Below are 72089 nucleotides of genomic sequence, written 5' to 3'. Positions count from 1 at the left end.
ATCTCCTAAAACTATGTGTAAGTCACCATTTCGATCATACGGTTAAGGGGTTATGGGCAGATTGCACTTCAATTTCATTAACTTCGAAAGGGAAGGAAGAGTCAAGAGTTCTAAAATATTTTAAAAGTTTGGAATGTTAGCGACATAAGGCCGCGGAAAGAAAAGAAGAGGGACATCCCCTCGACGCGATGTGAATCTTAAGTTCTCAAGGGAATAAGAAACTTATAATATTCCTAGTATGATTACAAATAATTTCTAGTATGAATACAAATAATTCCTTAATAGACACCAAATACTAAACTTTAATATGAAAAGATATGACCAGTCTATTGGTAACTCGAAGTTGTAGAAATTTTTCGTTTCAACCCTTCTATTATTTATAACATATTTATCACCTCTAGTTACCATATTATTTTTATAATGTGTATAGTACTCCATTGTTAGGCCTATTCTTTCATATGACTTGGTTTAATAAACCCAGTGTCTACCAATAGGAATACAGGTGTACCTTGAATGTGGGCAATGACTTCAAAGGCCAAAGGCGTTGTAGTTGCTGACTCAGGTGTTTCAGCTGCAAGTGCATGCACAGGGGCTTGTTGAGGATGATTTGGTTGCACTCCATAGGTCGTTGAGGTGGCCTATTCTGAGGTACAGGCAATCGGTAATAGGGTTGCATTAGTGGTGCAGATCGTAGGGATGGAGTCGTTATACCACGTGATGGCTAATGGTCGATCTTTTGAGGTGGCGTGACATTGTTATCTTTCATCTTGGTGAAACAGAAGGGGTCAGTGTGTCCGCCTTTGCCGCAATATGAACACCAACGTTTTGCTCGCCTTTGCTGGGTCTGTGAAGCCACGAGCTTGGGAGGTAAGTCTACATGTGGCCTCTTACCTAAGACTGGCCGGTGTTGTGATTCGAGCTGAGGCCTCGGGCCCATTGGTATACATGTCTGAGAAACTCTGTCTCCATCTTGTTCGGCTCGTAGAGACACGTTGACTAGCTCGGCGTAATTGGGAATGCTAGCGCAGCACGTCTTAGTGAGGATATCGGGCCGCAACCCATCTGAAAAATGCCACATTTTCATCAGTTCATCTACTAGTATCAAAGGAGCATATCTGGCTAACTTCGTGAATTTGTTCTCATATTTTGAGACGGTCATCCTTCCCTGTTGGAGGCGAAGGAACTCACCCTCCTTTTCATCACGGTAAGTGAGGGGGAAGTACTTCCCATGGAAGCGTATCTCAAATGCATCCCAGGTCCACATGTGTCCTGTGGGAGCTGTTCGTAGGATGTTGTTCCACCATAACCTAGCCTCCTTCTTGAACATATAGGTGGCTAGTTCAACTTATTCTACCTCAGTGCAGTGTAGCAGCTTCAGCATCTTAAAGATGTGATCTAGCAAGCAATCAGCCTCCTCGGGTCTATGAGTACCCGAAAAAGTGGGAGGACGAAAACGCTGAAAATGCTGAAAAAGTCCTCTGGTATTCATGTTCTAGCAGGGTGCATAGGTGGTGCAGGCGTAACCACACTCACATTCTGGGCAAGGGCCCCTGCTATGGCGACCAAAAACTGTTGTTGCTATTGTTGCTACTGTTGTTATTGTTGCTGCATCAAGAGCATCATCTGCTCCAACCTATCAGTAGGAGGAGCCGACTGAGGCATGTGTGGCGTTGAAGTAGACGCACGGTTCTGCTCAGGAACCGTTGGTGCAGCAGGTGTCGGCCCATTAGTGGGGCCAGTGGCCGGTTGTGAATCCGGCATCATCTCAAAGTCCGGGACCAAGCTAGGGTCTTTATGGCTATTGCTCAGGGAAGGAACCCCGTCAGAAGATCCGCCAAGTGCGAAACGTGTCATATTTCGTGTGGTTGAGGCGACATCCCCTATATACAACATAGGGTGCAACACGCGTAAGATTAAGATAATATGAACCACATTTCCAGACATACACATCCCACGCCAAAAGGAACGACATGCATTTCATTTGATCAACATTGTCATAATACATGAGATTGAATCTTCGATGGATCATGATAGAAGATGCATGTGAGCTAAACAAGTACAAGTTGCACACTAACTACTCCAACATAAGACTAAGCCTATCAAGGCCTTTATGTAGAACACCAACTACTCCAACATAACAGCGCGTGCGGGCTGTACTATTTGTAGCAGGACGACTGTAGGCAGGCATAGCTTGTCTTCATGCTCCGCACTGTATAGGAAGTTGTAACGCCCAGGGAATGTGGAAAGGGGAAAGATAGCAGTCACCAGCTCGAAAGAGCCATGAAAGCCAGAAAAGTTTGGAAATAGGGAATATGGGGAGTTGTAGGTGGGTTTTTGAGAAAGATGGTGGAGATGGATATGTAGTGAAGAAGAAGAAGATGATATGAGAATGGAGGGGGAAATTTGAGAGAGAAAAAATGAGACTTTTAGGGGTTTAGAGAGCTTGGAGGGGTGTGTTGATTTGACCCAATGTTCAATCCGATGAGTTGTTCTTGGAGTGTGACTAGTTTCGAATCAAAGTAAGCTTCCTAAGAGTTACTAAAGGAGCCTATAAGTATTAAGGGGATTCAACGAAAGAATGAGATCTCACTCCAACCTAATCAAGCCGACTAACTAAGTCTATTATTCAATTATCTTAGCATAATCAGTCTTTTACATTCCTTAGTATAACCAATAACCTAGTCTTAATTTAGGAGTAGCATTAATCCAATAGTTGTAATCCAACGTCTACACTCATACACTAGTTGATTTCGTACCATTTCTAATACAGGAAATTATTTTATTGCTCAGGGTCAAAAGTTGTCTGATTGAAATTGAGTTGTCCGAACTTGAATTTAACTATACTCGAGTACTTCACATATGCCCATCCCAGCTAGAGAGGTCCTAGGATTCACGTTATTAATTTATTAGGTTTCTTAACTGTCAGATTTTATATAATTCTCATTCCCAAGGTCCTAGGGTAGTTCTATACCCTTTTCTGCCACTTTTAGTTAGTATATTATTTTAATCATTTTTTTAATAATTCATCATCAAGTCTAATTCATCTCCATCAAATTTCATTTGATTTCGTGTTGTAGAAAAATTTTAAAAATTTTAGAAGCAGCAGCTATCCAAACTAATGATTTTCGTATAGTTGTCACAACGACCTATTTTTAACTATATTAAAATTTTTAATATATTTTTCAATTATTTTTATATGATATTATACTTATAGAGCTTTAATTTGACTTTTGAATCACCTAAATCAAAGTTACAACGAAGAAGATATGATTTTCCGAAGTCGGATAAACAGTGCAGAAAACGGGCCGCCCGGCCTGCTGGACGGCAAGGCCTCGCTGATCCGGCGAGGCCCACGCTGGTCCCTGGACCCCAGGGCAATGGCATCCCTCCCCTAGGGTGCCAAAAATGTATGGGACCCACCTCGGGTCCCCCCAATTTGTATCGTTTGGCCCCCCGAGTCCGTTTGATGTATTTTCGGGTCCCCTTTGCAAACTGGAATGAGTTGTTTGATATACAATATATGATTTTGGGGTAGGAGAAGCTAATCTATCCAAATAACCTATGAATTTTGTGATATTACAAAATTTTATGGGTCACCACCCTAATTTATTTATTTCTTTACTATTTATAGTAAATTTTTGTTTAAGCATTGTTCTTCATCACTTAAACTTTAGGATTCATATCTAATATGTGGACTTAGAAAATTTTGAAGAATAAGGCGGTGAAAGGTGAGATTTTGAAAGGAAATGGGTTAAAAGGGGATTTTGGACTTTAGGATTGAGTTTTAAAAAGTCAGTAAGTTGTTATGGTCGACCCATTGCCTAAAGACATCTATTTCCAAGTTTGGAAGTCATCAATTAACGACTCAAACTCATCGACTAACGGCCTAGAGGTGACTTAGGTTGATTGATGTGATCGAAGATACGTCCTAGACTAAATGATAGTATTCAATCTCTCCTGTCGGCGAAACTTAAGATTCTAATGTGGTTTCTAAATTTCATCGCCCCCTTCCTAAATCAAAGTGCATCGTGTTACCATAACTTAGGTCTAGTTTAATCCAAATCATGCTCTAATACCATCTTATAACACCCTAAAAATCAAGGGTCGAGCAGAAGCTCAGCTCCTGAGTTCCAACGCATCACCTATGTAACATAGATAATGATGATTGAATGTTGTTCATATTAGTGCATTAAACATGAGTGGGATTATACCAAAACAGCATATCATACTCTAGATACAGTTAACTTTCGCAAGCGGAAGATTGTGATAAATATATAAAATATATAAACCGTTGTAAGTCTCCAGAGTGTGAACATGATTTCAGGTTAAATATATACATGTATACTCAAAAATGAATAAAATGAAGATACATGGGTATTCCAAAGGTGCAAAATAACAAGTATAATGGCATCTAATCAGCATCCCTGTAACCCCGTCGATCAGAACATGGTCTACATAGATCTGCCTGATAGCTGCATATAGGAGAAACCCTCCTCATCATCATAAAAGTCCGGCTCCGCCTCATACGCAGCGCTATCATCTGAAACTAAAACAGGGTCTGGTAGGTGTTTAAAACACCGTCCCGTAACGTGGGAGTGAGTGATCAACTCAGTCGAACAATAAAGCAAAGGTTAACATGTGTTATCAATTCAGTCAAGCAGTAATGATAACGCAATACAACAATCAGGTCCTAAATACTCTTATTAATGTAAGAATAATATGAAATAATGATGCATGCCCTTGCCTGCGCTCCCTCTGCAACTTCATCTCACCATCGCGGCATGCAACCCTTCCTCAGTGCTTGAGCTACTACGCCAAACGCACACGTAATGCGGTGTATGCACGTGATTAGCCAGGTTCTTACTTAGGTTTATTCATACAGCAGGATTGGGAAGCTAAGGTACCTCCCTTATATCAATTCCCAAACAATGATCCATTCTAGGGTCGTCAGTCCTAACAAATCTCATACGATGTTGCAGTTCTAAGTCATTACAAAAGGCTTGTCACCTGATCAGTGTAGGCCTAGTTTGTACTCTGGTTATTACGAAAAGACTCGTCGCCTCAACACAGTCTCAGAGTACAATCGAGGTCACTACCACCCACACCCTACCAACTGATAGTCTATTTACGAAGGCTTGTTACCAACCCGACTGGGGACCATAGCCAAGCTGTGCAAGGGTAGGCCAACAACTCGAATACAGTGTCCCATACCACTGTATTCGGCTCGCGAGTTTGGGTTGCTTACTGGTCACTACGGGGAGGCTCGTCACCCCAGCGTAGGCCGACAGATCGACCACGGTGTCTCATACCACCATGTCTGGCTCATGAGTCTTAGCGGATCGAGGTACCATGGTTAAAGGGGTTTTCATTGGTGAGTTTGGTACCTTAAATTCAAGCAGTAGCGTCCATACATGGTGAACATGCATTAGGCAAATCGGGTTACTTGGCAAGTTCGATTAGTACAAGCGTACGCTGAATTAATCAACATGGAGCACTAACCACTGTTGACAATCATCGTACGACTCGGATTCACCGAACGTATCACTTGTAGTGAGACTAGCTCAGCTACTCCAACAGGAATTATTACCGATTGCCTGGACTACGTCGTCGTCCCGCTCACGTTCCAAACAATAACATTCACATATAGTAAGCCAAAACAACATGTGGCAACTGAAATCAAATACAAATCTCATATAAGCATTTCAACAAACACATAGGGTACATGTTAGCATACATAGGCATTTCAACCATGCAGCACATTGCAGCGATATAGGTTACATAAAGGAAACTATAGCCATAGTTAAAGGAATTGAGAATCGTATCTTAACAACCTCATTACATGCATTTTAACAAGTAATTCCTCATTGAGGCATTTTATCAAACACTTAGACTACACATATTACATACAGGTAATAACTTAGTTAAAACATATATTATATAGCAAATCCTTTCATAAAGAAGATGCCACGTATATAACAATCATGTATTTGAAATCAATAGTCATGGCATACACAAATCATAATTCCACATTCATTCAAACATTTCAACAAACACTTGGAATGCATTGAAAACAACATAGTTTTACATATATATGTAATATATGGAAGACATCGTATCTAAGCAATCAATTCAGTCATAAATCATTAACTGACATTGAAAGCCTTGCAAACCATAACCTAAACATTTATAGTCCGCGCCTTTCACCGGTAGACTCGTAACGAGCTCAGTTTGAACACGATGTCTTTGTTTACGGCAAAAGGACAACCTACAGCACGAAATAGGTTAGCTATTTCATCCTTTACTCTACTCAAATCCTTAAAACCAATTAGGTTAGGATTTCTTACCCAAGTATGGAACTGGAATCGCTGGTATAGCGATACAAACGTGGTGGTTAAGCATGTGGAGCGGCAGGGATCGAATCCCAGGAGTAACTCTAACTCTCTCTCACACACTTTCTCTCTTTCCTTCTCTTTCTTCTCTTTCCTCTCTTTAGGGTTTAGGAATTCGTATGGCAAGGGAGAGAGAGGGTTTAAGGCCCTTATATAAGCCCAGAACTGATGGGAATGGCCCCAGGGCTAAGGTATACTTAGGTTACAGCCAAATAATGTCTGTTCCGATCCAACGGAGCACTTCCAAAGGCCCCTTTACTGAATGCGGTCTGACTTAAGCTCCCTGACTATGGATCTAGGCCAGGCTAAGTTTTCGGTCTGATCGGATTTACAGATCGACCGTGACGGACTAGTTTCAGTTCAACAGTCACCAGTACTCGATCAGGGCCATAAGTACACTGACATGTGTTAGAAATTTTTTCTGATCCGAGGGTGTAATTGGGTCAGATTCTGACAGTTTGAATCCTTAGATTTATCTTGCAAGTGAACCGACTCAATTCACTTAAGTTTCAGTTCATTTTCTAAAGATATTCGCGTTTCTCACACACTTCACTCCAGGCTCAGTTGTGCATTTCTGGATACAATTAGGACTTGATTTCCAAGGTGGTTGTCAAGTCCAGTAAGGCAGTCATAAGCGTATGGTTTCACGTTAATCGAACTTTCGACGTGTGGTCCAGGTCCGATACGGAGTTTCGACGTGCTCCCGAGAGCAACCGAATTTAGAGATTGATCCTAGGTTTTAGTGTAACGTAGCATCAGTGATCCTACTAATTTTGGGTCTTGCAGTTCGTATTGAAAGTTCTCCAAACTAATTCGACAGGTGACTTAGTTAAGCACTTAATTAATCTTCATCTAAGTTATAAATGATTTGGTCCTTAGTGATTTCTGCCTGAGGTGGTACTCGGGTCATTGTACGGATTTTTCTGGGACGTTACAAGGACGAGAAACAATGTATGATGTAGCAACATAGCTTAAGACAATCCCTGCACAATATCTATATGGGAACTACTATGCACATCATAGATGCACTAGGAGTTGTTTTCCAAAACATTGAGTGATGCTCATATCACCTCGGACACTCCGCTAGAGATGATTACACTGATGATTGGGCAACTCTTTGCACCCAAAGCCATCACTTTCACAAACAATGACCTTTCTTCCAATGGATGAAATCATGAAAGGTCTCTCAATATCGCCCTGCAATACGAGACCTATGAGTTCCGTTAGTTCACATTGACAACGGCTCAAGCCTAAATGTATGCTCACTCAAGACGGCAATCCACCTTGGAATCGAACTGTCGTCCTTCCAGCCAAGTGACATGAGTGTTAGAGTCGTCGACAACTCTCATCGAATAGTGGAAGGAGAAATAGACATCAAGGTACAGATCGACCCATATATCTTAGTTATCACTTTCCAAGTCTTGGATATATCTGCATCCTTCAATATGCTACTAGAAAGGCCATGGCTTCACAAAGTCGAAGTTGTCCCTTCCATCCTACATCAACGAGTAAAATATATCCTCGACAACAAGGTAATTTCTGTGCTAGCTGAATTTTAATTGATCATTCCAAGCGACTATGGTACATAAGAACCAAATGTCCGGATCATCGACATCCAGCATTTAGAGGAAGACATTCCTTACTACAATTTCAAGATTGAGATTGTGAATACAATTGTCAATCCATCATTGATGAGCATTGAGTATATCTTCTCACTAGCATAATGATAAAGCCTCACGTATCATGCTAAGAATCACTTCAAAATAAGGGCGGTAAAGACAACCTACAACAAGAGGAAGTGAGGCATGGGATATAAGCTTGCTCCCAAAGAGAAATAGAGGAAAAGGGAGTTTCAATGCAAACCAATCAACTTCATCAAACATGGAGCTTCTTTTAAGGAGGAATTATCATAAGGATTAGCCACACCACATGAAGGTCTCCCTTTATGCCTGAATGAGGCTCTATGGCCTCATTTCAGGTGGGAAACAATCCTAAGGCCATGTAATGTCCTAGATTTCCGCTATTTTGGATTTTTAAAAAGCCTTAAAAAAAATTATAATTAGTTTATGTTGTCACTTACTGACCCTTAATGCTCGAGGTAAGCCTATACGCAGGTGGTACCATTAAACAACCACACGGATCTAATTAATCAACCATAGGCTACTAACAAATTCACCCGATCACTTAAACCTCGAGTCTAGCTTCGTGATTTGTTCATCTAGGACCCAAATCTATCCGACCTATCACTGACTAATCAAGACAATTGCAACTAAATAAAGACATACCAAAAGCTAAGACAACTAGGGGTCAAATCAAACTAAACTGACCTAGTTACTCCTTTAGACTAAGAACCAACTGTTTAGGGTGATTAGGATAGGATTGCCAGTTTTGCTAGTTGCAAATAGGCCACACTATGAGCCTAGCTAATCCAAACTCTAATCATCATGCATAAGAAATCTCGCTACCCAATTCATTCTAGACATGCCCTAGTTATTTGAATTAGCTTTAAAACACTTGTTAGTGGGCCACTAAATCGGAGACTGTAGAAAGATGTTCAACTTGGCGGGCTTGATGTCCATCGTGGGACTCGAGACAAGATCGCATCTCGAATTGCTCAACTTGGACTCGCAAGGCTAGTGCATGAGATGTGTAAATATTTTCAGAATTAATGAAGAACTTAAGTTAGTTGTGTGTATCCGATCCTTACCAAAGTTGTAGCTTTCCAACCATTAGATCATGATTAAATTTAGGGCACCAACCTAAATTAGTACCCTACTTATATCCGTATAACCGAGGCCCTGTTTGACCATCAGTGGTCGTCGAACTGACTTCTAATCATACCGGTCGATTGGTGCATCCAAATGGAGAGCCAATCATATTCATACGATATCATCACTAGAGACTGAAAAGGCTAAGATATGTCTTAGAGGGGGGGTGAATAGAACTATGGCAAATTAAATCTTTAACAGCGGAATTTAAATGAATAAAGGAAAGATAGCACTTTAAACAAATCACAGTATGGAAATGTAAAGCAACCTTAAAATTCAAGTCTTAAGAGGTTGTTACAAATGTTATTCTAAGAACAACTTTGCACCATAAAAACCAAGGGTTTATGGCAGGACAACGTTACTAGAATGGTTTAAGTATCAATATCTCAAACTGAAGAGGAATAAAAAGTAAATAGCAAGAATGGAAGTCTAAACTATTACAACATTCCCCACAATGCTTAAAATGAAAGAGTACAACATTCACATCCACACAAATATCTCACAAACTTTGAATGATAAAAGATATAGCAAATAAATAAACATTCAAATCACAAGACACAAAGAATTATAGTGATTCGCCTCTATGGTCACCAACTGTTAAACAACAGCCACACATCTTGTTACTCCACTCCTAATATCCTTACACAAGGGATATTAGCATTCACTATGAAAATAGGTTTTTCTCAAGTTCACCTAAAACCCTGACAATTATGTCTTTCTAATGGGCTTACACAATTCAAAAAACCCTACACTCTGAGTTTTCTGGCTCTCCTCAGATAACTGACACTTAGAGATTTTTCTGGCTTAATCTCAAAGAAACCAAAAACATAGAAGATTTACACAAATGTAAAATACCTGGATTTCTCCTTTTGTAGCAGCCTGGAAGAACCAAATCAAAGTAGAAGTTCGAATAGAGAAGTTCAATGTCCAATACTCACTTTAAAATGGTTCGAAGTTCTAATTGATTTTAAATTAAATCAAGTTGGGCTAGCTATATTTGATTTTGATTCCAAGAAGTGGAATATCACAATTCCTCTTTCAAATCAGATTGGAATGCAGAAACAAAATCAAATATAAAAAGCTAACAAAAGAGTGTTAAATATTCACAATGTAACTTAAAAAGAACACAAACTTATCTCTCAGAGTGATGCCTTGATTTTACTTTAATTAGATATAAAACTCTAAAATTCGTGCTCTATTTATAGTTGCAGAAATCGCATCTTCGACTAGTCCTGTGGACACTACGACTAGTCGTAGTACCAACAACATTTTGAAATTCTGAGCACAATCGGATAATACTTTTATTTGATCATGCTTAGCCTTTTATCAAATGCATATTTATCTTGTCCTTAGTCTCCGCACATTCTTCAGTAATGAGGTAGCCATCACATGAACTGCACTGTTCACACGCCCTTTCAAGAATTTGTTCATCAATCAATTGTCCTTCATATATTCAGTAAATGCTGGTCTTGGAATTTCTTGGACTAGTCGAGCCAGTTCTAGGACTAGTCGAACCGAGTGTAGAACTAGTCTAAGAATAGACCAAAACACATAAAATAAGCAATTGACTTATGTATCCGAAATGACCTACCTTAAGGTCAATCTAAGGTCATTCATACCTAAGATATGAAGTATGAACATTGAATATTCTTTTCTTCAGATGATGAATGATCTTTGAAGATCATGAAGCTTTAGATCTCGATGCTTGATGAAGCTTGAAAGCTTAAACTTCGAGTTATACTTTAGAGATCTTTGGAAGCTTGAACTTGTAATTCTTGAAGTAGATCATTGTACTTGACTTGAAGCATTGTCCTTGAGCATGAGATGCATTGCCTTGAACATATATAACAACATGCTACACAAGACACAGATTGAAGTTTTGGCACTACAAAATTTGACAATCAAAGGAGCATGAAACCATAGCACTTATAGGGACAACTATCAAATGGTGAATATCGATCCCCACACCCTATAGTGGGCCCCAAAGATTAGAAACACCCTCCTATAGAGCTAGTATAATAAAAACCTAGCCTTTAAGGTCATTTGCACCACTTCTGGCACTATTAAGGCCCTCATTTGGGCACGCCCTCTTCCCATACGAATTTGTGTCCTAAGATTGGGAAAGAAAGAAAGAGATAAAGAGAAGAGGAAGAAGAGAGAAAGATAATGTATGTGAGGGTTGTGCACCCTTTGCCCTTTTCCCCTTCAACCAAAGCCCCGACACTCTTGGATTCTTCGTCGAATTCCTTACATTGGCAATCGGAGGTAAGATTTAGATCTCACTTTACAATCTAGATCTTCCTACATTCCATTTCATGAATCTCATAATAACCTTAATATTTCTATAGGAATCGATGATTTTCCCTAAAACCCTAACCCTAGTGCATTTAAATCGCATAATCCTCTCTTAAGGTACGAACCTTTCTTATGAGTTTCATTTTATCAACTCTTAATAGTGATCGATAATAAATTTGGTTGTTTATAATATCCATATGCTAATTATGCTTGAATTGCTTTATTGTTGTAACTCTAATGTTACGTATTGTTGGTTGTTAACATGTTCAATGAAATGCCTGAGCAATATGAAATTTTTATTGTTAGGACTTTTTATGTTATCTAATAAGTGTTATATCGTGTTATTGATATATGTAGTTTTGTGTCGATATTCATTCATTGGTGCCGATTCACACATTTGTTTAATTGATACACCACATTATAGTATTAAGTGGTTGCGCAATTTGTTTATGTATTTGATAATATGATTTGTAGTTGTGTGGATCGAGTTATGCAAAAGGTTAAGTGGATGACCCACTTTTGGTAGGCTATCCTAGACTTTTATTGTCGATCAAGGTTGAAAACGAATAATTTGAGCTACACGAGATGCTTCACACCTAATGTTGGTTTTACCCAGGGTCTCCCATTGTCGATTGCATTAGTCTAATGTAGGTATTAATCATTCTTGTGCTTAGTGATTGTATAACATTTGATAGAATCTAGGATACCATTATTATCGTCTGCTCATAACTATTAGTGTGTTATGATCCCACAAAGACTTGTGAGTCGGGCATGGTAGTATGGGACATCGTGTCCGAGCAATCGGCCTACACTAGAGTGATGTGCCTGCCACATACGCAAAACATTGGGTGACAAGCCCACCATGTTGGTAAAACGTTGAGTGACAAGCCTCCGGTAGTAACCACCGAGCATCGATAAATGGCACGATCCTACCATATTGTTAATGGTTTGGATGGTGTGCCTTCTCTATAATTGGGGTTTGGGTGACGACCTTTACCCTAGTTGTGATTGTCCTTGGGCAATAAGCCATAATATTAACCGCATTGAGTTGTATAGACTATTGGGTGATGAACTAAATTTGGATTAAGGGACACTACTGAGGGGCCACTACGTGCTGCCACAAGTTATGTAAATTCGTTTAGCGACAATTGATAAAATGGAGGTATCCTAGCTTTGCTAACCTACTATTTGAATAGAAAATAATAACTACTTAGCTAATCATGCATATCATTACATTATTGGGTTGTGTTGTGGGCCCACCATTGCACATATGTTCATGTCCTCACTAGCAATAATGTTTATGTGGTTCTATATTAGTATCATTGATCCTAGGCATGCATCATGTTAAGCATTGTTGGGTTATGTTGTGAGCTAACCATTGCACATATCATCATGTCATCCATGCATTTAAATAATTAACTTAGCAATTGTTTGTTTTGTAATGCTATCATTTCCAATGCTTAATTATGTTGATAACATGTGTAACTTAGAAAATGGAACCACTGAGTTAGCAACTCACTCCCACCTAGGATGATATTTTAAAACATTAACCAAACAATATTATTGATGCAGGTACCACTAAGACCAATACATTAGATGAGACATAGTAGACCCCGTTGATGACGCCCCATACTTTCAGTTGACGAATGAGCAGGCTTGGGTGGAGTGCCTTGTCTTTCTTCTTTCTACATTTTGAGGATTTGTATATTTGAAGCCCCCAGCTAGATGGACTCCATTACTTGTCTTGTAGAATACTTATTATGGCTTGTATAGTCCCCATTTGGACAAACACCACTATTGAGATGGTACTTTACGGTTAGTCATATATTTATGGATTCTTATTATCTTTACCTCACTTTGGTCCACTAAGTTGAATTGTGTTACTTTGATTATTCGCGTGTGGAATGAATGTGCATCTAAACGAGGTCAGACATATGTTTCCTTTAGTTCACACTCGGGAACTTGAGACCAGGGTCTTTGTACTTGGGTGTCGATTTTCGGGGCATGACAAGCCAGTAGGAGGGGACCATCTGCACCAGAAGAAAAAGCATTAGACCAAAAGCAAGACCAAGACCAACATCTCGAGGGATATCAGGATGCCTTAATACCTGTCACAATAGTTGATTCAGCAATCAAGTAGGGGCACACCCTGCCAACTTCGTTAACCAACTAAAGGCACACCCTGCCTGTCTTAACAGCAATCAACCAGGGGCACACCCCTGCCTATCTTAGTTTTAATCAACCAAGGGCACACCATTCCTATCTTAACAACAATCAACCAGGGGCACACCCTGCCTATCTCAGTTTCAATCAACCAGGGGCACATCCTGCCTATCTCAACTCCAACCAACCAGGGGCACACCCTGCTTGTGTCAACTTCAACCAACTAGAGGCACACCCTGCCTGTCTCAATAGGAATCAGCCAGGGGCATACCCTGCCAGCTTCGTTAATCAACCACGGGCACACCCTGACTATCTCAGCTTCAACCAACCAGGGGCATACCCTACCTATCTCAACAACAATCAACCAGGGGCACACCCTGCTAGCTTCTTCAATCAACCAAGGGCACACCCTGCCAGCTTCTTCAATCAACCATAGGCACACCTTACCTATCTCAGCAATCAACCAGGGGCGCACCTTGCCTGTCTCTGCTTCAACCAACTAAGGGCACACCCTGCTTGTCTTAGCTTCAATCAACCATAGGCACACCATATGTCACGCCCCAAATTCAGAAATCGGATTCATAGAAATCCTGATCACCGAATCCGGTGCCGACAGCCTCTGGCTCCCAGCGCACATATGCCAGATTCCGGTCTTGGGATCCTACAAGGAGGATTTTTTTTATTTTTTTAACGTACATTTATCTCGTAAGAAGCATAACCACAAGTTTACCCAAATCACAAAGGCAACATCATCATCACATATCCACTAATATAAACATTTGAATACAATGCTAAAAGGAAAATACATATGTCAAAATCAAAGCTCCAGAAGTTAGCTACATGCTCCAAGCTCCACGCTGCTACAACCTAACATCACCTGCACGCATCTATCGTGCATAAGCTTACAGAAAGCTTAGAGGGTGGTGTAAGTGTGTGCACAAGGTAAGTGTCAAGTATTCAATATAATGCCATAATCATACAATATCGAAAATACTAGTAAGATCATGAATCATATGATATCAGAATACGTAATACAGATCAACTATGCAAATGAGGAGTCATAAAGAGCCAAATATCAGATGTCGATGATGCAATGCAGTATACAATTCCTGATGAGTTCGCGAATACCGTCAGCCGTATCTAGACCATATAAATACAGAAACACAGTAACCTAAAATGCCATATGACGCGGATGTAATGCAATATGCGATGCGAATGGAATGACCAAGCTGGAGTGTGAAGTCGGGATGATAGTACGTAGTATCGCAGACTATGGGGTCCATCACAAGGGACTTCTATCCAAACAAGTCATATACCTAAGTTTGGATAGTCAGACTCACTGTGGTAAACTCCTGATCTCAGGCTAGTCGCGCGCTCCAACCGAAATCCTGGCCATTGCAAAGGCACACGTAACAAATAGTTGTGTTCCACCAACCCGAGTGGATAGTGAATAAATGAATGAATGAGTATGCAACTCTTGCTCAATAAGTCCATATATCAGTACGGTTCCTTTCTGGGATCATCACCGGGGTCTATTACACTCTACACCAGATTGCCGCCCCTATCCGAGCGCACAACTGGGTAAGTGGAAGAGACTTCACTATCCGCCTGCCAATATCGGGCCCAGCTCGTCGATAGCGGACCATTCCTCAAGATGGTCAAATTCAACCTAGATAATGCCCCCTCACTCAGGCGAGTAAGGTCACACCCCCTCCCAACCGACCACGACACAGTGGGAGATGCAGCCTACTGGTATACGGCCCTTTATGCGCTCATATATATCCACTCGATCTCGACGTTGAGGCGTCTCCTGGCCACGGAGGTTTAGGAATTTTCACCTAGGGACATCTATGATACCTATATGCTAGAACCAAACATTTTCGATGTCCCATTTGGCCATCCACAATATGCCTGTGGAGGCCACGACCTTGATGTTGTTAGGGCGTACAATACTCACAACATGCAATGCAAGATGCTTGAGTCATACAATTCAATCATGCATCCATCCTACATATACCATGCGCTTATGTGAGACAATCTCCGCCTATCAGGGAATCTCATAGCAACCTGCCTAATGACATATGCAATGGTTAATCACATCTCATAACAAACATACAGATGATGCGTATGGGCATGTATCATGATGCTATGCTGTCACATACTCATAATCGATACCAATAACCGACATCAACAATCGGCCTTAATAATGTGAACGTTTAACCAACATTGCCCCCAAGGGATGGCCCACATAGGGCCTAACATATAGTGGACCCATGGCCTCACACAAGGATCTAACATACAACACCATAGGCCTCACTCAAGAGCTTAATACACATCATGGTGTGCCTCTCACATGGGCCTAATACATATTACAATGGTCTACATCGCCTGCCCTTCAAATGCATCACAATGGGCCTCATCACATAGACCTCATATTCATCACATTATGCCTTAAACATGGGCTGAATACACATCACAATGGGCCTCAAATACGGGCCGCATATACATCATATAAATCTCGACCATCAGCCTCGGCAATCGAAATCGGCCTCAACAATCGAAATAGACATATGGAATCGGTCTCGATACTCGGCCTCGACAATTGAAATTGGTCTATACAATCAAAATTGACACACGGAATCGGCCTTGATACTTGACCTCGACAATTGGAATCAGCCTATACAATCGGAATCGGCCTATACAATCAGAATCGACGCACGAAATCGGTTTCGATACTTGGCCTCGGCAATCGGAATTGGCCTATACAATCGGCCTCAACAATTGGAATCGATCGATAATCGGCACCGATAATCAACATATAAACAAGGCAGGGTCCATAGATGATCAGCCGATCAACCATAGTATAAAGATCGGAACTTAGCCGTGGTTATATCAAATCTGAAAGCACGGAGTCATCCGTTTACGGTGAATGGGGCCCACTTATTTAGGTTAACCCATAAGAAAATGATGAGAATGGGCCTAACAGAGCCTAAGGGAAGGTCACAATGTGAACATCCAACCATCATTGCCCATCAATGTGAACATCTAACCAACATTGCTCACAAGGAGTGGCCTACATAAGGCCAAACATATAGTAGACCCTTGGCCTCACACGAAGGCCTTATATACATTGCAATGGGCCTAATGGCATGGGCCTAATACATTACATCGGGCCTCGTGTACATCAAGTTGAGCCTCATCACATGGGCCTCATTTACGCCAAGTGGGTCGCATCAACGGGTCGCACCAATGGACCTCATGAACATCAAGTGGGTTGCACCAATGGGCCTCATGAACATCAAGTGGGCCGCATTATATGGGTCGCACCAATGGGCCTCATGAACATCAAGTGGGCTGCATCAACGGGCCGCACCAATGGGTCTTATGAACATCAAGTGGGCCGCATTATATGGGTCGCACCATCTACACCATTCTTCTATTTTTAGAGATCATTTAGTGTATTAACCGAAAAGAAATAGATCACATCGGAGGATTATCTAGACCATACCACAAATAACAGTGGAGATAATGATTTTCACCGTTTAAATTCGCGAGGCCCAGCATTTTATCTTCCGTCCAACCTGATCATAAGGTCACAAAGACCTGGATTAAGAGGAAAAACAAATTTCATATTGATCCAAACTTCCATGACCCCAAAAAGGGTTTTCAATGGTGGACATTCACTCTACACTATCTTCTGCAGTGTGGTCCACCTGATCATCAAATCTACTTCATTTCTATCCCAAGCCTTACGATGAGCTTGCCAAATGGATGGACGGTTGGATGGAACACATCCATCATGGTGGGGCTGCTGGCAGTCCAATAGATGGACGACCCTAATATCACACATACCGTAGTGGGGCCCACAGAATTTGCTGACGTCAATACCCAACGATATAGCTGGTGTGAGGTACACTAATCAATCCGTCCAGCAGATGGGTCCCACATGGGGCCCACCACGTACATATATATATACCCACGTACATATATATATATATATATATATATATATATATATAGATATATATGTGTGTGTGTGTGGTGTGTGTGTGTATTACATATATACAATATAATATTATATCTTATTATATATATAATACACATATTTTAAATGACCAGTGTCTAGACCACGTGCAGGGTGGACGGTGATAAAACACAGACATTAAGGTGGGCCCCACCCCCACACATATTTTACCCGTGGGATGGGCCCCACACAAGCGGATGGACATATGGTTGGGATATAAAACATACATCATGTGGGACCCCAGAATTTGCTGACGTCGAGTACAACAGCCAGGTGCTGCTCGTCAGATGGGTGGTGCAGATGCAACACTTACATCAGGGTGGTTTCCACCTGAGATTTGAATCTACTTCATTGGATGGACAGTGTGGATTACAAGTACACATCATGTGGACCCCATTGCCCAATGGGCCCACTAAAGAAAGCTGGGAAAAACAGGTGGACGGCTGGAAAAAAAAAAAAAAACACTGCATCACGGTGATGCCAGGGAGGCTCCAACGGTAGCCATTCATTCTCCACTATCCCAGGTAACGGTGGGGGTCCACTGGAGCTATGAACCAGATGATACTTGTGGCTTCAACCAAGTCACACGTGACCTACTCCACACGTTGGATGGCAAATGAATATCATGGTGAGCCTCAGGAAGAATCCAACGACAGGTTGCCCATCACCATTGTTTATTGTTTGATCCTCAGCTGGATGGTGAATGGTGTAGATAAAATACACATATCAAGGTGAATCCCACCGTCCCATTGCTGGACGTTGGATAAAATACATACAGTGGGTCCCATGGCCAAGCTGATATTAATGTTTTCCCTACATACAGTTCGGTAGCCCTTGCTGCTGGACGTCCCATGACTGAACGGTCAGGATGAAAACACACGATGGTGCGTCCCATGTTGCTGAATGGTGGATATAACACATATAATAAGGTCGCCCCACCGGAATCAAGGTGATATTTGTGGTTTCCCTAGAAACAGAGCCTGCCCCAAACGTACAGCAAGGTGGCTCTGTTGGGCGGGCAGCATGGATAAAGTACATATACATGGTGGGCCCCACCTAAAGACGGTCCACCAGAAGGGTGGGACCGTCCAGATGGGCCGCAAAAGGATGAATGGCGTGGATGAAATATATAATCACAGCAGGCCCTGCTGGACGCCAGTCCAGCAGGAAATTGGGCCTGTCTGCACCTTGGGTCAGTCCTGCGGACTGTATGGATAAAACCCATATATCTCAGTGGGTCCCACTGGAAGAGGGCCATTCAGAAAGTAGACCATCCCCACGTATCCACCCGTCAGGAGGGCCGTGAGGCGTGGATAGAACAGATGCATCAAGGTGGACCAGCGCCTGGGTAGATTTCTGCTGTTGGGCCTGTCCAACTGGTGGACCCACACCCTAAGATGATCTCTCCAGGTGGATGGTGTGGATACTGCACACGTACATCAAGGTTGGATCCATGTAGGTGGGCCACCTTAATCAAAGATGAAGCAGATATTTGTGCTTTTCCTTCATCCAGGGCCTGTCAAAAAAGGGGCAGCAATGGTGCTGCTGGAAGTCAGCAGTGTGGGCCCTACTTGATGGATGGCAAGGCTGTACCACTTGTGGACAGCATGGGTAAACTCAAACATCAGGTGGGCCACGAACAGGTAAGGGAGAGAGAGAGAGAGAGAAGCACCCACATAACTTTCTTCTTCTTCCCTTGGGTTCTCAAGCCTTCTAGGATCCCTTTCAATGGTGGAGATGGGCTTTTAAGGGTTGGATTATGAGGGATCTAAAGGTAAGAGGGCTAGAAAAAAATGGAGCTTGTTTGGACGTCCATGGCTAGCAATGGAAGTGAAGAGGAAGAGAGAGAGAGAGAGAGAGAGAGAGAGAGAGAGATTGTAAGGGAGAGGGATGGGTGTGATAGGTGTACTTGACTTGAGGGGTATGTGTTGTTTAACTTTGGGGTTGCTTGGGGATGGGGTATTGTACTTGGCATGTGGGGTGATTGATGGGATTGATTGATGGGACATTTCTCTTGGGTTTTACAAAGCGCGATATTTTCCTCGAACTGAACGCGGGCCCACATCTCCTGGCCCGGGTATCGCCTCGGCGCAGTCGCAAGGGTATAAGTCTTGGGTCGAGCCAACTCTGGAATATGGGACACGACTCAAGATCGCGCGCAAACGCCGATAACAAATCGCGGGTCGCTGGAATTCGACAGCGAGGATCGCGGAGGCATACAGAACGATACGGGTTACGATACGGGTCTCACACCCTACTTGTCTCTGCTTCAACCAACCAGGAGCATGCCTTGCCCATGCTGCGTATACCGTCAGCTACACCAAAATCATCCATCAACAGCCAAGGACGACCATCATCCAGCCACAACTATGACTGTTCAATCCATTGGACCAAGAAGGGAAAATGGCTAGCCCTGGATTGGTCTGATGTTCAAATTCCAAAGCAATGCCAGATGGCGAAGCCGAAAGAGCTCCAATGCACAGTAGATGATTCAGGAGGAACTGAGTATAGTTCAGATCCCGAACCCAACTAAAGGGAAATCATGGTGATCGGGTTAGACCATGACTTTTCATTCAATGCCTCGACCCTTGCCTCTTTAGGGGAGGGAATGCGGAGTCTCAACTGGACAAGTATTCCCCTAACCGTTGATTTAGCCGGTGAGTCATCTAAGGGCACCGATTTCCAAAAACAATGCTAATTTAAATAGCATGTGGCACCCTGAGCCAGGTCAAGATCAGTCATGGTTCGCAATGCCAACCTCTTCAGGGTCCCTTAGAACCCAAATAGTCAAAAAAGTCAAAAATGTTCAAAAATTGAAAACATCTAGCATTTTAATTTCTTAAAACTCTTAAAAATTGGGTATACCAATCTAGTGCAGAGAAGTGGGTCGAAACCCAAGGGCAAAGCCCAAAAGTTGTTGGGGCCTCCCAATCTCCCAATGCCCATAACCATTTACTCTTCCAGTTCTTGTTCGAGGTCGGGGCAGCAGTAATTATAGTCCTACTACTCTTCGGCCAAGTGAAAAAATAGTACTAACCCTCGTGGTGAGAGTTGGTGTAAGACCCGTGTCCTAGTCCGTACTGTTCCGTTAGCTTCCGCGGTCCTTCCGGTCAAATTCCTGCAACCTTCGCACCGTATTCGGTGTTTGTGCACGATCCTAAGCCAAGTCCCGGGCATCGACGTCGGCTTGATCTGAAAGTTGTATCATAGCGACCGCGTCGTTGCATCGGTTCCAACGCCGTGACTTGCGCACCGAACCGATACCCAGGCAAGATGATGCCGATCTACGTTTATTCCGAAGAAACACCACGCGTTGCGGATTTCGAGGGAATCTCTACAATTAGTCCCATCAATTAACCATAAATGCAACCTTATCTCAAGTACAACAACCCATCCCTCTTTCTCCACAAAGTCAACTCTCTCTCTACACCCATCCCTCTTTTACTCACTTTTCAAACAAACCCATGCTTCATTAATTACACCCATCACTCCATCACCTCATATCACTCCCATCCTCTCATTTTCTCTCTCATTTCTCAAATCTCTCCAAGCAACCCAAGCCTCTCACGTCCAACACTTCTCTCCCTCCCAAGTGTGATCCACCTTCTCATCTTCCATCTCAACCATCCATCTTTCATCAACCTCCATTAAAAGTGAAGGTAAGGAGCTAAGGAGTCCAAGGGAGCAAGGAGAAGGAAGATAAGGTGGGTGATTTGCCATCATTTTAAATTTTAGAGCCCACTTGTTGGTGGGACCCATTTGGATGTATGTGATTTAATCAAGAGGGCCCATAGTGGCGGGGTTCCTCTATCTCACCGTATATCTCTCTCTATATCTCTCTCTCTCTTCCTTTGTAATGGTGTGGATTCCACCAATATGTGTTACATCTACCCCGTCCATCTACATCAGACGGTGTGGTCCACTCTATTACAGGTGTGATCCACACCATCCACTATTTAGGTGGGCTAAATGCTTTATATATATATATATATATATATATATGTGTGTGTGTGTGTGTGTGTGTGTGTGTGTGTGTTATATTTTATATAATATATATAATATAATATATATATATTATATGTATATAGGTTGGTGGGCCACATCTACGTGGGACCCACCCCAATAATATACTTATGTATGCCGTCCAGCGTCCCTGGACGCTGGACGTTGGCAAGAGGAGTGTGTGCACAGGCAATGGGTGTGTACTTTAATTGAAAAAAAAAAGAGAAGGGAGAGGTGGACCACTCATGCAGGCCCCACCTTGACGTTTTTATGTAATCCAAGCCGACCATCCTATTTCCCAGATCATTTTAGGCGGTGAGGAGTACATATATCAAGGTGGGTCCCACACACGTGGCCCACCAGAAATACATATAGATATAAATTATATATATATATATATTATATTATATATAGTACATATTTCAGGTGGGTTCCATGTGGGGCCACCATAATGTAATATAATATAATATTATTATATATTATATCATGATATATATATATAAGGAGGCACTAGCGTCCAGCATTCAGGTACGCTGGATGGACGGCCTGGATCAGACACATGTACAGCTAGCCCCATCACTTTGATGCTTTCGATCATCAGCACCGTGTATTTGATGGGTCCCTACGGACTAGCCGTCCATCCCAAAAATCAGCCTTATACGGAACTCCTGTGGGCCATACCATTTAAAATCATGTGAAGACATACCAAAACATATAAAATCACTTGGTGGGGCCTACCTGAGTTTTGAATGTTGCTGAAACTTGGTCTGGACCGTCAGTTAGATGAGACCTACATAATGGATGGACTGGATTTGTGAACCACATTTCAGTGGGTCCCACATCCACCCCAGGTCCTAGTGACCTTATTAACAGGTTGGACGTCAACGAGCAGCACGGTGGGCTCCCTGCCCACGCAGATTAGATGGCAAATAAGCATTGCGGTGGGCCCCTCCCTGGCTGCATGGCCCTGTGAACAACAGGAGACAAACATTTCAGTGGGCCCTTGGCCCACACAACCCCATCAACAAGTTGTATGGGAAATAAATATTACAGTGGGCCCTATCCAGGCCCATATCACCTTATGAGTAGTTTGGATGTCAAATGAATAGCACAGTGGGCCCTATCCAGGCCCACGTGACCTTATGGATAGATTGGATGACATATATATATATATATATATATATATATATATACAGTGGGCTCTAACCTGGTCCACATGACCCTATGAATAGTTGGGTAGAAAATAAACATTTTGTTGGGCCCTAAGTTGGGTGGAAAATAAACATTATATTGGGCCCTAGGCTGGGTGAAAAATGAGCATTTTGGTGAGCCCCACTTATGTAAGTATTGTAAACCACACCCTCTATTAGTGTGGGCTCCATCATAATGTATGTGTTTCATCCAACTGTCCAACTGTTTTGGAGATAATTTAAGGCCCATTGTGGAGGCCCATCTTCATGTATTAGTGGTCCTTGTTGAGGCCCACCTTGATTTGTATTAGGCCCATATTATGAGGCCCATTGAGGCCCACCTTGATATAGATATGGGGCTCATGTTATGTAGCCCATTTGATGTATTTCGGTCCTTGGGTCAAGGCCCAATTAAATGTACAAGAGGCCCATTACAATGTGTAATTCATGGAAGGCCATCCCTTGGGAGCAATGTTGGTTTGATGTCCACATTGAATGAATAATATTGGTTAAATGTCCGCATTATAACTCTCCCTAAGGCCCACTGATAGGCCCATAATTGTGGTAAGTAGGCTGTCTAGGGCTATCTCCATTATACCTAGAGCCCATCTCTTTATACATGTTTAGTATAGATCCATAATTCATGATCATTCGCACCATATGTATGCCTGATGTGAGGAGTGACCGATCATAGCATATACCTTTGGATAGACTGTTTATGGGCTCCCTGATAGGCAGAGTTGCCTCATATAAGTGCATGGTATATATAGGGCTGTTGCATGACTGATAGTGTGATTCATGCACTTGCATTTGATCATTGTATGCCCTAGCAACATCAGGGTCATAGCTTCCACAGACACATCGTGGGTGGCTGGGTTGGATACCGAAAATGTTTGGTTCTAATATATGGGCGTTATAGATGTCCCTAGGTGAAAGTCCCTGGGTGAAAATCCCTAAACTCGATGGTACCAGAGGATGACTCCAACGTCGAGACCGAGTGGATATATGAGCGCATGAGGGCCGAATACCAGGAGGCCGCGTCTCCCACTGTGTCGTGGTCGGTTGAAAAGGAGTGTGGCCTTACTCGCCCGAGGGTAGGGGGCAATACTAGGCTGAGTTTGACCAGCTCGCGAATGGGTCCGCTATCGACGTGCCGGATAGGTATTGGCAGACTATTGGCCAGGCGGATAGTGAGGTTTCTTACGCTTACTTGGACTGTGCGGCTAGGAGAGCGACAGTGCCATTTGGAGTGTATTGAACCCCGGTGATTATCCTGAATGAGAACTGTACTGATACATGTTGAGGATTGGCATGCTTGAGTTGCATTTCACATCGCATGGCCGTGTTATGGCCGATGGATTCATATGTTGCACCGCATAGCCTTGGTACGGCTGATTGCATTCATGTACTCATCACCATGATTCCGCATTACTCTGACCTTGCATTTTGAGCACGCTTATATTGCGCGCATACTTACACCACCCTCTAAGCTTTCTATAAGCTTATGCACGATTGATGCGTGTAGGTGACGCCAGGACCCAGTCGCAGCCATAGTCTCGCCATAGTTGGAGCGTGCAGCCGAGCTTTTGGAGTTTTGTTTCTTTTGTTGCATTGTATTTCCCCTTTCTGCCGCATTGTACTCAAAAGTTTTTGATCATAGTGGATTTTGTGGTGGTGTTCTTGTGGTTATTGTTTGTGGGTTATGCTTTTGTTATGCTCATTATGAATCAGACTGATGACTTGAAATCCTCCTTGTAGTATCCCAGGATCGGAACCTGGTGAATGGATGCCGGGATCCGAAAATGGGGTTCTACGGAGGCTGTCGACGCCGGATTCGGCGATCGAAAATTTTGTGAGCCCGGTTTCCAAGTTCGGGGCGTGACAGTTGGACTTCACTTGGTATAGGTGGAGAAATTCATCCATAGTCAGCTCAGGTTGGTCAAGCTCGAACCATAGGATGAATGTCCCCACCAGCGCCCTTCGGGCATTAGGGATTATTTGCCCAAAAGCTAACTTCAGGTGCATGAGGACTTTCTTGACTATGTGTTGGAGAGGGAACCTCAAACCTCACTTGAGGGTAGCCAGGAATATGGCTACCTCGCCGACCTACGGTTCGTTCAGAAGCTCGCTAAGTACGGGAGCTCAGAGTACCACAGAGTTTGGAATGTGATACCTAGACCTAATCCGTACTAGGTTGGCCTCCGTCAAGGTCGACTCAACTGGCCCCTTCTCCTCTACCTCTGACGAGGACTCACTAGCTTCCTCCATCGTCAAGATATCCGCCTCGGCATCCTCTAGTCGCTCAGCCGATGACGGGCAGCCATCCTCGACTCATGGGACACCTGGAAGTCACTGTCACTCATCATCATTAATGATGATGGTGGATATAGAGCAAATATCGTTTGGTCCACCATCACGCTGGGACGACTCCCCCCGCTGGTCCGATGATCTCGACATTCCCTTTAATGAACGGTGATTGGAAGTCGGAGCTTGGAAGAAAAGGAAAATTGAAAGGAGAGGGAAGATGAGGAATGGAGTTCACCGGAGAGGGGGAAGAATGTTGGATTTCACCGAAAGTCGTCCGAAGTCAGGGGAGAGCAAAGAGAGAGGCAGAACGGTGACAGGAAAAATAGTCATGGGCGGTGCTAGCGCATCCCCTTTTATAGCCAACCCGACTCTATAGCATTTAATTGTTGTGGCCCATACTCACGCTACACCAAAATTGCAAAGTTGGAACAGCCGTGTTTTTGGTTCTAGAACAGCTCATGGCGTTCCAAATTTAAAACAGTTTTAAACAATTTCAAAACCAAAAACAAAATCATATTTTCCAGCCTAATATCTCTCATTCTCACCTGCTTCCTCACTCCTGACCCTCCCTCTTGATCTCTCTCCCACTCCGTCCCTCTCTCTCTCTCCCGCTCACTCACTCCCCATTCCCTCCCTCTCGATCTCTCTCCCTCTCTCTCTCCCGCTCCGTAAACAAAAGGAAACAGAAACTCGTTTCCTTTTTAACCCTAAAACTCTCATTCAAAAGCATCTTCAACGCCGATTCATTCCAGGATCGGAGGGATTTTTGTTGGAGAATCTCAACAAGATGATGAAAAGCTCACTGAAATCCTTGAATTCATTACCATAATCGAAGACTTTTGGGTTTATTTCAGACCTTTTAAAGACCAGAATTGTCGATCCGCAATTCAACCATCGAGGATCTTCCGAAACTCTTCAGAAGGTGCCGAAATTTACTCTCTCAAACATATCCGAAAGAAAAAAGGTAGTCTCATTTTTTTACTTTTTATTTTTGGATTTTCCAGTATTTATGCTGGATATCTACTTGATTTTGTCCCATATAATCACCGAAAATGTTGAGAACTTCGCCATTTTATCGAAAAATCGAAAAAAAAAAAATCTGCGAAATCTTGGCATTATCCTATAGAGATTCGAAAATTTGGGGGTTTTTGGTTTCACTAAGCCAGCGATAGTGAAATTACCAGAGATAATTCGATATTTTCTCTTCGACAACTGAAACACTGAACCTGACGTTATTAGATGTTCCTGTTGAGATAGTTAGACTACTGAATGTCCTGATTTATTCTCTATAAAGTTTGCCATGCTTTATATCAAGATCATCAACTCATCGTCAGCTAGACCCTGTTTAGATGTTCTGATCAAGCTGTTTGAATTGTCCAAAAGGCCTATTTTTGGGCCAAGGCACATCCATGGTGTGGTCTGCCAGACAATCAATCCATATCTTGTGCACGTCAGCCATGCATTCCCATTTGCCATAGGGATGCTTGCGGTGCAATTAGCATTCCTCTAAATTAATACATGTCTTTGAAAAGAATGGAATTTTTGTTTTAAGGTCTAAAAATTTATCAGTTCTGTTTGTGACTTGATACTTTAGGTCAAGTATTCACCGATGTAGTTGGAAGCCCATATTATGTTGCCCCTGAAGTACTATGCAAGCACTATGGGCCAGAGTCAGATGTATGGACAGCAGGGGTTATTCTGTACATATCGTTGAGTGGCGTACCACCTTTATGGGCAGGTATGACATTGACATAGCTCTACTTCCGCAAGTTGCTGATTCAATTTCTTAGATACTGAAAACTTCTGCCACATTCTGTTCTGAATTCAGAAACACAGCAGGGGATATTTGATGCAGTTTTGAAGGGTGAGATTGATTTTGAATCAGATCCATGGCCTGTCATCTCTGACAGTGCCAAGGATCTTATTAGCAAGATGTTACGCTCTCCCCCGTCGGATCGCTTGACTGCTCACGAAGTACTGTGTATGTTAGTCATTCTTACAATTCTTTGTGCGTTACTTTTTTCTATGCCCTGTTGTAATCCATCTTGTGTTGTTTCTTGTTCTAGTTGTTTTTAATAAAATTAGTTATTACCCTTAAAAAAAACATTACATACAAATTGGTTCAAAAGCATTCATTTTATTTATTTATTTATTTTTGTGCAGCATCCTTGGTAACTGACTTGTGACTTTGCCAGACTTATCATTGGATTTGATCGGAATTATAATTGCAAGTTCATGATGGCGAATCAAGCAGTGGAATATCGTCCAGCAGGTCTGACTCTTTTTTTGTTTTTCAATAGCACGCTTGCTTGGTTTTCACTTTGTTGTGCACATACCAACATTTAAAAACCCGGACGGAATTGGACTAATGTAGCAGTTCGAATTTGAACCAACCACAGAAAAGGGCCTGTTCACTAAAAACTGGGGTCAATTGTAACTGTATTTCTTGATAAAATGTATGCCTTGTTTATCAAAATAAATAGATAAATAAATAAAAAGCATCTGGAACATATATCCTCTTATAAAGTGGAGCTCTTATTCATGTCTGGGAAATTTTGTTTCCTTGTTTCGTTTATTTTGTTCTTTTTATTCATTGATACTTTGTGCATGTCCCAGGACAGAATGGGTTGGGCTGAATGTCCATGAAAACTAATCAGTGTCCAGGTTTTAAAACATTGGCACACATACACAATGATAGGCATGATAATTGATAAGCAGCTCCTCTTTTTTTTTCTTTTTTTTTTTCAATGTATTGTTTGCTTTGAACTGTCACTCAATCATAACCAACCTTGCTTCTGATTCTTGTCTTCACTTGCACGTTTCCATGTTATCATAGATTACGTCTACTATGACTGGACCAATAATTGTTGAAGATGCGATCTATGAAAATGGTGATAGTGATGGCAGTGGTCCTATTCCATTGAAAGATTCGGTGTTCCGTCGCCTTACTTTTGAGAGAAGCTTGGGCTTGGTGCAATCAGAGGCATTGCTAGTTCGACAAGAATGTACTGAAAAGAGTCCTGGTGAAATGGAGTGGAAGAAAACCATCTCTTCCAAATCTAGAAAAAAGGGAAGCCGGAGAAAAAACAATTCTCGCACATCATCAATTGATGGTAACGGGTAACTACATAGACCGTCTGCTTGCAATTATGTATGTTACTTGTTTATGCTGATGCTGGATCTCCTAAGATCAAGATGGCTTTTGTATGACTCATGGGTCTAAGCCTGTAGCTCAATGGCGGACAGGGTGTACTTCAAAATTGGGTTCTCGGGTTTGATCCAGTGTACTTGTGTGAAAAAAAAAAAAAAAACCACCACCATCATCATAGCCTTGTCCCAGATATTTGGGGTTGGTTCTCTTCTATAAGACCAATTAATTTTTTTCCCTTTCAAGTTTAGAGATGTTGGAGGAAACTGTTAGTGTTGTACACACCATTTTGTCATATTTACTTCTTCCTCTACTAGTACTACGTTGTCAAAACATACAGTTTTGACCTTCTAACCTTTTCACCATCTGTGAATGACAATGAAATCTCTCCTTTGGATAATTGTTCCAGTGCTTAACTATGCTTGTTAGTTCCTTAAATTCTCGAATGTATATGTGGAAGCTGCTTTGGTGCTGGATTCTTTTCTTCTTTTTTTTCTTGTTTGATACATGATGGAAATATATCAGTAGGATCATCCAATCAGTGCTACCAAAAAAAAATAATTGTGATTTTGCACTGTGGGAATGAAAAGTTGGTGGTCCACATCAGTTGATTTGTATGTCCAGAGGTTTCTAAAAGCTAGCATGGCATAGGGAGCTTCCCTACCCCTCTTGCATAAAGGATCCATCATCATAGTATGTAGAATGTACATGCCTGCTTGCATAATGCTACCACCAGTATGATTTTCTTGAACTGTATACTCCAGGATGCAGAAAATTGTCTACTCCAAAGGGAGAATTTTCATCTTTGCTCCCTGTCCAAGGCTCCTGTTGGCAAAAAGAAATTTGATTTGTTTTGTATACTTCCTTATCTAATCATTTTTATTATGGATTTCATTTTTTAAATTCCAGCACTTTTCGGAAGTATCTTTTCATGCAGTGTGATTTTTTTTTTTACTTGTTTGATAGATGATGAAATTAGGGGTGCACATTCAATTGGTTTTTTGCAGGAATTGTAATTAGATTCTTCTCAGCATGTTCGCGCTGCTTCCTTCAAGGCTGCTCTGAAGCAGCCAACAATCAGAGTTGTAGCTATAATAGCTGAAGGTTGTTAAGAAGCATCCACCTACTCCAATGGAGAACACATAATCAAAAGTGAAAAATAAGCAAGAGGAGCCCAAAGCCAGTGAGATGAAAGCGGCTGGGGTTGGACTAAAAGTTAGTTGGAAATTTGGTCAAAATGCAATTCCATAGGCCAATCTTTCTGGACAAGAGAGCAGTAATGGTATGGCCTATCTGATATTTAATAGGCTACAACATTGGTTTGCTATGTTCCAATGTGGATGGACTATGACATGCTCCAAAAATCTACTCAGCCGGATAATCTTAAAGTTTTTATTTGTGGCTGACAAATAGATATTAAGAGAGATACAACAAACTAGCCTGTGTTCAACTGAAAAGCATCCTAGGTTGGGATCTTATCATTTGGGCTATTTTGGGCCATGTTCAATCTATGATTGTGGATTAGCAAACCATGGGCCCCACTTTTCAGAATTAAAAACCTACATATACTATTGAAAGTATATAATTTCTCAAGTCAAAATATGGAAGTACACAGGTTGTTTGGCTTAAAATATAAAGTTACTTGAGTCAAAGTAAAGGTAATTGTATAGTCGAATGTTCTTTGGCTTTCTTGAAAAGAAGAAGACACTTTGAAAGGGTTCCTTTTTTTGTAAAGAACTGATGGCTATTGCCTGATTTGAAGATGCTACAATTGCTTCTTTTTTTTTTTCTTTTTCTTTTTTTTTTCTTTTTTTTTTTTTCTAATTGCATAGGTAGCTAGGCAACTGTGGATGGATAGAAGGATAGATCCTGCTATTTGTGTTGTCGTGGTTGTGCCAAATGTTCTCTCCTGTAATTTGTCAGTGCACGGATCTATAAATCTTGCGATCGTCCAAACGGGTTGCAAGTGTTAGTGTTTAGAAAAAGTTTTTAGAGGAACTAGAAGTATCTTATGTTAATTTGATTAGGTATTTAATGGTTTTATGTAAACAAGCATCATGTTCCTTGTAATGTTTCGAGTCAAATGTAAAGTTTTAGAATGAACAGTCATCGACAATTGGTCTCTTCTTTTACAGATCACAAGGTGTGGATTCAGGAGAATCTCGACCACAAGGTTTCACATGTAAACTCCTAGAAGCCAAATCCCGTTTTTTAGTATCTAAAACTTCCCTGCCATTATTTCAAATCACAGGTGATGGACCACAATTTGTGGGCCTGATGTTTGTAATCTAGATGTCAAATATCTCTGTTATCAGTGGTCTAGATGTTGCACAAGTTGATGTTGGTTTGTGTACTGCAAATTGCCTCTTCAATCTCTCATGCCAATCAACCTCGATGTTAACCTTCTTCTTAGTAGCGACATATCAGATGATGGATTTTTTTAAATGATTTTGATGTGAATTTGAGCTTCTGACACATGCCATTCATTTTTCCTTTTCAATTGACAATATTATGTTCTTGCAGAGCCCTTGCGAGCATGCTTTTTGTTTGGAATTTGCAAGAAGCGATTCGAGCTGCTATCTGTAGGCCTACTTTCATCTTTATACCCATAGCATAGTGCTAGTTTGTTGGGTTTTTTTTTTCCAATTAGTGTGGCATTCCTTTTTGATGTGCATAACCTTTTATATTGATTCTTGGGGGCCAGGGTAGTTCATATAGTGATGTTTAATTTTCAGACTTTCCAATGCAATGCTTGGCTTCTACACTTAAGTGAATGTTTTTAAGGGTGAATTTTCAACTATCACTTTTCCTTGTGGTGTGGACCAGTTGAGATTTGGATATGCTTAATTTTTGGGATTGTGATTTAAAATGTGTTGGTAAAACGAATGGATGGAGTGGATGTACAAAATATTATTAAGGTAGCACTACAAGAAAAGGGGGATTTAGCCTCAGTTCAAAACCGTGGCTAAAAAGGTTAAAAATTGAAGCTAAAACCTTTAGCCTCAGTTTTGCCTCAGTTATCCAAACCGAGGTTGAAACCCCCGTGGCTAAATGCTTTAGCCTCAGTTTTAGCAACCGAGGCTAAAATGACATTTATAGCCTCGGTTCTTCAAGTGAAGCTGAAAGATTATTTTAGCTTCAGTTTTCTCGAAATGAGGCTAAATTAAAATTTTAGCCTCCATTGTTTCCAACTGAGACTAAATCCAAATTTAGCCTCAATTGCCTCTAATCGAAGCTAAAACTATTTTTAACCTCGGTTCTCAACAACCGAGGCTACAACCTTTAGCCATGGGAGTTATAGTCTCAGTTTAGGTACCTGAGGCAAAACCGAGACTAAAGATGAATTTAGCCTTTGTTGTCGTCAACTGAGGCTAAATTCAATTTTTAACATCATTTATTAATAACCGAGACTAAATCTAGTTTCTATCAACACAAGGTAACAATATTATAATCTACCAATGATGGAACCTGTGCATGTTTCTCGCATTTAACATCCATCAAGACAACAATCAACACAATACCAACAAAACAATTAATGGTATATTTAAAGTTTTCAAAACAAACAAACTATCATTGCTGCTGTTGTTGCACATCCATGATTTCTGTCATTGCTGCTGCTGGCTTCATTGAGAGAAATTTTCCTTGGTTGTGTTTTTTTGGGAATTGCACCACAGGGCACTGAGACTGGGACTGTTGGAGGTCTCCTTCTTGAGGAAGCAACATAATGTGCTGTTTGGCCATTGATACGAGATATGTACCTATGTTTGCCTGAAAATAAAAACACAAAATTGTAAGAGGATAGACATAAATCAAGAGAGATCATACAAAAGCATGATATAACCCATAGATTGCACAAAAAGAAATCAAACAAACAGTCTGCGATGAATTTAAAAGAGCAAATAAAAAGGAAAATCAAATGAAAGAATCTAAAGAACATAGAGCATGAGATTGGATGATCACTGTTTTGGTATCCCTGTTTTGTTGTTGCCTTCGTTTCCTTTTTGTTTCTTAATAAAATCAATTGTCAAAAATAAAAAAATTCATGGTTCGCAGCACAATTTGTTGGTGTAGGCTTAAATAGATTGAAGATTATCAGTAAAAACCATCAAAGATCATGCAATTCAAACAGGATGAAAGAAGAACGCAAGTATTCCAAGATCAGATAGAAGATGGAAACAAGTATCACTGAAACCCAAAGCTACATCAACCTAATAAAATGTCTCATCCACATTTAAATTGGAATACCATCCTTAACTGCTGTCATAGGAGCACTTCATCAAGTTTATTCAATGCACACACCATGGTTCTTCACAAACTTATTGAAGGCATCCAGCAAGGAAATTTAATAAAGTAATAACTAATAAGACAGTAGGACAACTTAAAAATCGGTCAAATTCCAACTCATTGCTCAACCTTATGTATGTCCCTTCACCAATGAATTCCCAATTTTTTTTTCCTTGCTGTTAAAATGTGGAGTTTTTGATCAAAAATTATGGAGAATGGTGAGTATATTTACCAGGGCCATGTAGCTTGTAAACCTTTCCTGGCCAAGATCTCCATAATAGTAGCCATTTAGCTGATCTGGATTTAGTTGACCTTTGTAAACAATCGTCCTGCAAAATCAGAGCTATCTAGTTCTAGTAAACTCAAAAACTATAACAGCTTCAGAAAATGGAAGAAAAAAACATTACTCCTCTTTGTTGATGTAGGTTTTGAGTGAAATAAGAGCTATCTAGTTCTAGTAAACTCAAACCCACAGTGATGGCCACTCACCCAACTTGTTGTTTCCCAAAATCATGAAGTTTTACCAATAATCCATTTACAAAAAGATTGAATGGCTGATTACAGTGTTCATGTCCATAGGTAAACAATACAAGAATTTTTTTTTATTAAAAAAAAAAAAAAAACAACAAAAACAAACTTATTGAGGAGTGCATCAGAAAGACGCTGATGTAACTAACCTTTGCACAAAAATTGCGGGCTTGATTCCAATCTACTTGTTGATACGGGGTCATGTAGAGCTCCTTTCTCAATGACAAAATTAATGGTGTGATTGGACCAACAAACCTCTTCCCATACAAGTACGACATGGGTAGATAAATCATTCGGCAGTGACACCACATCCTTCCTTTGCAGTGAGAAATTGAAGGATTTTATAGGATGCTCTTGTAGACTTAGAAAATAAAGAAAAGGAAAAAAAATTCCAGAAACTGGGCACTAGCATTACCAATGAAGATGACCCACATCGTTAATCATTGTGGGTGTTTGGTACTACAATGGATCACTGAAATTAAAGATAACTAAATCAGACTAATCAGGTCTAGCTATGAAAATGACCCATTTTGTCATTTGTTATGGGTGTTTTATACTTATAAAGCCAAGGAGGCTGACCTGCATGACCACATCAATAATCAGCTGTGGGCGGTTGCGTCGCTTGAGGAGGTTCCTGAATGGGTGCTTTACTTCCTTGGCCACACGGCTTGCCTCCACAAGCTCCAGGAACTCAGGCTCAACATTGCTGGTTCCACAGATCTTCTTGAGCACTGCCTTCCCTTTTTTGAGGTGGCCACGCTCTATGAGGTTGTTAGGAGTGTCGACAACCAGAATGGAGCCGACGGTCAGGAGGAGGGTTGGGATCCCAGCTAGCCCAAGATGGATTGTGAGTTCCGGTCCGCACCACCACCGTAATTCGATATGGGAAATTGGTGGTGGGCCAGATTCGTTGATTAAACAGAACTGAATTAAAATAAAATAAAGAATAAATCGGAAGTGGAACTAGAAAAAGACCTGATTAGCGAAGCCGACTCCACACCCCAGGAAGATCCTTCCTATAATGAGCATGGCAAGGTCCTGGGCAGCTGCATTTAGCACCACACCAATGATGAAGAAAATCCCTGTTTTGATTTTCAGCCCCAGCTGTTTCTGATTTAAGCTGAAGCATGGATACAACGGTTTCTTTTACAGATTTCAATGATTTAGGAATAGTTCCTCCTGCATTGAAGGCCTGTTCAGGGCCTAGTGAATGGACCATGTGACGAAATTCCCACTAATCAACCAATCCTAACCATCCATTTGATGGTTAAAAGTCAAACAACGATTGGCTCAAATTCCAAAGGGCCAAATTGAAATATCAGTTGGGCCAGCAATTAGGATGGCCCGGATATGTGGTTACCTGTGTAACTTTATGCTCCGAACACAATTGGGCAAGCAATTGGACAGCCTGGATTGTCATATAACCGTGACATGTGTATGTTGGAAGAGTTACCACCATTTTTCTTAAAATTGTAGTTAACTATCAAAGGAGTCATCATACATGTCAGAGCTCACAAACATCTTGAAAATGGTAGTTTAGTGAGTCATCTTCCTCAAATGTGACACTCATGCATGGCTATTTATCATTTCAAAATTCACATTAATAAATCAAAGATAATCATCATTTGATTGATGGTTATCAAATGGATGGTTAACAGTAAATGGTTTAAATTCCAAGGCAAAATCAAATGATTAATTTCATGTGGCTGGTGAAATTCTGTTTTATGCTCAAAGCACAATCAGTTAAGTTATTTGTACAATCTAGATTATCATATAACTTTTCCATGTTCTGTTGGAAGAGTTGTTCCCATTCTGAACTTGGCAGTTACTCCTCACATGGCGCACAAGTTTAAACAGGCTCAAACAAAGAAAAACCTTGAATGTATCTCAGAATTATTCCAAACAACAGTTTAGCTTCTTGGTGGTGATGCTCCAAATTCAAAAATCAGCAGTGTGCTTATTTCATTACCACAATAATTTGTGAAAATGATTAGTATTTTCAGCAAAAACAATGACTAGATGTTTATTATCATTTATTTGTGGGCTCCATGTACCCCACTGGGCATGGATTTAAGTAGCGTTTCAGAACATGACTCGTCTGGGGACCAAAACCAGTATGACTTGCCCTTTCTTCGTCATACTCATAGACAAATGAATTGCAAATAAAAACTCTACAGAATTATATGATTTTCAGCTCGGTTCTTGAAAATTACCTACATGCACGCTCTCTTTTGCCTACTGCTATTCTGCTTTCTTAAAAATACTAGTTTCGCCTACTTTCTTAGAAATAAACTAAGAAAATGGACATAATCATAAAACCATACAGATTAACTTGAAAATAAATAATTTGGTTTTTTACTATCATCATCCTAAGTATGCTCATCATTAAGGAATAAATATTAGCAGAAAGAAATTGTATTAGACACATACCTGCAATTTTTTGTAGATATACCAAAACGGTCATAATAGAAGCAAGAACAGAATCTGCACATATCAATTAAATGTCTGAACAACATACTTTATCTAGGTAGTATTAAGAAATATGATCATACAGAACTAAAACAGTCCAATCAGATATTTGGATTGTTACAACAAAAAGCCTTCTAGTTTTACCTGTGCATATGACAAAACTATTGCAATGCCAACAAGGCTAAAGAAATTTGCTAAGAGAATGTTGAGAATAAATGGGAGAGAATCATCCATAGTATACAGATCTGAAGATAACCTGTAAAATAAAGACTAATCTATAAACAAATACACCATATAGGAGTTCTGCTAAGCCCACGCGCACCTTTCCACATGTATCTCTATATGTGGACACGCATGGCAACTTCATGATTTGGAAGTCCAGGCCATGCATCAGGTGGACGTGTGTGTAGATACATGGCTAAGAAGGGCAGATCAACTCATAAGGTGGCCACATGTTTACAAACATAATGGATGGGTTTAAAAAATTGTCAGTGGATACGATTCACCCATAGATGTGTTACCTGATGAGCTGACAAGGCCGATTTTTGGGCCAGTTCATCTACACAGTGAGCCCCACTGTTTGCATGGTTCGGATGTCTGCTACATGTGCCAGGTTGGCATGTAAGCTGCATGTAGAGAGGTTCATGAGGGCTCACCAAAACCATACAAAAGAGAATGAAGCTTTGATATGCTATATCCTATTCTGACCTGTTAAGTATCCTTCCACTTGGATTTTGATCAAAAGATATTACAGGTGCATTGATAAGCTTGTTCAGAAGCTTAGTATGCATCGGAACTGCAGCACGTAAACCACCAAACGCAAATGAGAATGCCCTTGCTAAGGTTAAAAGGGAATTTGCAACAGAAAAGATGCAGAGTATAACCTACATCAACAATCACTAATTAGAATGGAAGTATATCTTTAACTGACAAGTCTTGTTATTTCTTGAATTATCAAACATACTGCTTGTTTTTGTTAGCAAGTGAAAACATGCAGAATCTGTGAAGCATGATCTGCCCTGTTCAAATTCTTCTAAACAATGAGGATTTATCGGGTCTGGATGTGCCCGTTCATACAAGTCTCAAACATTGTTTGGTGATCCATGGAACATTTTTGGGTGAACCATACCATTGACCTAATGGGCCCACTGTGGATTAGGAAAATGTTCCAAATTTGAAGTTGAAAAAGTGTTTCTCCAGAAATCACACAATTCGGGTGATCCTATCCATTGTTCAGAGAACTTAAAAAAAAGGAGAACTCAAATGTTCCAAATTTGAGGTTTTCATAAGGTATAAGAGAAAATAGATACTTGCCTGAACAAGTAAGTTCATCCACTAGATCCGTCCAATTTCAGTACCTTGAATTTCGAGCTTTAAAAAAATGGAGAGGTAATGTGTATCAATTGTTTTTTGTTTTTTTTTTTTTTTACCGCTGTGTCATCTTATTTTGGCCTCCTTCTCACATGCAACACACATGCCGTCCCTAGAAACTGTCATGTAGGAGGCGGCATGCCAAGAAATCCCATCCCAGTTTGGGCATCTCGATCCATGATGACTGACACCGAAATGATCCACATGAAGCCACGGAGTAATCCGATCCATACCTTCTCTTGGAGAAGTCCGTAAAACATGTCCTGCTCTTCTGGTAGCCAATCCAACAGCTCGATTGCGCTCTTGATCAGGCAATCCAGAAGCTTCTTCCATTGAAGATCAACATTGGGAGAATTCAGGACCTGGAAACGAGCGGCGAGCAGTAAATCGATGGCCACCTGAATGTACACATTCTCCATCTTGAAAACCTCTGATCCGCCAGATCCTTGATTCCCATCAGTAATCGACGGTGTAGAGAGGGATTCTAATGCATCGGTGGGGTCAAACGCGTCCGACGGAGATGAAAACGAGGGTTTTGGACCGCTTTGCAGACGGGACATACAAACGTGAGAGATTGCATGGATTTCAACACAGATTTCGGAGAATTGGGATCTGAAACATACTTTAGAGAGATCAGTTTCTTGATTTCCTTCTGTGATTGCTGAGATGAACGAAGAATCGATCGGATCGGCTTCGGATGCAGCTAAGAAAGCTGGATTTAGGGATTTTGCGATGATCTGCGAAAGGGAAAGGGAAATGAGAGAGAGAGAGAGAGAGAGAGAGAGAGAGAGAGAGATTTCAAACGCACCTTGTGGGATTTCTCCTTCGACGACGGATGACAGCTTTTTGAGGTGTTTGGACAGTAGAAGACTTCATCTCCTGGGCGCGAAAGTTTGAGAGAGTGAGAAAATGAATGGAGGAATTTATACAAGGGAGTTTTATTTTATGCTCTGGTTGCATACGACGCTCGATACGCATGCACTCAGAAACTGTATATTGAGCATACATTAACTCAAATCAAACTATCTACATCGTAGAAATCAGTAACACTAGGTCACAGTCGAGTTTGAACAATCCTGGCCACAGATTCTTAGACACTTATTTGTTGAAACAGGGCCCTTGGATATTTTAAATTCTTAACCGTCCAATAAATGTCCACCAATATAATAGTTGGATAATAGAATAAGCTTAATTTTTGGTTAATGATACACCTGAAATTTCATAAATAGTTTGGACCGTTTAATTTTAATTACTTGTATTCCATGTATTATAAGTGTTTGCATATCATTTATGACCCTTTGGACGCGGATCGTGTCCTACCCCAGCTCGTCTCCAGCTAGGAATGGGCAACAACTTTGAGTGACAATCGTGGTATATGGCCTGTAAAAGGGTGGATTTTTTGCCTTAGTTTCTCATCAGCCGAGGCAAAAGGGTAGACTTTTGGCCTCAGTTTGTCACCAACCGAGGCAAAAGGGTAAACTTTTGGCCTCAGTTGCTCACCAATCGAGGCAAAATGGCATACTTTTAGCCTCAATTGCTCACTAACCGAGGTAAAAGGGCGGACTTTTAGCCTCAGTTACTCACTAACCGAGGCAAAAGGGCAGACTTTTGGCCTCAGTTTCTCACTAACCAAGGCAAAATGGCAGACTTTTAGCCTCAGTTATCAACAACCGAGGCAAAAGGGTAGACTTTTGGCCTCAGTTCTCAACAACTGAGGTAAAAGAGTAGACCTTTGGCCTCAGTTTTTTACCAACCGAGGCAAAAAGGTAAACTTTTGGCTTCAGTTGTTCACCAACCGAGGAAAAAGGGCAGACTTTTGACTTCAGTTCTCAACAACCGAGGCAAAAGGATAGACTTTTGGCCTCAGTTGCTCACCAACTGAGGCAAAAGGGCAGACTTTTGGCTTCAGTTTCTCACCAACCGAGGCAAAAGGACAGACTTTTAGCCTCAGTTTTCAACAACCGAGGCAAAAGGGCAGACTTTTAGCCTCGGTTGCTCACCAACCGAGGCAAAAGGGTAGACTTTTGGCCTCAGTTTCTCACCAACCAAGGCAAAATGACAAACTTTTAGCCTCAATTTCTCACCAACCGAGGCAAAAGGGCAAACTTTTGGCCTCAGTTTTCAATAACTGAGGCAAAAGGGTAGAATTTTGGTCTCAGTTGCTCACCAACCGAAGTAAAAGGGTAGACTTTTGGCCTCAATTTCTCACCAACCGAGACAAAAGGGCAAACTTTTAGCCTCAGTTTTCAACAACCGAGGCAAAAGGGCAGACTTTTGGCCTCAGTTTCTCATCAACCGAGGCAAAAGAGCAAACTTTTGGCCTCATTTTTCAACAACCGAGGTAAAAGGGAAGACTTTTAGCCTCAGTTGCTCACTAACCGAAGCAAAAGGGCAGCCTTTTGGCCTCAGTTTCTCACCAACCGAGACAAAATGACAGACTTTTAGCCTCGGTTTCTCATCAACCGAGGCAAAAAGTGAATTTTTAACCTCAGTTCCATTACAACCGAGGCTAAAAACCAAATTTAGCCTCCTTTTTTTGAACCGAGGCTAAAAAATTGAGGCTAAAGGCCTACTTTCCTGTAGTGTAGCCCTACGGTAATGATAACACTTAATCTGCGCCCACCCCTGCCCTGCCCTTCCCTTTCTCCCGGAAACGGGGCTACTCACCCTGCCAGGTCGGTGCTCTGTGAGCCCCATCATGATGTATGTGTCTCATCCATGCCATCCATCCATTTGGATGGGCTCTGTTATTGCCATGCTAATCAAGTGCTTCATCATGACATCAAAGGTTTGTCATTAAATACTTGGATCTTTTTCTTGGTCAGGATTTCTTCTTTTTGCAGCTTCAGTGATATCTATTCTACATGTATTTGTGCAGCACATAACATTCTCATCAATAATGAGGGATGTTTAAAGCTTGCAGATTTTAGCCTTTCACGCTGGCGCCCCATTGATGACATCAATGAAATTAAATTTGAGGTTACTTCTTTGTGGCTTAGGTATTGCTATGCCTTGATCACCTTCATAGTTAATCTTCATTTCTTTCATACTAGAACATTAACCGTACTCCCCTTCTCAACTAGTGTGAGTAGGCCTCTAAAATTGCTTCTTGAAACCCAAGAGATTTGTCATTATGGCCCTACTATTGCCATGTGGTCTGTTGGTTGTGTTTTTGTAAAGTTGCTTGGATAATGAGTCATGGAAGGGTTAAACAAGTGTATAAATTTGCAGAATGGGCCTACTTTCTCATTATTTTCTTTTAGAACTTGTGGAAATTTAGTTGAGTTTTTCCTTTTTCATATAAACTTCTTTGGTAAGCTGAATTTCTAGTAAGAAATGTGCCGAAATTGAAAATTTGCAATGGTTTTCAACCGTCGTTAATTTTTTTGCGACGCCCTATTTAGCCACGGTTGAAAACCATTCCTAATTAGGGATTTTAGTGTAGTGTCATTATGGTGGCTCAAGCAGTGCATCAATAATCATGCCCAAACATGTAGAACACTTCCACTCGCTGGCTAACTCAACTCCCTAGGAAGCGTCACGTGTTAACACCCCGTAGGTCAGAAGCCGAGCAGGTGTACCACTAGCACATGTGACATTAAGCGGGGTGCATTATCTCGAGCACACAGTACCATGATTGCATATACACCTTGATCCATGTGCATGCCGCCTTATCTGGCATTAATGACAACCAGACCCGACACGCTAAGCATAAGATAGTCCGACCTAACCAAGACCGACCTACTTCTTGAGCCTGATGTGCGAGCTTGGAAGTAAGGGGCTTACTGTTATGGGAAAAATGGATCGACTAATAAGATAGGGTCAGGTCAGAACTATGTGTACTTCGCTAGGTCAGTCAACAACCAATACGACTAAAAGCTCGACTTCTAGCTCCAATCTGAGCAGGAAATGAGATCGACCTCGACCTTTCATCAATCCTCGACAGCAGGTCGGAAAACCCATTGATCCGCCCGACACCAAAAAGAACTCGACTACTACTCATTAAACGGCATAACCCTTCTTCTACTAGTTCCGACCTGGTATCGATGGTGTTTACCCAAGATCTCAACCAATGATCTAGGAAGGTGATCGCAATATAGATCTGCCAGAGATCTTGGCTAAGGATCTTAGAAGATCCTCAAGACATGCATGAGATCTGAATCCCTATACAATGTGTCACTACTAAACAGGGAGACTACCTACGTTATAGCCTTCTCCCACCTATAAATAGGAGCATCCCTAATGGTGAAAGGTACGCACAATCTTAAATCTAAAACCCTACTCACGACCAGAACCAGATTCCTTACTTGACTTAGGCATCAGATGGTCCCCTGCGACAGCCAGGGTCTCCTTTGTCCACTCCTTGTGTAGGTACTCGAAGGTCCAGGGAAGGCTAACTAGATTTCTTCATCAACAATAGTGATTTAACGTCCACTATTAAAACTTCCTGGAGGCCAAGCAATGTTTGTGTGACATCCAAATTGTCCAATTGTGGGGTCCACTGTGGACCCCAACTTGAAGTGTGTTGTAGATCCACACTGTCCGCATAGTGGATCCCCACCATGATGCCATCTGGACCGCTCATTTGTTGTGGGCCTGACTTAAAGCAAAACCTAAGATGGTGGGTCCACTTGGATAGTTTATTGGGCCAGTTGTTAGACCCACTTTGTAACATGTATAGGGTCGACTTATGGCCCACTTGATGTATAAAATCGGGCCTTGAGCAGCCCGAGCAATGTGTGATAGAGATGGCCCCAGAAAAGCCCATGAATGAGCCGATTGTGGTACATGTGACAATCCTTAAAATATTTCTGAGTGGTATGTGTAGAGATCATTAAATCGGGCCATTTATATTGGGTCTAAAATCAGGTCGAAGCTGCTAAAGATACTTGCCTTATAATGGAAGATATGTGATTGTGAATCGATGAGAATGTTATTGGCAATTGTGATTGTGATGATAGATAATAATTATAGATGATGGGTAATTGTGATGATAATTAATTGAGGTATTTGATGTGATGCTTTGATTAACATGATTTCACAGCTTAGTGTGCTAATCCAATGATTTAGACATGTTGATCACGCTCATGCATGCATCATGAGTAGCATATTATGTGTCCGGGTTGATCATAGTATAATCACATGCATACATGCGATACGGGTCACTTATGTACATGAACTGGGCCATCGGGCCACAACTACTTGATAGCCAGTGAAGGCATCTACAGTCTACATGACCAAGGATTAAATATGAACACAATTAGCCAAATGGCTACTTGGTAATGAGTCATCTTCTGAGCATGCACCATACGCGCATGGTACAATTGATGCACGTGATCGTATGACATGGATGCTTGTCGTCATGCATACTATTAGCATTCATTTAGATATGGACAGCTTGATGAAATATAGAGGTCTCGATTTGGGCACCACAATTGTATTCGTAGTTATATAGGATAGATATTACAAATGCGATCATGGTTTGTGATTTGGATATCTTATGTGTACTGGGCATTTGGAACACTAAAAATGTGAAAATAGTTGGGGACGGAAGGGCCCTATGGGTTGAAAGTCCATAAATCTCGATGGTACCTAAGAATGCCTCACTATCAAGGTGAGTGAATATAATAGGTCATGGTGCGTTTGACTAAGGTCGAATGAGAAAAGGTGTGTTCAACCTGCTTTAGAGCTGAGGTGCGTCCATGGCCATTGGTGAAGTGAATTGTGAATGGGGTCCGCTACTAGCATGCCGAGTGGGAGTCTTAGAGCCTCACCGATATGGTAGGTATGCGAGGTCTCACTCAAAACCTTGGAGGTGTACAACCCCGTTGATTTTCAAAGATGTTACGATATGAATTTAGACATTGTACGTCGTGCGGATGTAACTATGGTTGTGGGTTACTGTGTGGTTGGTTGTTTACCATGGCATGGGATGTCAATGGTGACATAGTAGTACGGGTGGCTAGCATTAGCTATGTGATTCGGAGTATGATCATGATGCACATACATTTCATTACATCACATTGGCATCAGTATCATCATGCTTTACATGTACATTATTCATATGTACAAGACATTGCATGCATACCATCATACATGATGAAAAAATAATATTAGTCGCCTACGTGTATGACATACCACACATATGGATGCACTCACTGGGTTTAAAGCTCATTCTTTTATTTTATAATTTTTTCAGGATAATGCCAGAAGCAGGAGTAGCAAATGATGCATTTTGTATGATTTTGGACACACGCTTCTGATACATTTTGATGAATATGTATTCCTGTAGATCAGATGTACTATAAATATATTGTATACTAGAAGCTGGTTATTTTGTTTGTGTTGGAAATTTCAATTTTTATGCTTGATATCTTCTTTTTTTTTTTTTTAATCCAAAATTTACAAGTCGTATGCCAAACTCAGAACTCAGTATATGAGCACCGGATGCCGAGTTGGAATCACGACACTTTATCTTTATTAGTGCCATCTTTGATGACAGATGAATCAAGAGCTTTCAATCAGAACTGATTCTCTCAATTGGTTTTTTTTTTTTTTTTTTTTTAATCCGTGGATCTCACAAAAATAAGAAATGACAATTTTTTTTTTTACCGAAAAGAGAGGATGCTCTGTGAGCTGTCCAATTTGTGCCGCTTGAAGTGGGTCCACACTACCACATGGGCCTCAACAAAGTACGATTTTTATAAAGTAATCAATGGGTCACCTATTTTTCCATTTGCAAAAATCCTATAAAACTTCATACAGCCCATGGCCCCTGCACACATAATGTGTACTGAAAACAACCCATGGCCCAAAGTCTACGCTGGTCCACCTACATCAAGGCTCACGCGAATTTTGAATCTGAAGTCTGGTCATTTCATTGTGCAAATGATTTCGGAGTGATGGCAACAATTTCACATATGAACCAGCACCTGTTGGGATCCACCACTCTAAAGTGGGATGGAAGTGCAACGAAAGGTAATAATAATGGATTCAGATATATACAACAAATCTTATTTTCTAAATTTTTAAGCAAACCTCAATGTGTGTCTGCCACCTGCACCACGGCAGAGTGCAGCCTTCTGCAAGAAGTTCCTGTATGGGATGTTCAGTGGAGCTCACAATGATGTTAGTGACAAAGCCACCCCATCCATTCATTTTGCAAAATCATTTTAGGACATGCGACCAGAAATGAGGTGATGTAAGGGATATAAAAGATGGAAAATTAAGGAAAATTTTTCCTATCATTGAAACCTTCCTAGGCTCCACCTAAATGTTTATATGCCATCCAAACAGTTTACAAGGTCATTCCAACTGCGATGGGAAAAAAACCAGTCAGATATGAAACTTTTATGGCCCCATGAATGCTTAAATTGTGGTCACTGAATCCCCCTCATTTTTTGTTACGTCCTAAAATGATCTCACAAAATGGATGGACGGAGTGGATTTTTCATCAAAAATCAGTGGGCCCCACCTAGCAATGGAATGTCATGCAAAAGGCCCTAAATCCGAGAGGGATGGACCATATCCCATCTCCAGCTAGCACAGCATTTGTGTGGTTTCCCAGGCCTGAATTCGTCGGTTGAGGAATGCGCTGCCCAGACAACCCGACAGCCCGACACCCCGTTCCGGGATTCCGCCTAAATTTTATATTGGATGGTTTTCTAACTTTTAAAGTTGAACCGACAATGCCCCTTTCTAGACCTAACTTTTAAACAGGTGAGGTCAACGAGTACCTTACACCACCCAACAAAAGGAAGCTGATTTCATCCACTGTCCATCAATTTTGCCAAATCATTTTAGGGAATGAGCCCAACAATGAGGTGCATACGAGGCTCGAGTCAACCCATCCATTTTACCAAAATCATTTTGGGGTGTGAGCCCAACAATGAGGTGGATACAGGGTGGACCACCCCACAGGAAGCAGCAGTGAATTACACCCACATTGAAACCTTTCTAGTGCATTCTCATCTAAGTTGCTCAAAAGGTCAGGTAACCCTGGATAAAGGGAAAGCACAAATATCAGCTTATCAAAACTTCTGCAGCTCTCACTAAGTTTTTAATGATGGGCGTTTAATCCCACCATGTGGTCCACTTAAGCCTTGGATCTGCCTTATTTTGGACTCATACATCACACTGGGCCACACAAAGCCCTGACAACCTAATATATACTCTAATTTCTTCTATCATTTATCGAATAGGAATGAACTAAATGTTCAAATATTATCAATTTCAACCATTCATTTGCTGGGCCTAGCAGACGATACCAAGGCTAGAGGATTGCATTCATCAAACAATTTTAAATCTTGTTAAATAGGGGATCCAACATACCAACGGTTTGGATTTAAGCCATCTGCCTCATTTATGAAAAAAGTGGTTATTCTCATCCAATTGCTCTAAAATTAAATAAAGGGGCATATATGCTCCAGTTGCAATGTAACCTCATGGCAGTATCAGGCAGATGGATGTCCCCATAATGTATACATACCATCAATCTCATCCATCAGATGGATCACCCTGAAAACTCCCTTAAGCTCCAACACTTAGCCCAAACTAAAATTCAAATTGGACCATAGCAAAGGAAAATAAGCTGAGAAGCAAAGCCCACCCTAGAATTTAACAGGCTCACCTGAGTTGTAAAACATTCTGAATTTTGTCTAACCTTCATATGATAAAAGGGTATGAACAAGTTAGATTTCGACTATACAACACAGCAACCCACACCCATAATCATTGGTGTGCGTCCCCCGTCAATATGATATGGCCCACCTAAGTTTTGGATCATGCTGATTTTTAGGGGTTGGTTTTTTAGGTGACATATCTAAGGGAGGGTTGGATTGCATGAATCCATTACTGGAGCCCGCATCAGGCTTATACCATATGTGTTGTGCTATTTGTGATGTCTAAGAATCAAAACTATATACCTGCCCAGAGCAAATGGGCATTTTTCCACTTCCCATACGAGATTTGGATACACCACCAAATAAATTACATTTTTTTTACTCACAGCAGTAAATAAGTAACTTATTTCAGGTAAGTTTGATTTATGATTAGTTATAAGTAACATTTTTACTTAAAAGTACTTGATTACTTTAATTAATTTTTTAAGCTTTTCTACTTTTCATTAGTTACTGACGAGGAGAGACCAAAGAGAGAAGCTGATAAGCAGGTTGTTCAGCAAACATACTAATCTTCTTAATAATTAATAACTAAGCTAAGTTACTTGTGGCATAAGTAACTTATCTTAAGCAACTTAAGATCCTAACAGGTCATATATCAGAATTTTAAGGTAGATAAAGGTCCTTCTAAAATTTTAAAAATCTGAGCTCTTATGGTTTGAATTTATCTACCTAAAATAGCTTATTTCCTTTCTCTCTGTTTTTATTTCCCCTTCAAAAATCACCCCCAAGTATCCCATATATTGTTTCAGTTAAGGTTGAATCATCTAGCCTAACCTAGAAATAATGCATACAGGCAGTTTAGTCAAATCATCTGACCCAGCCCATTTTTAACCTCCACAGGCGACTCAGGGTTGAGTCCAGTTCAACCAAAGCCCAACCCATTCATTGAAATGGGGCCCATTTTCTTGCCCAAGCTCAACTTATTGCTATTTAGCATAGCCTGAAATCAGATTGTTAAGTTGGCTCAGCTCAATCCATTTCATACCCAAAACCTCCTAATGTGCTAACCAAGCCTCGCTGGGCACATGTGCAGTGCCATTAGCCAATCGTTACAGCAATGAAGACAAAACAGAGGTCTAGGTCCAGTCAAGTACAGTTGAACAGCAACCCCCAGATTGCGATTAAGATGGCCAGCAGAACAATCTGATCTCAAAATGTTAGTTTCTATCACAGCCATCTGTGTGACAGGCCATTGATTATAACCATATGTTTTATAAGCCACTGGTTAATATCATCCAAGAAGCATTTCTTCAGTGTGACAAACTATCCATTGAGTGGTGGGAAATTGAATACGTGTTTCATATTGATGAAGGCTATTCCCATTTCAAAGGCTCAATATTCCCGATCAATTCTTTTTATGCGGTGGAGTAAGTCTATTGTTACTTCACCACAAGCACCAGAAGCATGCTGCTATGCGTATTGTTGTATCATTGCCAAACAATGGGGTCTGGTCAGATTATTGCCGTCCATTACACAGACCATGAAGATTTGCATAAGCAATGCAATGAAGAGAAATGCTTGCCTGCTCTCAGAGCACTTTAGTTCAGTTGGATGGTCCAATCGCACAATCTAAGCTCTATATTTCCAGAACAAATTCGATGGGCCAGATATAAAATTCACACTAACCATAAGATCCCATCTATCCTTGATTTGACCTTATATTTATGGCCATCCATTTTACAACCATGGATGGATGGTTATAATTGCCTAACAAATAGATGGATCAAACCAATTTCGAATCATAAGCATTCCATAATGGGTCCTAACAAATTGTACTTCTTGTGTTGAATTAATCAAATGGTTAAGTTTGCATGGTAACCCATCAAATGTGCCTTAGACCTAAGGAACTATGAATCTTGAAGGGAAGTTGCACGCGAATGGAGAATGGAAAAAGGGTATAAGGCTCAAATGAAGGTAAATGGTAAATGGGAAATGCAATTAGAGGCAAATGAATTGGAAGTAATTGACTTGCCAGCAACGTTTGAATGAGAGGAAATAAAATGCATTTGAAATCCAAATATTCTATTTAGATGGGGAATTAAATGGGATGAATTGGAATGTATTTGAATTTTTCAATATATTAATGGGAATATGTGAGATATATTAAATCAACTTTAATATCCCAACTTAGTATAAATATGTGATATTAATATAAGGATTGTAATAAACCCGCTGAATGCTACAAATGAGAAAATGTTGGATGCAACGCAAACAAGCCTCTTGCAAACGTTTTTGAATCATCCATTTAGATGGCTAACCTTTGAATGGTTCGGATCATACCATTGGTATGATTTTAGTGATGTAGCTAATAATTGAATTGTTTCATAGTATTATCAGGTGGCATGTGTAGAACTCTCAAAGAGCTCAAAAAGGCAATTCTACCCTACTCCCATGACATTTGCTTCCATTTTTTGCAGTGAAATTTGGGTTGGGGTCAACCTGAGCCCAACATGAACTAAAGAGGTTCATTCAACCCGAACCAACACAAATTCCATTAGGCTAACCCTGCCCCAACCCTTGTGCCCAACCCAACCTAACCTGAATTTGCGCAACTCAGATTTCCAATTGGGGGGAGTTTTCCAATCCTACGACCCTGACTACCCAACAAAGCCGACACGAACTAGGTTGGGTCAGTCGGTTTCAGGTTGACCCGAGACCACACCTAGATCCATAGCTCAACTGGCAGACTGAGTGGAGACACCTCGTTTCAACACTTGAGGTCTTGGTATCGATCCCTAGTGGGGGTGGCTAACATGGAGTGTGTGTACTGACATAGGTGTGTACTAACAAGCTAACCCAAAAAAAAAAAAGGGTTGACCCGAGACCAAATAGCAATCCAATACAACTACGTGTATTACTGCATTATTTTGGCATACAATAGGGGATTGTAATCCAACCATGTGTCCGTAAGATCAAAGAGAGGGATCATATCCCTTCACTTACGGACGAGTAAATTGGATTTTATTTTCACTATCGCAAACGTAGAAATTGCCTCAAAACATTGCAGGTTATGGGACAGAGTGCGTTTGCTATCCTATAGATTCGAAGGAAAAATAATAATAAATCAAAGAAACCCTTGTTGGGCCACAAATCGACGGCCCAAAACCAGCCAAATCGAGGCCGGGGCTCAGAAATCTAACGTGCGCAGCCGGGACGATACCGTACCAACATGGTCGGTTCTAAGGCGGTTGTCTGGTAGGATAATATGAAGGAATGGATTAAAACCCTGAAAATAGAAGATGCAGAAAACGATATGTACCAGTTTTTGAAGGGCCTGAATAATCAGCGGCTCAGATTCAGGCGAGTGAAACTGGAATCTCTATAGCAAGTTTTTGTTTTTATTTTTGTTGTCTGGATCAGACGGTTGTGATGAGATCCAAACAAGAAGCTGACTTGCATTTGAAACACAGAAATAATCAAAAAGAAGAAAAATAAACTACAGTTTGGAGAGAGAGAGAGAGAGAGAGAGAGAGAGAGAGAGAGAGAGAGTGGGTGTAGAAATTAGGGTTAGGGTTTGGCAGAAACAGCATGAGAAAGGTCAGGCCGTGGATATGAGAGGGTTTTGAGGGTTGTGAATGAGTGAGGCGTTACGATCGATTGGCTTTTATAGGGTTAGGGTTTCTTCTTCAAAGAACAGGGGCTTTTTCTTGAATTACTAGAATATCCCTAATTACACTTCTAATTAACAATAATACCCTTAGATGTACATGAGTAGAACACACGCCCGAGTAGGGTTGTCAATCGGCCGGAATTGGGAATGTAACAATTTGACTAGCTCCAGCCCGAACAGATCAAAATGCGGCCCCAACTCAGTTCATTAACACCCCTATGCCTGGCCTGAGCCCAAGCCTGGCTATATATTAAGTTATGCCCCATGATGTATGATTAATGATAAAAATATCCTTGAAAATATAAGTGGCCGGTCTGGTTCTGGTCAGACTGATAGGCTCATTAATGAGCCCAAGACCAGCCCGTTTATTGGCTGAAACCCCAACTGGCCAGTGCAGCCCATTTATAGCCCTGCACGTGGCTCAATATGGGTTAATCTAGTGACTCAATGAGTCTTGTAAATTGTGACTCGGTTGAACACAGCTTTATTTTTTATTTTTAACAATGTTTGCACAGTCACATTGATGTAGAGCGGGTCGCAGGCAGTTACATGGCCAAGATGGAACAAAAAAGGCCCGGTCAATGACAGAAGTGATCCAGACCATCAAACTTTAAATCGGGCGTATCTCGTAATCTGGAATGAGTTATCAAATGTAAAATATATGATTTTGGGATATAATAAGCTACTTTAGCCAACCAACCCCGCTACGCTGGGTTGCCAAGCCAGATTTGCGAAATGCCGTCAGATCCACGGTCGTTTCTCTATTTTAATTTCATTTTTACTATAAATAGTAAGTTTTAGTTTGATTATAACTCTTCATCTGTTGGGCTTTAGGAGTTGCGTCCAACGTGAAAAGAGCTTAGAAAAATTAGGAGAACAGCTTGGTGAAGCCAAATAGGAAACTATTTTTGGCCAAAAACCTTGGACACTAATAGACATCACGACCGTCTATAAATAGTAAGTATACTATTTATAGTAAGTCGCGAATTCTAGGAGTTTTAGTTGTAGTTTGATTCCGATTTCTTTCTCATTGCTTGGTACCCCTATTTAAAGGGTTGTGAGCTCATTTTTATTCATTCATCAATCAATTTCGAATTTATTAGAATTTATTTCTATTTTCTTGTTTTTTTTTCATCGTGGATTCGAGAAGTCTATGTGAGGAGTCCAGAGAAGTTCCGTGGATTCGGAATAGTTATCCTCTTGAGGAAGACGGTGCTCGACCTCACGTCCTTCCCTGCGTCAGTTTAGTATCAGAGAGAGGTTTTTCCTTGGATCGATGGCTTCTAATGACGGGTCGGGCAGCAATCCTATGGGCGGTGCTCTAGGAAATTTACCTTTAACAGCGGCAGCTTTCGAAGCAGCGCAGCGAGAAAATCAGCAAGCCATGCAAGGGCTGCAGGCTTGCATTGACCGCATAGCGGATCTCTTGACGGAAACCGTAGGGCAACTCCGTGTTCCTGGTGGTAATCATCCACTGCCAATTGCTGAAACTCGTAATAGCCCTAATCGCAGGATAGTGCTGGCAGTGCACCCAAGGGTTATTCCTGAGGAAGGGGATCCAGCGATGAGGAGATCGACGACATAATCTTCCAACACCATGGACAAGGCGGCGATCGAGTAGATCGAACAGATCGAGAATTCAAGATGCAGGTTGATATTCCTAGCTTCAATGGTCAACTACACATTGAGGATTTCCTCGATTGGCTTTCTGAAGTGGAGCGATTCTTCGACTATATGGACATCTCTAAAGCAAAGAAAGTCAAGTTGTGGCCTACAAGTATAAAGGCAGAGCTTCAGCTTGGTGGGAACAACTACAACTAGCACGAACCAAGCAGATGAAAGCACCAATCCGCACATGGCAACGGATAAAGCAGCTACTACGTGCCCGATTCCTCCCTATCGACTACGATCATGTATTATTCCAACAATACCAAAATTGTCGACAGGGTAGTCGGTCGGTGAGAGAATATGTAGAAGAATTTTACCGCCTAATGGTGCGTATGATTTGGTTGAGACTGAATCACAGCAAGTCACCCGATTCAACAGTGGATTGCATATGGCGATCCAGGATCGGGTCCAAATGCAATCCGTCTGGATGATGAATGATGCGATCAAGTTGACTACTCGGGCGGAAGCGCAACTTGAACATCTTAACACATGAACTTATCCTACCGCAAGGGTCGCTGCGGCAGGTCCGCCCTAGGGAGCTCCATAGCCCAAGAGGAAGGAGCCCGTAGGAGCACGCACTCAACCTCCTACGTCTGAGAGCTGAGATCAAGGAAACAGGCAAGCTAGACCCCAAAGCGGCGTATCAACTAATGCTGGTCCAAGTAGAATCCTGAACCCCTATGATCGGCCAAGGCCCGACAACTGTTATCGTTGTATCCAATCAGGCCACCTATCAAATACTTGTCCCCAACGAAAAGTGGCGAACCTTGCTATCAATGATGGTAGTACTAATAACGCATACAAAGATCCAAATGTTGAAGAACAGGAGCATACCACCGAGGATGAGGCAGACGAGTCAGGTTAGGTTCACCAAGATCACAACGAGTCACTCGTCATGAGGTGGCTATTATATGCGCCAAGAAAAAAAGTGCAACAACAACGGCATAACATCTTTTGAACTAGGCATATGGTGAATCGAAAGGTTTGTGACGTGATATTGATAGTGGGAGCAGTGAGAACATTGTCTCCAAGGTCATGGTGGCAAAATTGTAATTGAAAACAAAGCGTCATCCCTCCCCACATACAATCGGCTGGATCAAGAAGGTCAGTGAAACAAAGGTAATTGAACGGTGCACCATCTCCTTTTCAATTGGCAAACATTATAAGGAGAAGTAGTATGCGGTGTGATTAACATGAAAGCATGTCACATACTACTTGGTCGACCCTAAAAATCTAATTGTGATGCCACTCATAAAGGGCGAGATAACATATATATCTTCGTAAAGGACGGCCGGAAGACCATATTGGCCCTTATAAATCCAGAGGGACTACCTGAACTTCTAAAGTGGAGGGCCGTTTTCTCCTAACCATAAGGGACTTTGTGGAAGAATCTAAAGAAACAGGACAAGCTTACACATTAATTGTAAAAGGGGAAGAACTCGAGCCTACCATCATCCCTGAAAGACTAAGGCCCTTGTTACATGAATTCAAAGAAATTTGGCCCGATGACCTTCCCGATGGGTTACCCCCCATGCGGGATATCCAACACCATATCGACTTTGTCCCTGGGTCCAGTTTACCCAATCGTCCTCATTATCGTATGAGTCAAAATGAGTGCGAGATTCTGCAGGGGCAAGTGGAGGAACTGATCCGTAAGGGTCTTATTCGAGACAGCATGAGCCCATGTGTTGTACCACATTTATTAACTCTAAAGAAATATGAGAGTTGGTGTATGTGTGTCGACAGCCGGGCCATCAACAAAATCACCATAAAATACAGGTTTCTTATACTATGGTTGGACGATATGCTAGACATGTTGGAGGGCGCAAAAATATTCTCTAATTGGACTTAAGGAGCGACTACCATCATATTCGAATACGGCCGAGTGATGAGTGGAAAACGGTCTTTAAAATCAAGGAAGGATTATACGAATGGATGGTCATGCCCTTCAGTCTTTCGAACACGCCTAGCACATTCATGAGATTGATGAACTAAGTTCTGAAACCTTTCATTGGACGGTTCGTTGTAGTTTATTTCGATGATATTTTGATATACAGTCAAGACGAAACCACCTATATGGAATACTTCAAGAAGGTCCTTCAAGTGCTCACTAAAAATAAACTGTATCTCAATTTAAAAAAGTGCAGCTTCATGACTAATAACCTGTTGTTTCTAGGTATTGTCGTAACATTCACGAGTATTCGGGTGGATGAGGAAAAAGTGAAGGCAAGCAGAGAATGACAGGTTCCCACAAATATTTACGAAGTGCAAAGTTTTCATGGACTAACAACATTTTATCGTCAGTTCATAAAAATTTTCAGTACCATTGTGTCACCAATCATAGATTGCATGAAGAAAGGACAGTTTCAATGGACTGACGAAGCCGACAAGAGCTTTGCCGAAATTAAGTGCAGGTCATCCATGACCACGGTTCTTGTACTTCCCAACTTTAGCAAATTGTTTGAAGTCAAATGTGATGCCTCATATGTCGAGATTGGGGGAGTTTTGTCTCAAAAAAATAGGCCGGTAGCCTTCTATAGTAAGAAACTTAGCGATGCACACAAGAAGTGATTTACATATGAGATCGAGTTGTACCCGATGGTCCAGGCACTGCGACACTGACGACATTATTTGATTCAAAGGGAATTCATACTCTACACGGACCATCAAGCTCTCAAATTCATTAATAGTCAAGCTAACATTAACTGTGTACATGCTAGATGGATCTCATTTTTTTAAGACTTCACGTTTATGCTAAAACATAAGTCTGAGCAACAGAACAAAGTATTCGATGCGTTGAGCCTCGTGCAACTTTGTTAGTCACTATGAGTAATGTGGTTGTCTGGTTCGAGTGCTTCAAGGATATATATGCCGACAACGACAACTTCAAGGATACATGGGTTAGATGCCAAAAAGGTCACCCCAGCGGCTTACATATGCAAGACAAGTTCCTTTTCAAGGGGAATCAACTCTGCATCCCCAAAAGTTCGTTAAGGGAACAAATAATCCAAGAGCTACATGGAGGTGGCCTTAGTGGACACCTTGGGCGAGATAAGACGCGATCTCTTGTGGAAGAGTGGTGTTACTGGTCGCAATTGGTACGTGATGTGGGAAAGGCAGTCTAACGTTGTTATATTTGTCAACTTCTAAGGACAAATCTCATAATACAGGCCTCTACACCCCATTAGCCATGTGTCACACCCCGAACTCGGAAACCGGGCTCACAAAATTTCCGATCGCCGAATCCGATGCCAACAGCCTCCGTAGCACCCCATTCTCAGCTCTCGGCACCCATTTACCAGGTTCCGATCCTAGAATCCTACAAGGAGGATTTCTAATATCAATTTAATTCATAATGAGCATAACCATAAGCATAACCCACGAACAATAACCACAAGAACACTATCACAAAATCCACTATGATAAAAAACTTTTAAGTACAATGCATCTGAAGGGAATACAAGATAATGCAAAAGATATAAACTCCAAAAGCTCGTCTGCACGCTCTTGCTGCTATATGTTATGGTTGCGTCCTGGAGTCACCTGCACGGATCAATCGTGCATAAGCTTATAGAAAGCTCAGAGGGTGGTGTAAGTGTGTGCGCAGTATAAGCGTGCTCAGAATGCAAGGTCAAAGTAATGCGGAATCATGCTGATGGATACATGAATGCAGTTAGTCGTACCAAGGCTATGCGATGCAAGATATGAATGCCATCGACCATAACATGGCTATGCGATGCGAGATGCCACTCAAGCATATCAATCCTCAACATATATTAGTACAGTTCTCATCTGAATAATCACTGGGATTTAGTTCACTCCAAGTGGCACTGCCACTCTCTTAGCCGCACAGTCCAAGTGAGCGTAAGAAACCTCACTATCTGCCTGGCCAATAGTCTGCTAATACCTATCCGGCATGTCGATAGCGGACCCATTCACGAGCCGGTCAAACTCATCCTAGTATTACCCCCTACCCTCAGGTGAGTAAGGCTACACCCCTTTCCAACCGACCACGATACAATGAGAGACGCAGCCTCCTGGTATTCGGCCCTCGTGTGCTCATATATCCACTCGGTCTTGATGTTGGAGTCATCCTCTTATACAATCGGGTTTAGGAATTTTACTCATGGACATTTATGGCGCCCGTATGCTAGAACCAAACATTTTCGATATCTAATCCAGCCACCCACGATGTGTCTATGGAGGCTTTGGCCTTAATGTCGCTAGGGCATACAATAATCATGATCACACAAATGCAAGTGCATGAATCGCCCTACCAAACATGCAGCAATCCTGCGCGCGTCGCGCGCTCATGTAGGGCAACTCCGCCTATTAAGGAGCTCATAAATAATCCGCCCGAAGGCATATGCTATGATCGGTCACTCGTCATATCAGACATACATATGATGCGTATGATCATGAATCATGAATCTATACTAAACATGTCATGTGGTGATGGGCTCTGATCAAAATGAAGATGGGCCTAGACGGCCTATATGCGACAGGTATAGGCCTATTAATGGGCCTTAGGGAGAGTGACAATGCGGACATTTAACCAACATTGTACTTACAATATGGACGTCAAACCATCATTGCTCCCAAGGCATAGCCCGCTATAGAGATCGTCACGTAAACCATGGTGAAAACACAATATGATGGGCCTTACGTACATCCCGTTGGGCCTCGAACCATGAGCCTCCAATACATCAAATGGGCCTCAAACCATGGTCTCATATATATCAAAGTGGACCTTAGTGGGCGGCCACAAATACATTAAGATGGGCCTCAACAAATGGCCTTATACAAATCAAAGTGGGCCTTATATTCGTCAAGTGGGCCACATCTCATGGGCCACGCCCAAATTTAAGTGGTGATAATGATTCCTACCATTAAAATTCCCAAGGCCTACCATAACATTTATTTCTCATTCATTCTGATCGTAAGGTCCTAAGGGACTTCAACGATAGCCGTTCAATTCTCACCGTGCATCGTGGTCCACATGATAAATAGATCTGTCTTATTTTTGTCTTAAGTCTTAAAAATGATCCTTTAAAAATGATTGGACAGTTTGGGTGCGACACGTGCATCATGGTGGATTCCATATGGGAAGGATGGATAGCATAGATGAGGTACATACCTCATGGTGGGGCCCACACTATGGAAGGTGTGGATTATAACACAAACATCAGTGGGTCCCATGTGGGGCCCACCTTAACGTTTATTTTCCACCCAATCTGGGCCCACTGTAATGTTTATTTTCCATCCAAACTGGGCCCACTGTACTGTTTATATGACACCCACACTGTTCATGAGGTCACGTGGACCTAGTGGTCCACAGTGATGCTTGTCTGCCATCCAAACTGTTCATAGGGTCACGTGAACTAGGGTAGGGCCCACTATACCGTTTATTTGCCATCCAAACTATTCATAAAGTCACATGGGCCAGGGGCCCACGGTGATGTTTATTTCCCAGCCAACCTGTTGATAGGGTCACGTGGACCTGGGGGTGGGCCTGGGGCCCACTGTAATGTGGTTCACACATCCAGTCCACCCATTATGTGTGTCCCACTTGACTGAGGGTTCAGACCAAGTTTCAGCTGCATCCAAATTTCAGGTAGGCCCCACCGAGTGATTTTATATGTTTTAGGCATGTCTTCACATGATTTTAGATGGTGTGGCCCACCTAAGTTCCGTACACAGCTGATTTTTAGGGCGGCCTCCTGGTCCGAGGGGACCCATTAAATGCATGGTGTTGATGTTCGAAACGCATCACGGTGGGGCCCACAACTGGGGCCGTGAGGCCCAGCCCGCAGGTCCGTGCGACAGGCGCAGGCGCTGCCTGCGGACACTCTGTAGCAGCGTCAGCGCTGCCTTCTCTTTTGTTTATTATTATTATTTTTTTAAAAAAATCAGTTTTTCTAAGGAATTTCCTAGGTGGGGCCCTCATCAGGAAAATCTGCCCTGGCCATTGCATCCCATAGCTCAATATTGACAAAACAAGCTCAATATTAGGTATGTTTTGGTGTGCAGAATCATTGGGTGAGTTTTTAACGGTAAAAATTACTATTTCCTATGGTATGGCCCGCTTGATTATCAGATTGGTCTCAAATTTTGGCTCAACGGGTAAAATGATCTGGGTAACGGGATAGACGGTGTGGATCAGTCCCATACATCAAGGTGGGGTCCGCATGAATGGCCCACCCCAAACTTTAAAATATTCTCTTTTTTTTCTTGTTAGCTGTTAGTACGCACATGTCAGTATACACACTCCATGTTAGCCGCGCCCATCTAGCGTCCAGGGACGTTGGACAGCATGGATAAACACATGCATTGTGGTGGGTCCCACATGGACGTGGCCCACCAACTATATATATGTATATTTATATATTAACATAATATAAATACAATATATTGTATATATACATACATACATATATATATATATATATATATATATATATATATATATATATTGCAGGTGGGACTTCCAACCGGACGGTGGATTTTGCCTAAAATGTGGTGGGCCTCACCGTTGATGAATGGAGTGGATTTAACATGATTTGGTGGGGCCCACTTCATTCTAGGGAGAGGAAAGAGAGAGAGAGAGAGAGAGAGAGAGAGAGAGAGAGATACGGTGATAGAGAGGAGGTACCCCGCCACTATGGGCCCTCCATTGATATAACACATACATCAAGTGGGTCCCACAACAAGTGGCCTTTAAAATTGAAAACAACGGTAGATCACCCACCTCTAGGCCTCCTCCTTGCTCTCTTAGCCTTCTATGCTCCTTGCCTTCACTTTTGATGGTGGTTGATGGAATTCTGATGGTGTGGATGAGAGATGAGAGGGTGGGCCACACTAGTGGTTATGGATGGGAGCTTGAACGTATGGAATTGTTGCTTGGGAGAGTGTTTGAGTAAATGAGAGAAAGAGAACATTAAGAGTGATCGATGGAGTGGTGGGTGTAAGGAAAAGTGATGGGAAAGTAAGATTGTGTTTGAAATTTGTGAAAAGAAGTATGGTTGTGGTTGAAAATGAAAAAAAGAGGAATGGTGAGGGGAGAGAGAGAGTGGACTTTTGAAAAGGTAGGGATGGGTTGTTGTACTTTAGGTAAGGCTTATACTTGATATTGATTGATGGGACATATCATAGAGATTCCCTCCGATATTCGCAACGTGCCGCGTTTCTTCGAATTGAATGTAGGCCCACATCTTCTGACCTGGATATTGGTTCGGTGCGCGAGTCGCGGCGTTGGAATCACGACGATGGCGCGATCGCTAAGATACAAGTTTCAGGTCGAGCCGTCTTCAGTATGCAGTGCTTAGGATTGCACGTAATAGTCGGATACGGTGCGAAGGTTGTCAGAATTCGACCAGAAGAACCACGGAAGCCAACGGAACGGTACAGACTAGGACACGGGTCTTACATCTCTCCTCTCCAAATAAAAATTTCATCCTCGAAATTTACACAATCATCGCAAGAAAACATAACTCATAATAGAAGAGGAAACAAGGCATCGACATATAAATATCGGAGACAACATACAAGAGACAACATACAATCAATCATCAAAGAGATGGGGATAGCGCTCTCGAATCTCGACCTCGCGCTCCCAAGACGCCTCATTAACGGAATGGTGACCCCACTAAACCTTCACCAAGGGAATGACCTTGGTCCGAAGGACCTGCTCCTTTCGATCAGGGATATGGACTGGCTGCTCAATGTAAGAAGCATCCTCACGAACCTCTAACGGCTGCCAATCAATAACTCGAACGATGTCTGACCCACACTTCCTCAACATAGAGATGTGGAAATGTTCTGGGTGCCAGACAACTGAGATGGTAAGGCAAGCCGATAGGCCACGACGCCAATGCGCTCAGTGATATCAAAAGGTCCAATGAATCTCGGGGCAAGCTTGCCCTTCTCTCTAAATCGAACTACGCCCTTCATGGACGAGACCTTGAGATACACATGATCCCCTACATCAAACTATAAGGGATGACACCGGCGATCAGCAAAACTCTTCTGCCGGCTCTGAGTTGTGCGCATCCTCTGCTTAATGATATCGATAACCTCTGACGTCTACTGCACAAGCTCGGGACCTAGGAGACACCGCTCTCAGACCTCGGTCCAACAACTCGGAGATCTGCACGGTCTACCATATAATGCCTCAAAAAGAGTCATGCTAGTGGCCGCCTGATAGCTATTGTTTTATGCGAACTCAGCCAATCGCAGATGCTCATCCCAGCTGGCGTCATGACCGCGCTGAGTCCTCGGCAAACCCATAATAAAATCTGTAGATACGTGCTCCCACTTCCATGTCGGGACGCTCAACGGCTGCAATAGACTAAGGAGTCTCTGATGATCGACCTTGACACGCTGGCATGTGTTACACTCGGCCACAAAACTGACAATCTGGCGCTTCATCCCTACTAAAAAATATTGTCTTCTCATATCACGATACATCTTCATTGAGCCAGGGTGGATAGAAAACCACGATCGATGTGCCTCAGTCATAAGATCTCTGCGCAATTCAGGAATATCTGGGACACATAATCAACCTTTGAAGCGAAGTCCACTATCAGAACCAATCTGCTAGTCTGTCTGACTCTCAGATGCTGCCTCTGCTCGGTAATCCTGTAACGACTCATCTGTCTGTTGAGCCTCGATTACCCTTGCGACAAGAGAGGGTTGAATCGACAGGCTCGATAACTGAACGATAAAAGACTGTAGACCAAAATCAAAGTCGTACTCTACTATATCCTCGAGCATCCTCCACTCCTGAATCATCATATGTGCCACCAAGCCTCGTCGTTGACGACTGAGGGCATCCGCCACTACATTCGCCTTGCCTGGGTGGTACTGGAGGTCAAAATCATAGTCCTTTAGAAGTTTCATCCAGCGTCTCTGCCTCATGTTCAGCTCAGACTGAAAGAATAGATACTTCAAGCTCTTGTGGTCGAAGAAGAGCTCGAACCTGACCCCATAGAGATAGTGTCTCTACACCTTCAGTGCGAAGACGACTGCTGCTAGCTCCAAATCGTGCGTGGGGTAGTTCAGCTTATGGACCTTGAGCTGACGAGACGCATAAGCCACTGGTCTCTCGTGCTGCATCAGGACAACACCCAATCCAATACGTGAAACATCAGTAAATACAACAAATCCATCACTCCCAGATGGAAGAGTGAGGACAGGAGCGGACGTCAGACAGTCCTTCAGCTTCATGAATGCCCACTCACATGCGTCAATCCAAACAAAATCTGCACCCTTCCGAGTCAATCTAGTCAACGGGACCGCAATACGGGAGAAGCCCTCAATGAAACGCCGATAGTATCCCGCTAAACCAAGGAAACTACGGATCTCAGATGCAGTCGTGGGCTGATCCCACTGATGCACTGCCTCAACCTTCGAGGGGTTTACTATGACACCCTCCCTTGTCACCACGTGATTGAGGAATCTCACCTCTTCCTTCCAGAACTCGCACTTCTCCAGCTTCGTGTATAGCTGGTGGGCACGGAGGGTCTGCAAAGCGATCTCCAAATGCTGCATATGGTCCTCACGGGTCCTCGAACATATCAGAATGTCATCGATGAAGACCACCACAAACTGATCGAGATATGGACGGAAGACCTCGTTCATCAACTACATAAAGACCGCGGGTGCATTGGTCAGTCCGAAGGACAAGACCTGAAACTCAAAATGACCATAATGCGTCCTGAAGGCCGTCTTTGGGATGTCCTCCCTCAGACTCGAATCTGATGATAACCGGAACGCAGGTCAATCTTTGAAAAGAATTGTGCACCCTGCAGCTGATCAAACAAATCATCTATCCTCGGGAGCGGGTACTTGTTCTTGATTATGACCCTGTTGAGTTCGCGGTATTCCACGCAAAGCCTCAACGAGCCATCCTTCTTCCTGACGAAGAGTACCGGTGCTCCCCAAGGTGAACTGCTCGGACGAATGAATCCCAACTCACGCAACTCGTCTAACTGCCACTGCAACTCACGCAACTCCATCGGTGCCATACGATACGGGGCCTTCGAGATAAGCGCAGTCCCAGGCACAAGATCTATTTGGAACTCAATATGACGACGCGGTGGCAATCCCGGAATCTCCTAAAACACATCGAGAAAATCGCAAACAACCGGCCACTGATCAATACAAATGGCAACAGGCTCCTCAACGGCGCAGGACATCAAGCAAGATAATGGCTCTCCTCGGGGCTCTACAATGAACTGAAATTGTGGTAAGCCTGGTATGCAGAATGTGACCGTCCTCGCAGAACAGTCCAAGATGGCGTGGTACTCGGCAAGCCAATCCATGCTCAGGATAATGTCGAAATCAAACATCGGCAGCACAAATAAGTCAGCAGGCAAAAAGATGTCACTGACCAGAACAGGGCAAGACGAACAGAAACGACCCAACACTTTAGTCTTCCCCAAGGGCGTTGACACGGTCAACCCCTCGCGAGCAGACTCTATCGGCAATCCAGTCGAATGACAAAAATTCTCAAACATGAATGAATGCGATGCACCAGAATTAAATAATACTCGGACGATGCATGAAGAGACTAGAAGTATACCCTCAACGACTCCTCTAGAGATCTGCGGGTCCTGTTAAGCCGCATAAAATCTAGCTTGAGCCGGTTGGGGAGGTGTCTGTCCCCTTTGAGGTCCCTGGTGCTGCTGCTGCCTCTGCGGTGGCTTGTACTGCTGTCTCTGCTGCTGCTGGGGTCTCGGCTGCTGAGGTGGCTGTGGACGCTGCTGATGGGGTAGCTGCTGTACTGGAGGTTGCTGCTAAGGTCGCTGCTGCGCTGGAGGCTGCTATGGCCCTCTCGATTGCTGCAGATGAGAGCGAGGGCACTCAGACAGGCGGTGCCCTGTCCCACCGCATCCAAAACAGGTCCCTATAAATGGCTGCTAGGGTGGCGCTGGACGTGCTGCTGGTGCTCTAGCAGGTGGGTGGCTCTTATACCTCTTTGGTCATCGATGCTACTAGGAGCTACTAGAGGGGGCCTGCCTCTTTCGATTCTGACCCCTCCTCTGATCTCGGTCGCTTTATGAGCCAACCCATAAATAATCCACCCGAAGGCATATACTATGATCGGTCACTCGTCATATCAGACATACATATGATGCATATGATCATGAATCATGAATCTATACTAAACATATCATGTGGTGATGGGCTCTGATCAAAACGAAGATGGGCCTAGATGGCCTATATGTTACAGGTATGGGCCTATTAATGGGCCTTAGGGAGAGTGACAATGCGGACATTTAACCAATATTGTACTTATAATGTGGACGTCAAACCATCATTGCTCCCAAGGCATAGCCCGTTATAGAGATCGTCACCTAAACCATGGTGGAAACACAATATGATGGGCCTTACGTATATCCCATTGGGCCTCGAACCATGGGCCTCCAATACATCAAATGGGCCTCAAACCATGGTCTCATATATATCAAAGTGGGCCTTAGTGGGCGGCCACAAATACATTAAGATGGGCCTTAACAAATGGCCTTATACAAATCAAAGTGGGCCTTATATTCATCAAGTGGGCCACATCTCATGGGCCACGCCCAAATTTAAGTGGTGATAATGATTCCCACCATTAAAATCCCAAAGGCCTGCCATAACATTTATTTCCCATTCATTCTAATCGTAAGGTCCTAAGGGACTTCAATGGTAGCCGTTCAATTCTCACTGTGCATTGTGGTCTACATGATAAATAGATATGTCTTATTTTTGTCTTACGTCTTAAAAATGATCCTTTAAAAATGATTGGACAATTTGGGTGCGACACGTGCATCATGGCGAATTCCATATGGGAAGGATGGACAACATAGATGAGGTACATACCTCATGGCGTGGCCCACACTATGGAAGGTGTGGATTATAACACATACATCAGTGGGTCCCATGTGGGGCCCACCTTAACGTTTATTTTCCACCCAGTCTAGGCCCACTGTAATGTTTATTTTCCATCCAAACTGGGCCCACTGTACTGTTTATATGACACCCACACTGTTCATGAGGTCACGTGGACCTGGGGGTCCACGGTGATGCTTGTCTGCCATCCAAACTATTCATAAGGTCACGTGGACCAGGGTAGGGCCCACTATACCATTTATTTGCCATCCAAACTATTCATAAAGTCACATGGGCCAGGGGCCCACGGTGATGTTTATTTCCCAGCCAACCTGTTGATAGGGTCACGTGGACCTATGGGTGGGCCTGGGGCCCACTGTAATGTGGTTCACACATCTAGTCCACCCATTATGTGTGTCCCACTTGACTGAGGGTTCAGACCAAGTTTCAGCCACATCTAAATTTCAGGTAGGCCCCACCGAGTGATTTTATATATTTTAGGCATGTCTTCACATGATTTTAGATGGTGTGGCCCACCTGAGTTCCGTATACAGCTGATTTTTGGGGCGGCCTCCTGGTCCGAGGGGACCCATCAAATGCATGGTGTTGATGTTCGAAACGCATCACAGTGGGGCCCACAACCGGGGCCGTGAGGCCCAGCCCGCTCGTCCGTGTGTCAGGCGCAGGCGCTGCTTACGGACGCTCTGTAGCAGTGTTAGCGCTGCCTTCTCTTTTGTTTATTATTATTATTTTTTTTTAAATCAGTTTTTCTAAGGAATTTCCTAGGTGGGGCCCTCATCAGGAAAATTCGCCCTGGCCATTGCATCCCATGGCTCAATATTGACAAAACAAGCCCAATATTGGGTATGTTTCGGTGTGTAGAATCATCGGGTGGGTTTTTAACGGTAAAAATTACTATTTCCTATGGTGTGGCCTGCTTGATTATTAGATTGGTCTCAAATTTTGACTTAACGGGTAAAATGATCTGGGTGACGGGATAGACGGTGTGGATCAGTCCTATACATCAAGGTGGGGCCCGCATGAATGACCCACCCCAAACTTTAAAATATTCTCTTTTTTTTTGCTTGTTAGCTGTTAGTACGCACATGTCAGTATACAAACTCCATGTTAGCCGCGCCCGAACACATGCATTGTGGTGGGTCCCACATGGACGTGGCCCACCAACTATATATATATGTATATTTATATATTAACATAATATAAATATAATATATTATTTATATACATACATACATACATACATACATACATATATATATATATATATATATTGCAGGTGGGACTTCCCACCGGACGGTTGATTTTGCCTAAAATGTGGTGGGCCTCACCGTTCATGAATGGAGTGATTTAACATGATTTGGTGGGGCCCACTTCATTCTAGGGAGAGGAAAGAAAGAGAGAGAGATATGGTGATAGAGAGGAGGGACCCCGCCACTATGGGCCCTTCATTGATACAACACATACATCAAGTGGGTCCCACAACAAGTGGCCCTTAAAATTGAAAAGAACGGTAGATCACCCACCTTTAGGCCTCCTCCTTGCTCCCTTAGCGTTCTATGCTCCTTGCCTTCACTTTTGATGGTGGTTGATGGAATTTTGATGTGTGGATGAGAGATAAAAGGGTGGGCCACACTTGTGGTTATGAATGGGAGCTTGGACGTATGGAATTGTTGCTTGGGAGAGTGTTTGCGTAAATGAGAGAAAGAGAATATTAAGAGTGATGGATGGAGTGGTGGGTGTAAGGAAAAGTGATGGGAAAGTAAGATTGTGTTTGAAATTTGTGAAAAGAGGTATGGTTTTGGTTGAAAATGAAAAAAAAGAGGAATGGTGAGGGGAGAGAGAGAGTGGACTTTTGAAAAGGTAGGGACGGGTTGTTGTACTTTAGGTAAGGCTTGTACTTGACATTGATTGATGGGACATATTGTAGAGATTCCCTCGATATTCGCAACGTGCAGCGTTTCTTTGAATTGAACGTAGGCCCACATCTTCTGACCTGGATATCCGTTCAGTGCGCAAGTCACAGCGTTGGAACTACGGTGACGGCGCAATCACTAAGATATAAGTTTCAGGTCAAGCCGTCTTCGGTATGCAGGACTCGGCTTAGGATTGCGCGCAATCGTCGGATACAGTGTGAAGGTTGCCGGAATTCGATCGGAAAGACCGCAGAAGCTAACGAAACGGTACAGACTAGGACACGGGTCTTACACCGTGCCTTACAGCCCTTAGGAGGATTTATTTATAGACTTCGTGCTTGGTTTTCTATGAACGCAACGCGACATGGATTTGGTATTCGTGATAGTAGATCGTTTCTCCAAGATGGCGCACTTTATTACATACAAGAAGACTCTCAATGCAACACACGTAGCGAATCTATTCTTCAAAGAAGTTGTGCGGCTACACGGGGTTCCTAAGACTATTACTTCTGACCGTGATACGAAGTTTATAAGCTACTTTTGGTGGACTTTGTGGACTCGACTCGATACACGACTTCAATTCAGCAGCGCCTACCACGGGCAAACCGAGGTTGTGAATTATACATTAGGAAACTTCCTTTGATGTATTTTAGGAGAAAAACCGAAGCAGTGGGATTTGACCTTGTCTCAAGCGGAGTTTGAATTCAACAATATGGTGAACCGCTCGACAAGAAAATCTCCTTTTCAAGTTATTTACGGACGAGTACCTCGCCGCACACTAGACTTGGTCCCTCTGCCCAAGCCTCAGGCATGAGTATTACAACGGAACATATGGCAAACAAGATCATGGGCATTCATGAGGAAGTACAGAACAAGCTACATGCCTCGAACGAAAAGTACAAGGAACAAGCGGATAAGCATGGACGACAAAAAGTGTTTGATGGGTGACTAAGTAATGGTCCATCTGTATAAAGAAAGATTTCTAATCGGAACGTACAACAAGTTGAAGAATAAAAAGATTAGATCGGTACCAATCATCAGAAAAATCAATGACAACGCTTATGTTGTTTATCTTCCAGATGACATGGTGATCTCACGGACTTTTAAAGTCGTAAACCTGACCGAGTATCATGAACCAGAGCAAGACAAGAACTCGAGGACGAGTTCTTTTGAAGTGGAGGAGACTGATGTAGAGCGGGTCGCAGATAGTTACATGCCCAAAATATATGATTTTGGGCGTATCTAGGAGTTTTATTTGTAATTTGATTCTGATTTCTTTCTCATTGCTTGGTACCCCTATTTAAAGGGTTGTGAACTCATTTTTATTCATTCATCAATCAATTTTGAATTTATTATAATTTATTTCTATTTTCTTGCTTTCTTTCCTCGTGGATTCGAGAAGTCTCTGTGAGGAGTCAGAGAAGTTCCGTGGATTTAGAATACTTATCCTCATGAGGAAGACGGTGCTCGACCTCACGTCCTTCCCTGTGTCACACATGAAGCAATTACATGGACCAATTAAGAAAATCAAGATGGTCTGGTGAGAAAAGTAATGGGCCATTGATTCAATGGAGTGGGCCCCACGTCCACAAGAACAATTGTTGAATGGGGTATAAAATGCTCCCGAAATCATAGCCACCTCACTTTCTTACCTGGACCGGTCCATCTTCAATCCTTCATCCAATAACGGGATTTTAGAAACTCTAGTGTGTGAGTTTATTAAGAATTATACCTCACCATTATGAATGTTGGATTTTGAATGGAATCGACTTGCGGCTTCCACCGGTTGTCTCTTTCGAGGACTTTTGTGCTAGTATGTTTGAAAAGATGTTATATTTGATTAGAGTTGCCATTAGTCAATTATTTCATTTCTACAGTTGGCTAGACCATATAAACACGATAGGAGTACGGTCTTTATTTTGTAGGATAAAACTATCTTCGAGAATTAGTTTTGGTTCTTACACTTTGATAATGTAATAGTGTGTAGTGTAGTGTTAAATGTGAATTAGCATAAGTTTTTGATGGGCATGATCCGATTATATTGGCAAGTCACAGAGCATATTAGGAATGTTTATGTATGCAATGAGATGTTCATGATGTAATAACTATTTAACCAGGGTTTTTGATGGGCATGATCCAATTAAATTGGCAAGTCGCGGAGCATACGCCCGGATCGATTAGGTATAGAATGCAATGTAAAGCAGAATTGATGACTCTGTCAAACAAGGGGGTTGAGAAGGGAGTATGTGTTGCACAATGCTAATGCATGGGGATTAGATGAAATTGCTTAGAATTTGGACAAATGAATGGACAATATTGTCACAAGGATTAGATCAAATGGCTTAGATTGGAACTTAGCTGGCTTGAGAGGCTAGGATTAGGGTTGAACTAAGGCTAGACTCTCTTCCTCACTCTCACTCTCCTTGTTGGAGGGATGAGATGGGATGGAAAAGATTGGTAAGGGTGGCTTAAGGGTTTTCCTGAAGGAAGAGGTGTTTGAAATGAGGAGAGGGGGCTATTTATAGCCCTCAAACCTGATTTTCTAATGATTATGAGCAAGTTTGGGGTTAAGAAGGGTTTGGATGGCTGAGATTCTAAATCGCCATGTGGCAAAATACAAATGGTTAGATTGCTTGGTAAAAGCATAATTTTGGATTCAAATGAGGGATAGAGAGGTATTTTTGCATTTTCACGCGTGCAAATGTTGCAAGTGGAGGTCTAACATACGTGGGGAGCTCCTTGCCAAAATAGGGGAGCTATCATGTGTCACCACCCTATGGACACTGAAGGGTGGATTTTCCGAGGGTACGCGAGATCTACACTCGCTTCTTCCATTGGTTACCTTGCTTGAGGGTTTTCGTTAAAGGGATAAGAGGGTATGATATTTGACTAGAATTGCCACTAACCAATTATTACAATTCTACAGTTGCTTAGATCCCATAGAAACGCTTAAGATTGAAGGCCTGAAGATCCTTAACCTTAAGATGATTCGTGAGTTTACATTTCAGAGATTTCAAGTAAGGGACTGTGGTTATAGAAATGGAAGGTGTTAGGCACTCACTTTGCCCGTATGGATGTATGGTCTTTACTTCACAAGATCTAACTAATTTTTGAGGAATAAAGATAATTCTTGCAAGCAGGATATGTAATGCAATGTAATAGTAGTAATGATTGACCGATTCGAATTTCTGATGGGCAAGATCCAACTATATTGGCAAGCTGCAGAGCATATTAAGTATAGGATGTATGTATGGGATGCTTGATGTTGTGTTGATGCTTATGATAAAATGACGGCCAACCGGCTAAGGTTTCTGGTGGACCTGCTACGATTGTATCGGCAGGCCTCATAGCATACACCCACTAGTCAGATATAAGAAAATGATGGAATGCAATGTATATACTAAAACGACGGCTAATTGTGTAAGGTTTCTTGTGGGCAAGATCCGATTCTATTGTTGGCAAGATCCGATTATATTGGCAAGCCTCAAAGCATATGTCCGCCAGTCAATTGTGAGAAAATGGTAAAATGCACTATGATGCTAATGTATATGAGGAGCAATGGGGTTAAGAAGGGAATGAATGTTGCACGATGCTAATGCACTGATTTGTTGAAACTGATAGAGGCTTGAACGGTAGTATCACAAGGCTAGATTGAGTGGCTCATATTTAAACTCATGTGACTTAGGAGCTTGGACTCTAGCTAAACTATACTAGACTAGGGTTGGGCTCTCTCTCTCTCTCTCTCACTCTCCTTGGTGGAGGAATGGACCAAGATATACTGGATGTAGTGAGGAACTCCCTCTGAATTCCTGATGATTCTGAATGAGAGTGCCTAAAATGAGAAGGAGAGAGGGCTATTTATAACCTTCAACTCGATTTTCTTGTAACTCCTGATAAATCCTAGGAGCAAAAGGTGGTTGAAGGGATAGGATTGGAGATTGCTACATGGAATCATCTTATGGGTTGGATGAGGTGGTAAAATGATAATTTTGTGTAAGGAGATGGGCATCGAAGTAACTACACTTCAACCGCACACTTAACGTTTGAAAAATGAGAGTTCCACATGCCTGAGGGACATTGCCCCAAAGAGGGGGAGTGTCACATGGCTGGCGGCAATCTGGCTGTTGCCGGTCCCCACTTGGACTCCCTGCTTTGGCAAACGACATCCTTCAAGCATGTGGAGGCTCTGCTGTGAAGGTCGATGCTTTGAGGTTTCAGTTATTTCTCCAATTGGGCTTGTTTTTGGGCTTGGGTTCATGCTTGCTTTTGGGCGTAAATAGATGAGTTGATTGGGTTGTGGGGTTGGGTAGGTTGAACGAGTGAGTTGACTCAGAGTTGACTCACTGAGCCGACTCAAGGCTCTAAGGTTTTAGGTTCCTAAGGTTCAGGGTTAGGCTGGATGGGTTGACTGGGTTACATTGGTTGAGTTTAGGTTTAAGACTAGGGTTTCTAGGGTTTAGGCTTCTAGCATTAGGGTTTGGGATCAGGATTCGGTTGGGTTGACTAGGTTGCATGGGCTAAGTTTAGGGTTTATAACTAGGGTTCCTAGGGTTTAGGCTTCTAGGGTTAGGGTTTAGGATTAGAGTTCGGTTGTCCATCCATCCAGTGAAACCCAATCAACTTATCAGCATAGGGTGGGGTGTCTATAGATGCCCCTCTTTGGCAAAGGTTGTGTGCAACCGAATGCGGAAGCGAGTGGACACCCTGCCTTTGACAGTCAGGCATAAATTGCGATATGAATTCATTGCCTGCCCTTGTGTCTGTGTCAACTGGTTGCCTAGAAATAGATAACTCGCACATATCGCGAGGGTTTAGGGAAAATGTTGTGATTGTCCCTACACGGGCTGCCAATCACAACCCTTTCACTTCTGATCAGTACTAATATCGAAAAGGTACGGTAGATCCTATGCTATTTCTACGACTTTATAAGGATATCAACCTGGTACTGGATTGTCTGTTGCTTCCCAGATCACCCCAGGAGTACTTGTTTTGTTTGATCGTCAAAGTGGTTACTTGCCCTACACTTTTTACGATGTTACGGGGAACTCACTTTGCTAACTTGGACTAGATCAAATTCTGTAAGCATCCATGCGTAGATATGTGCGGGTGACTTCTTTCCATGCAATCTTCTGGTTTTGACACTTAGGTTACAATTTATTTTTTCGTTGTTTGTATGATTTCTTCTGAGTAGTCTTGGCATATCAGCTTTTTAGAGGATTAACATTTGATATAATGGAGCTGACACTGGAGTTCAGTATGATTATATTTTGATGTGCATTCGGATCCGATGATCTCCGGGGAAACCACGAGATATCGGATCTTATTTGATTTTGTACTGATTCCCACCCAGAGATATGGAAGATCTCTTAGTGCCTCGAAAGTCTGATGCTTTATTTTCCAAATATTTTGTGATTTTGAAGTCACCCCACTCTGGGGAGTGATACTCCGTGGGGGGTTTTATTGTAATATGATTTTGAAATGTGTCCATCCACTAGTCATCTCCACTGGAGATGCTTATAAGACTTCAAGTAAGTTGGTTTTTTTTTTTTTTTAATATGTGTGTGTGTGTGTGTGTGCGCGGGGCTAGTGTGCATGCTGGTTGTGATGGGGATTGACTTAGCTAGGGCCTAGGGATTATGGATTTTAAAGATGTTATATTTTATTACTTGGATTTTGGTTGTCGCAATTGGGGCTGAGATCTGCTGGGGATGGTTCGTTTGATGCAAGTTTGATTAGTGATCATGATCAAGAGTTCGATTAGAGATGATTGACTAGTTCTATCATCTCACAAGGTATTCAGACTTTATTGTTTTTTTACTGATCCGGAAGGTTGGTTGTGATCAACTCCGGCTTTTATGATACAGATCTGTCCCTGGATGGGAGTCAAGATTTCGATTTGTGACCAATCGAGTCTATCGTACCATGGTTTGCGATCAATATTTTGATTCGTGATCGATTCCATCATCCCACACTTTTTATGGTCAAGATTCCAATTCATGATTGATCGGATCCATCGTCCCACACTTTTTGTGGTCAAGATTCTGATCTATGATTGATCAGATCCATCATCCCATGGTTTTATGAATTTCTGGGGAAATATTTTTGTATTTTCGAAATGTGATCTGGTACATTAGATCGCGAGTTAACGGTCTCATTCGATGCCTATTTTTATTAGAAGGATCCAGTCCATTAGATCACGAGTTGATAGTCATGATTAATGCTGATTTTTATTGGAAGATCCAGAATATCGGATCACAAGTTGGCTGTCGCGATCGATGCTGGTATTTTTGAGATTTTTGAAAATGGATCCAATCCATCGAATTGCGAATTGATGGTCACGATCGATATTGAAAAGGCAGCTTAAGAAGTCCTAGAGGGGGGGTGAATAGGACTATGCCAAATAAAAATTAAAGTGCTAAAATATTAAATAGATCAGAAATCTCAATCGCACTAGCTAGTATTGAAAAATTGATTCAAACTAATTCGTAGGACAACCTACACCCAAACCAAGTTTAGGTAGGACAACCTTATTTCACGAACGTTTGTAAGAATCAAGATCTCAAACTAAGAAACAGAAAATAAAGCTATCTATTACAAACACTCACCACTTTTGCATAAATGAAATTACAAATATTCTCCACAAATACAAAAAGTAAACATTCACCATAGCACCAAGAGTTAAAATGGTTCGGTGTGTACAACAATTGTTCTCAAACAGCCACACCTACTTCACTCCCAATAATCACTATCCACGTGATATTGGCGTTCACTATAAATAAGGTTTTCTCAGGGTCACCTTAAAACCTGATACAGTTGTGATTTTAAAGGGCTATCACAAACAAAAAACCCATCACTGAGATTTTTTGGCTATTTCAGGAAAACCAACCAATGAGATTTTCTACCTATCTCAATAAAAGAAAAATATACTTATCTTCACCTTTGAACACATATCCGTCGATGTAGCCATAGAACTGCTTCTCTTGTAGTAGATTGTTCAATGTTCAGTTATATAAATAAGGGTTCTAGGTTCTAGATTGATTTTAAATAGATTCAAACCAAAGGCTACTTGTTTGAATTCCTTAAGATCTCAAAGAAGAGTATTTACTCTCTTTATAGAATAAGATTTACAAAATAAGAGATCAAGGAATTAAAATAAAAAGCTATTATAAATATTATAAATATCGTGCAATAGCTTGACAATAATGGAGGCTTCTCTCTCTCTTGATGAAGGCTTTTATGAACTTGAATTTGTAATTTTGGATTAAGAGAAGGCCTCTATTTATAGGTAAAGAAGTTATTGTTTCGACTAGTATAAGACAGTCTTCGACCCGTCGAAGGACCAGATTTCGTGCCAACAAAATTTTGAATTTGAGCGCGATAAGAT

The 72089-nt window shown here is 42.0% G+C and overlaps 1 protein-coding gene and 1 long non-coding RNA gene across 6 annotated transcripts; one reads left to right on the top strand and one right to left on the bottom strand.

Moving 5' to 3' along the window:
- The first annotated feature begins 26928 nt into the window (after positions 1-26928).
- LOC131240120 (uncharacterized) lies at positions 26929-31208 on the top strand. 4 transcript variants are annotated; one of them, XM_058238174.1, is made up of 3 exons: positions 26929-27410; positions 27975-28258; positions 30810-31208. In XM_058238174.1, exons 2-3 carry the CDS (start codon positions 27987-27989, stop codon positions 30901-30903), a joined length of 366 nt encoding a protein of 121 aa, XP_058094157.1. In that variant the 5' UTR covers positions 26929-27410; positions 27975-27986; the 3' UTR covers positions 30904-31208. The 4 variants fall into 4 exon arrangements, 3 of the variants coding, with proteins under 3 accessions (XP_058094157.1, XP_058094159.1, XP_058094158.1); XR_009168628.1 differs by lacking the exon at positions 30810-31208 and adding an exon at positions 29294-29566 and having other exon boundaries at positions 26938-27410; XM_058238176.1 differs by lacking the exon at positions 26929-27410 and adding an exon at positions 27426-27836.
- Positions 31209-32683: 1475 nt separating this feature from the next.
- On the bottom strand, positions 32684-34748 carry LOC131240119 (uncharacterized). 2 transcript variants are annotated; one of them, XR_009168627.1, is made up of 4 exons: positions 33678-34748; positions 33514-33570; positions 33248-33414; positions 32684-32899 (listed from the first exon to the last, which is right to left on the bottom strand). It is a non-coding gene; the product is annotated as an uncharacterized LOC131240119 (long non-coding RNA). The 2 variants fall into 2 exon arrangements; XR_009168626.1 differs by lacking the exon at positions 33514-33570.
- Positions 34749-72089: the final 37341 nt, after the last annotated feature.

The sequence above is a fragment of the Magnolia sinica genome, chromosome 3, assembly GCF_029962835.1.
Source record: "Magnolia sinica isolate HGM2019 chromosome 3, MsV1, whole genome shotgun sequence".
Classification (NCBI taxonomy): Eukaryota; Viridiplantae; Streptophyta; class Magnoliopsida; order Magnoliales; family Magnoliaceae; genus Magnolia; species Magnolia sinica.
The sequence above is the reverse complement of the archived record's forward strand: the minus strand, read 5'-3'. Positions and strand labels throughout refer to the sequence as shown.

Bases quoted from the DNA above. Each gene is read 5' to 3' on its own strand.
- LOC131240120 (XM_058238174.1), top strand. From the start codon at position 27,987: ATGACTGGACCAATAATTGTTGAAGATGCGATCTATGAAAATGGTGAT. The intron at 28,259-30,809 runs GTAACTACATAG...ATGTTCTTGCAG, and splicing joins TCATCAATTGATGGTAACGG to AGCCCTTGCGAGCATGCTTT.